The sequence below is a fragment of the Vicia villosa genome, linkage group LG3, assembly GCF_029867415.1.
Source record: "Vicia villosa cultivar HV-30 ecotype Madison, WI linkage group LG3, Vvil1.0, whole genome shotgun sequence".
Lineage (NCBI taxonomy): Eukaryota > Viridiplantae > Streptophyta > Magnoliopsida > Fabales > Fabaceae > Vicia > Vicia villosa.
The window spans coordinates 212,580,477-212,642,477 of NC_081182.1; the positions used below are offsets into that span (position 1 = coordinate 212,580,477).

General features: G+C 35.8%; 2 protein-coding genes and 1 pseudogene across 2 annotated transcripts; all 3 read left to right on the forward strand.

Moving 5' to 3' along the window:
* The first annotated feature begins 1,792 nt into the window (after positions 1-1,792).
* On the forward strand, positions 1,793-3,631 carry LOC131659879 (uncharacterized; annotated as a pseudogene).
* Positions 3,632-15,780: 12,149 nt separating this feature from the next.
* LOC131659880 (uncharacterized) lies at positions 15,781-25,457 on the forward strand. The gene is made up of 3 exons (XM_058929001.1): positions 15,781-15,903; positions 16,041-16,097; positions 23,859-25,457. Exons 1-3 carry the CDS (start codon positions 15,781-15,783, stop codon positions 25,287-25,289), a joined length of 1,611 nt encoding a protein of 536 aa, XP_058784984.1. The 3' UTR covers positions 25,290-25,457.
* A 12,948-nt stretch (positions 25,458-38,405) lies between these two features.
* On the forward strand, positions 38,406-39,762 carry LOC131657308 (uncharacterized). Its single transcript, XM_058926721.1, has 2 exons — positions 38,406-38,536; positions 38,890-39,762. Exons 1-2 carry the CDS (start codon positions 38,483-38,485, stop codon positions 39,301-39,303), a joined length of 468 nt encoding a protein of 155 aa, XP_058782704.1. The 5' UTR covers positions 38,406-38,482; the 3' UTR covers positions 39,304-39,762.
* Positions 39,763-62,001: the final 22,239 nt, after the last annotated feature.

The following is a 62,001-nucleotide window of genomic DNA, read 5'->3' on the forward strand; positions in this document are numbered from 1 at the left end:
CGGGAGCTAATCTCACGCAATTTACCTGAATTGTTCAGCCCCCTTACATTCCAAGAGGCTAACATGGATCAGCATCTGAAGGCACTAGTGTATCCTTCAAAATACCTAGTGCTTCAAAACCATTAATACAATTTACCACATTAGTTTCCCCAGCAAACAGTGATTTCTTACCTCTATCACGACTGGATGTGACTTTGGTCCAGTTATCACCCTCCTGCTCCTTGGAATTCTCAGGATGTTGCACAATTGGAGTCTTAGGTGTTGCTACTTTCTCTGGAATATTGATGCCCTCTTTCATCTGGTCTTCCACAACTGGCTCTTTAGGTTTAGGTTGCCAAACCCTCTCAACCTTTTTTGTTTGCTCCTTACATTGATGACCTAGTTTTTTGCACTTATCACAAAACAAAGGCCTCCATTCATACTCAACATGCTGTGTGAACTTTCTACCTTCATTGTCCTTGATAGCAATTTCCTTCACCATTTCCTTAGTGATGTCAACCTCCACCAGAATCCTTGCATATGATACTCTGTGTTTGCTAGCAGTACACTCATCTGTAACTAGTGGAACTCCAATGGCGCTACCAATTTTACTCAAACTCTTAGCCCCCCAAAGATACAAAGGGAGCTGCGGAAGCTTGATCCAGATTGGAAGCGTCCTCAACATATCCCTTTTCAGATTGAAATCAGCACGCCATTCTTGGAGCAATAGAGGTACATTCCTCATCGTGTATGGGCCTCTCATAAGCACAGCATCAAGATCTTCATGTGATTGGAATCTGAGGATGAAGTAGCCTTCATCGTTGTAGTACATATCAGGAATCTTGACAAAGTTCCATGTCTTCACCATAAAATTCTTGATCATGTTCATACTGAAATTTTCTCCCAGCGCATAGAGAATAAGAGCATTCTCCCAAAATAGGATCTCCGATTGAACATCGTCTTCTTCGATTTCAATTTCAACTTCTCCATCAACCAGTGACGGTGCTACGTATTGAATGGTTAAGCCTTTAGATGGATTTCGATTCTCACTCAAAACATCAACCCATAGTTTGCGATCCGATTGCGCCTTCGTCTTCGCAATCCGTTCCTCTTCTGAATCTAGGGTTTCATCTCCAATTGGTCTTGGTGTCTCCTTCTGTGTCTGTGTATGCTCTCCCGACGGGACAACAAGTTCCTCAATCTGAACAGGGAGGACCTTCACCGCCGTGGACGGTGCCGGTGATGGTTGCGCTTTTTATATAAGACAGAGTAGTTTTACGTTACATTTAGGAAAAATAATCATAATGATCAACTAGAATATGGATATTAAACCTGATTACACTTGAATCGTGAAGGTTATTCTTAAGCACAGAGACCGTATAAAATATATGGATGATTGGGAGGATATCATGAAGAATAACAACTTCAATGTGAGTAAAGTCTATAAGGCGCTACAGATGTGTGATCAAAAATTTGAGTGGGGAGACTTGATGTATGGTAACATGGCGAGACCCCAAACTTGTTTTATTATGTGGCTTACTTGTTGTGAGAATTGGATCGAACTCTAGTGGGTCGAAGAGTATAATTATAAGATATGAATTATAAATTCAAAAATTATCCAACCAAAGTCTAAATGTCCTCATTGTTATTCTTTTCTTCTTATTAACTTATAAATAAATAATGTATAAGACATTGATGTCCTCGTTATTTGTACTTTTTTCTACTCATCCGCCTATAAATAGTTCAACCCACCTCCACTTCATTACATCTTTCACATTAGAACAATATTCCCACAATAGCATAGCAGAAAGAAATGACAAACAAAGTTGTTTTGTCTTTCCTCCCTGTTATCTTCCTTTTGTTGATTGTAAGTTACAAATTTGTCATGCTTGTATATTTTACAAATAAATTTTTCATCAATTATTTATTATAATCTATCATTTTCATCTTTATTTGGATTCATCACATTTACTAACAATCAAGTTATTCTATTTAATTTGATAAAATAATATTTTCTTTTTGACAATGAAATTTCAAAAATTACTTTTTTTTTTAGCACAATATGTCTTAAATGTGCATCACAATGTATTTCATAAAACAATTGATTTTTTTAATCATATATACCATCCAATTGTCAATCATTGATACTTCTTTATTCTATTAAATTGTAGAATGGACAAGGAAGTTATGCTAGGTTTATAAAACCTGAACAAGAGAGTGTAGAAGAAAAACATGTTGATCAACCCTACCTTGATGGGTGGCTCAAAAATCCACTAAAGAACCAAAAAATCATCAATAATTCCAACCAAGTATATCTTGATGGATGGTTGAAAGATACTCGGCCTGAGAAATCAAAATATACCTCATACTCTAACCAAATTTATCTTGATGGATGGCTGAAAGATACCAGAGTAGAGAAAGCTAGATCCAACCCTAACACAAACCAAGTTTACTTAGATGGATGGTTAAAAGATATCCGAGCAGAGAAAATAAAATCTACCACTGACTCAGATCAAGTTTACCTGGATGGATGGTTGAAAGATACCCGAGCAGAGAAACCAAAGTCCACCACTGACTCCAAGAAAGTTTACCTTGATGGATGGTTGAAAGACTCCCGAGTAGGGAAAGAAAAATCCACCTCTGACACCAACCAAGTTTACCTTGATGGAAGTTTGAAAGATACCCGAGCTGAGAAAGCAAAATCTACGGCTGAATTCAACCAAGTTTATCTTGATGGATGGCTAAAAGATATCAGAGCTGAGAAAGCAAAGTCCACGCCTAACTCCAACCAGTTTACCTTGATGGATGATTGAAAGATACCCAAGCAGAAAAACCAAAGTCCACCTCCGACTCCAACCAAGTCTACCTTGATGGATGGTTGAAAAATAATCGAGCGGAGAAAGCAAAATCCACCTCTGACACTAACCAAGTTTACCTTGATGGATGGTTGAAAGATACCCGAGCTGAGAAAGCTAAATCTACGGCTGAATCCAACCAAGTTTATGTTGATGGATGGTTGAAAGATATTAGAGCTGAGAAAGGAAAGTCCACACCTAACTCCAACCAAGTTTATCTTGATGGATGGTTGAAAGACACCCGAGCTGAGAAATCAAAGTCCAGCTCTGACTCCAACCAAGTTTACCTTGATGGATGGTAGAAAGATACCCGAGCAGAGAAAGAAAAATCCACCTGTGACTCCAACCAAGTCTACCTTGATGGTTGATTGAAAGATACTCGGGCTAAGGAAAAATCTACGGCTGACTCCAACCAAGTTTATCTTGATGGATGGTTGAAAGATATTAGAGTTGAGAAGGCAAAGTCCGCGCCTAACTCCATCCAAGTTTACCTTGATGGATGGTTGAAAGATACCCGAGCAGAGAAAGAAAAACCCACCTCTGACTCCAACCAAGTCTACCTTGATGGATGGTTGAAAGATACTCAGGCTAAGGCCAAATCTACGTCTGACTCCAACCAAGTTTATCTTGATGGATGGTTGAAAGATATCAGAGCTGAGAAGGAAAAGTCCACGCCTAACTCCAACCTAGTTTACCTTGATGGATGGTTGAAAGATACCCGAGCAGAGAAAGCACAACCCACCTCTGACCCCAACCAAGTTTACCTTGATGGATGGTTAAAAGATAGTCGAAACTAGTTCATATCTTTGTTAGTCAATTTCTGTGTCATTCCTAAAACCTATCGTGTTGTTTTTATGTTTTAAATTTCCATGTACTAAAGATCTTATTTCTATGTACTACGTAAGATCTCGTTTATGTGTTAAATAAGTTATTGTTTCTATAAATTAGATGTTTTTTCTTTTAAATTAAGCTTAATTCTATCTAAATTAGACAAATACTCCCTCCGGTCACAATTATAAGCTAAAATAACTACTTTCACCCAGATTGAGAAAGTTAGTTATGTGTAATTAATTTTTTTTGATTTCATGTCTCATCTAAATAAAATTTACTATAATATCCTTAGTTATATTTGATGAATCAACTACCAACATTAAATACTTTTGACTTAAATTAAGGGTATAATAGTAATACAAACATTAATTAATCAAAAAGTTAATGACTTTTACTTATAATAGTGACCAAAATTTAATGTCATTTTTTTGCTTATAATAGTGATCGGAGGGAGTATTATTTTAGATATATGTATATTTGAATTAAAGATCAATTTAACAAAATTAGTTAATAATAATATTATGATTTTGTCAAGCTTCAAAATTTAATAATTATGTTATAATTTATAAAATCTAATTCAATTAATTGGATTATTCAGTTTTGAACTCAAAACCCCACAAATATTATCATAAAATAACTTTGGTCTATGATGAATAAGTTTTCTCTTCCAAACAATAACTCATTTTATATTGGGATAAAATTTAGATTCACATCTCTGCCTGAAAAATGTTGATTTCTCATACACTTATACGCATCCTCGACACTTGATCAAAGCAGGTGTTATTGGGAGGAAATATAGGAACGCAACGAAGTAATTCAACAATACAATCTCTCTCAATCAAATGCAACGAAAATAAATAAAACACACCAAACAACACAACACAATTTTAGTGTAGAAAAAAACTACCGTTAACTAAGGGTAAAAAACCACGGGACCCGCAGGCCACTTAATACCTCCATTATAATCAACAATAAATACAAACAAGGTTAGCTCTAACACTGGCTGGAGGCATACATAAACATTATCAAGAGCTATAATCAATCTTGGAATACAACAAGAATCAAGAGAAATAAAAATAATCCAAAAACACCAAGAAAGTTACACCTCAAAGATGAACTCGTCAGACTGACTTAAAAAGCTCAGAATCTAATTTCCACCGTTCAAAATGTACTCCTATAAGCCATGAACACCAAGACAAAATTTCAAGATGACCCAACCATTAGATTGTGTGCAAGATCTGATTTTGTGGAACTACTTTGTGTTGAAACGGGGCTGCGCGATTTCACTCTTCTCTATTGTCTCTCATATCTAAACCTTATTCATCTTTGTTGGATAATAACAAATAATTATACACACATGGGCCACTAACCCATGTCCATTTAGGCCGCTCAAAATAGGAGGGATAGCCCAACAAACTCCCTCAATCGACTAGTTGGAGGGCAACACTAGGCAACACCTTCGTCAACATTATCGTCGGTGTGAATCTTCTCAAGCTCCATCAACTTGGAATCTAATGCATCACGAATCCAATGATAACAAACGTCATTATGCTTCGACATCGAGTGAAAGGAGGAATTCTTCGATAAGTGAATGACACTTTGATTATCAAAATACAAGACATACTTTTCTTGTTTCACACCAAGTTCCATTGCAAATTTCCTCAACCATAACAACTCTTTTGACGCTTCCACGACGGCTATAAACTTAGCTTCGGTAGTAGAGAGTGCAACACACTTTTGCAATTTTGATTTCCAAGTCACCGCTCCCTTCGCAAAAGTCACCATATTCCCCAAAGTGGATTTTCGATCATCTAAGCTTCCAGATAAATCTTGATATGTATACCCAACCAACATAGGCTTCTTGATCCTAGGGTTAGGTTCAAATTTGACGAGCCACGCAAATATATCATCACCCATTTCCTGGCCTCCTAATGATCTTTTCAAGGATTTGAGAGATAACGACTCACCATTTCCACGACATGAGCAATATCAGATCATGTACAAACCATGGCATACATCAAACTACCAACGACTGAAGAGTATGAAATATTCTTCATACTTAACTTTTCTTCATCCGTATATGGACGTAGTTTATGACTAAGCTTGAATTGATATGTAAGTGGAATGTTCACCGCTTTAGCCTTATCCATTCTAAAATACCGAAGGACTTTCTCCAAATACATTTCTTGTGACAAGTACAACTTCTTCTCTTTTCAATTTCGAACAATTTCAATACCAAGAGTTTTCCGAGCCTCTCCTAAATCCTTCATAGCAAAAGATTTATTGAAAGTGTTATTCAACTCTTTAATTCTTGAAATATTCTTTCCAACCATTAGCATATCATCCACATAAAGCAAGAGAATAATGAAATCACCTTTCGAGAAATTTTAGAAAAGCACACAATGATCGTCCTTGGTCATCTTGTACCCCATGTTCAATCATCACAGAGTTGAACTTTTGATACCATTGGCGAGGTGCTTGTTTCAAACCATAAATACTTTTTTTACCAATTTGTAAAGATAGTCTTCTTTGCCCTTCTCTCGAAATCCATCTGGTTGCTCCAAGTAAATTAATTTCCTCCGGTAGATCACCATGAAGGAAAGTCCTTTTCACGTCCATTTGCTCTACTTCTAAATTAAGACTAATGGCTAGCCCAAGAACCACTTGAATAGATTGCATCTTCACAACCGGAGCAAAAATGTCGTCAAAGTCAACACCTTCCTATTGTTTAAAACCTTTTACCATCAAGCGAGCCTTGTATCTTCTATGAGAAGTACACTCATTTTACTTAATTCGATAAACTCATATATTCTTGAATGCTCTCTTACCCTTTGATAACTTCACTAACTAAAGGTACTATTCTCACGAAGTGATTGCATTTCATCCTATATGGAATCCATCCACTCCTTTTTGTTCTCAGCCTCCAAAACTTCTTTAAAGCTTCCGGGTAAGCAAATTTTAGAGCGTAATTATATTTATTGGTTTGATTCATCGGTTAAGCATTCTTAAAAATTAAAACTAATAACCAAATCAATCACATCGATTTTTATTGGTTCAATTTGAATTTAAAGCCGAACCAAAAATAATCAATTTTATTTCAATTTAGTTTGATTTTAATTATCTGTTTAATTGATTTTTTTTCTAATTCGGATACACTCCTAATACTTAGGGCCTTCTAATCATAAGTACAATTACATTATATAAAGTATAAATAATAATAAATGGGTAGCATACAATCTATTAGTATATCATAGACCACTTCAAATATACTTACGGCCTCTTAATGATATAAAATATCTCATTTGCATTTTTTCTTTATTTCAGTCCCATATTATATTTCATTGTTATACTTTATTAGCTTTAATTTTATTCAATTATTCTATTAACTTTATTATAATGTATTATTAATTGTATCGTTAAAGCAAATATATTTAATTATTGTTTTAAAAATCTTTTATATTTTAAATAAAATATTAGTTATGAAACGGAATGAATAGTTATTCATTTGGAGCGCATCATCTTAGTTTGATTAAAGAGTAATCAAACACTTCAAGTTTTTAGTTTTTATAATTACATAATTTCTCGACCTTAAAATATTTATTAAACATTCTTTTACAATATAATGACAATTTCATACTAAAGATGCTGTAACTTCTTACCATGCATGTGAACATCTTAAACATGCAAGTCTCTGCACAGAAATTTATAGTTTCTCATTTGTTGTTAGCTATGTAGTGAATTCCTAGGAGCTGACAAGATTCATAAGATTACAATGAGCAAGACATGACTCATGGTTCACAAAATTCAAGAGCACAAATTACATAGCATAGAGTTTCCTTATTATTATTTTTTTTATATGTATATTAATTTAACAAAATTAACAAAATTATTTAGTACTAATATTTTAAATTTTGTCAAGACTTTAAAATTTAATATAGGTCTAATTATTAATCTATAAATTCTAATTCAATTAATAGAACACTTTTATTCAGATTAACTCATTAATTTATAACATGACAGATAGTTTATAGCTGATAGCTTATAGTTCATGGTTGACGGTTGATGGCTCATGGCAGATAGTTTATAGCTGATAGTTGAAGACTGATAGCTGATAAACTAATTAAAGTGTTTGGTAAAATTAGCAGTTTAACTAGTTGATATTAGAGTAGAATTGTGCTCTGCACATTCACTTCATTCAATCTTGAAGATACATTTTCTGTTACAAAAATTACAGTTGAATGATAACAACCCTTATCTATATCTCTACACTATTACATCAAGATGCAAAAATGTAATAGGAGAGGCCTAAGCCCATTACACAACTTTTTCTTATATCGAGGGGCACCGCATTTAGGACACTCATTCAACGCTGCATACTCGCCTCGAAACAAAACGCAATCGTTTGGACATGCATGTATCTTATCATAGCTCATGCCAATAGAGGACAACATCTTTTTGGCTTCATACGTTCGATTGGGAAGAACATTATCCTCTATTAGCATATCTTTCATAAGGGCTAATAACTCTGTGAAACTTTTATCCGACCATCCATTGTCCGCCTTTAAGTTGTACAACTTTAACACCGCAGACAATCTTGTGAATTTTGAACAACCATCATACAACGGTTTCTCTGCATCGCTTACCAACCTCTCGAACATTTTGGAACAATCCTCAAGATCTTCTTCAAGCGCTTCTGCAATCTCTTTGACTCGATCATAATCGTATGTGTCTGTGCAATCGTCGTTTGAAGCATACTTCGTATTACACCTCGACTCAACATTCCCGTTACTTTTCTCACCATGCAAACTCCAAACTATATAACTTCTATCAATTCCAAACCGTAGTAAATGCGATGCCAACTGATTCCCGTCAACCTTACCCCCATAACAGCAACCCATGCAAGGACACGCCATTCGAATCGGGTCTTTGGAGTGCGCAACCGCAAACTTAACGAATACCCATACCCCTTTCTCGTACTCTTTCGACAATTGGTTTGAATTCATCCATGTATTATCCATGTCTTAATTAAGCTAAACAAAAATGATCAAACTTTCACTCTTCACAAGTAACCCCTATAGCGAATTCAATTCACAAAGTTAGTAAGTTCATCACTTAACGATTAACGAAATTGACATCAAGAATATTCCACATGTCGGAATAATGAGTATTACTTAATATAATCTAAAAGTTACAAAGTTAGTAAGTTCATCACTTAAAAATCAGAGAATATTCCACATGTCGGAATAATGAGTAATACACTACAGCAATGAGAATGACACAAAGGGACATGGCAGTTCAATTGTTAGTGTTTTGTTCTATTTTTAGTCTAGAATCAGAGAAAATAAGCCACAGGCTAGTAGGGAAAAATTATGTTACAGAACTATTAGATTTAACATGCAACCTCTCTAGTCTACCACAAATATATTATAACATAAACCTCTCTTATATCTATCTATTAAAACAATATTAAAACAGTTTAGAATCTATCACTCATGTTAAAACTTCAATACATTAAAGCATTAACACAGTTTAGAATCTATCACTCATGTCTTAATTAAGCTAAACAAAAACAACTAATTATTAAGGCACAGAACGGTATAATGCGTTTCTGTCAAAACGCAAAGGATACACGGAATGAATCCGAAGCAATAAAACACAACATATTACTTTGGCGAGAGAGAACAATTAATTACCTGTATAGTAGTAAGCAACTTCTAGACCCACACAATGTAAGATTCTTGAAAACGATCAAACTTTCACTCTTCACAAGTAACCCCTATCTAGCAAAGATATTCCTGAAAAATATAAAATAAAAAACTTAATTGAAGAGTATAAAATGACATGGATAGACAAGCATTTTTACATGTGTATTTATTGAGCATAAGTAGTGCATTAATGTGAGTATACATAAAAATAAGGTCATACTCCATAGCTTAAAAACCAACAAGTTCATGGTATATTCCAATTAAGTTCAAAAGTGGGCAAAACAAGAATTAACTCATGGTTTTATCATGCTATTAGTATCCGGGAAGCCACAACAACAATAGTAAATCATGGTTTTATTGTTAAGTAAGCTAAACAAAAACACTAATTATTCACGTAACTAATTGAACAAGAAGAGGCTATTGAATCTTATCTTAACACATATTAAAATTATATAAGAATATTATAATAACAATTCAATTTGAATTGAAACTAATTAGACATGACATATTAGACACAATTTCTAACAATTTATAACAACTACTAAGCTATGTCAAGAAGTTTAATAAGTTCTCAAAGATTAGAAAAGTGTTACTGCCGCGTATGAATTTTACAATTCCTAATCAAAACATTTCATTGATCAAAATTACTAGATTACTTATAACAACCGGAACCTTTTAATGGAGGATGCACATGAAATCATAAGAAGCATACTTTAGATGAAAACATTGAACATTCATAAACCTTAGAACATGTATACAGATTTTCTAAATCAACACACCAGGGGATTAATATATCAGACAACTAAGTTAGAGATTAATGGGAGGAACCAACTAAAGGCAAATGAGATTATACAGAAAACTGAGATATCAGAGACCAAACTTTCATTGACAAATCAAAGGCAAGATTCACCTCAAGAAACTAATACCAGGCAATTACTAATTCAACAAATTCCATAGATAGTTTATCAACCCAACAATTATAAGCATCAGGTGAACCGAATCTAAGGAAAGAAAAATCTTTTATAGCTATGTATCAAAGATAAAAACATAATTTCAACTATAAAAAACATATGAATAAACACTAAAATCATATATATATATATATATATATATATATATATATATATATATATATATAATTTTCCTAAGCAGGAGAGTGTATCAAAGTATTTTCACAACATATCGATTATCGGCAAGATAACGACATAGTAATCTCTCAGCATCAAACCAGAAATCAAACATATTATACTCTCAGATTATAGTGTCTAATGGATAAAACCAGCATCAAACCAGAATCAAACCACAACATTGTTATGCAATTGAATTGAATAAATATAATTTCAGTGTTATGGAATTTACCAGGAGTTGGAGAATGGCGTTTGTGAGGGGAAGCTTGAAAAGAAGAAGCAGAGACAGCCAGAGTAGCAACATACGGAGTTGCAGAGACGAGAGAGAGGGTCAGAGCGAGGCGGCGACGGCGATAATAGGGTTTAGGTATCTGATGGAAGAACGGTGACGGTGATGGGAGGCTAGGGCTCTGAGTTCGTCGGAGAAGAAAAGGGTATGTTTGTGAAAATAGAGTTCTGAGAGAGACAAATAACGCGTACAATTTTTGTTATTTTGTTTAAAAAATTTAATTTTAAAAGGGCTACGTCAGCGCTTTCAGTAAAGCGCTCTCATACCCCCCTATACCAGCGCTTTTGCTAAAGCGCTCTCATACCCCCCAATATAGCAGCGCTTTTGCTAAAGCGCTTTTATACCCCCCCTTTACCAGCGCTTTTACTAAAGCGCTTTCATACCCCACGTATATCAGCGCCTTCCAAAAGCGCTTTCATACCCCCTCCTTTACCAGCGCTTTTTCCTCTTCTTTTTTAATTTTGTTTTTACCGAGCCTTATAGCAGCGCTTTTCTTAAAAGCGCTTTCGTAGCTATGCTGCTAAAAGTCAAATTTGGCGTAGTGGTTCTTAGGCCCAATATTTGAGATACACTAATACTCCCGCTCAAGCTCAGTGTTGTGGCAGGAGAACAACTTTGAGTTTGCTCCTTATGTCTTGAAAAGCTGCACTGGGAAGCGGTTTTGTCATAATGTCTGCTAGTTGAGCACAAGAAGGGACATGTTGAATTTTGAGTTTGTTGGCCGCGACTCTCTCCCTAACAAAATTTAGGTCCAACTCTATATGTTTGGTTCTTGCATGTAAAATGGGATTGTGGGACAGTAGCACTGCACTTAAGTTGTCACATAGAAGCACAGGAGAGAGACACTTGACTCTGAGTTCATCTAGAAGCGATTGTAAGCATAGAAGTTCAGTAGTAGTGTGAGCTAAGGCTCTGTATTCAGCTTCTGCACTTGACCTGACTACAAGAGTTTGTTTCTTTGAACTTCATGAAATCAAATTTGGTCCTATAAAAATGCAAGTACCTGAAGTAGACCTCCTATCATCTGGATCATTTGCCCAATTTGAATCACTGTAGGCCCTAATAGATAGTTCATGAGCTGGATCAGCAGGGGATAACTTCAGTCCCTAGATGGCAGTACCACTGAGATACCTAAGAATTCTTTTGACCACACACCAATGGCTGTCAAGAGGATTGGCCATGAATTGACAGACCTTGTTTACACAATAAGCTATGTCATGTCTAGTCAATGTGATATACTGCAATGCACCAACCACAGACCTATATAGTAAGGGATCTTCCATATTGTCTGTGCCAAACTTACTTAGCTTACAATGGCTGAATATGGGGGCTGCAACTCCATTGACTGTGTCCATGTTGATTTTGCTTAGCAGATCCCTAATATATTTTGTTTGTGTAAGAATAATGGATCCATCTTGCTGATATTTGACCTCAACACCAAGAAAATACTCAGGTTTCCCAAGTTTCTTGAGAGTAAACTGGTCATGTAACTTGGAAATTAGTTTGTGAATCAACATGGAAGATGAACTTGTAAGCAGAATGTCATCCACATATACTAGAGCATATAAAGTGATACCTTGATGATTGTAGGTAAATAAGGAATGATCACATCTACTAGCTTTGAAGCCAAAATGAAACAATGTCTTGTGAAGCTTTTCATACCATGACCTGGGTGCCTGTTTCAACCCATATAAGGCCTTATTCAACTTACAAACTAGAGATTTGTTAGCACTTTCAAAGCCTGAAGGTTGTATCATGTAGACCTCTTCTGCAAGATTTCCATTCAAAAACGCATTATTGATGTCTATTTGTTGAACATCCCATATGTAAGTCAAAGTTAAAGTTAAAAGAACCTTTATGGTAGCTGGTTTGACTACAGGGGAAAAAGTATCATGGTAGTCAAATCCATACTATTGGTTGAAACCCTTGGCAACCAATCTGGCTTTATATTTATTTAGTGAACCATCATAGTTTTCTTTGACTCTGAAGACCCACTTGCATCCTATGACTTTTATGTGGGAAGGAAGAGAAGTAAGAGACCACATATTGTTGGATAGGAGAGCATTGTATTCCTGTTTCATGGCTTCAAACCAGTGTGGTTGAGCTAGAGCTTGTTTTACTGTGGTAGGTTCAGTGTGAGCCAGAAAAACCTTAGATTTTAGCTTTCCTGTTTTACCTCTAGTGACCATAGGATGTGTATTTGTCATTAGTGTGGTTGTAGAAGTAGTGTTATGGATAGATGGAGAAAGTGATTTGTCTGAGGACGTGGCATCTGTGATACTAACTATTGTTTCAGGTACAGCCTCTTGTCCTGACAGATTAGGTGTGGCTGTATCTTCTTGTGTGGGACTTGGAGAAGTGTGAGAGGGCATATTTGGTATTGCTAAGTCTTAATGTTCAAACTCAAACCAGACCTGTTGTGTAATGCCAGGTATTGTGTTTTGACTGATGGTGACTTGTCCATGATGGATGTCAGATTGTGAGCCAGAGGGCACTGAGTGGTTAATATTAGTAAAGTGTGTCTGTTGTTGCACACTGTTAGGTATTTGTCCTGCAGTGCCTTGCAGTTGTAACACTTTGGGTAAAGGTAAGAATTATGAGATGTTCATACCATCATTTTTGACGGACTCTCCCATAGCCTCAGAAAAGGGAATCTATTCTCATTGAACACAACATCTTTGGATATGTAGACTTTGCCATCTCTACTTAAACACTTCTGGCCTTTATGATGTGGAGAGATACCTAAGTATGTGCACTCAGAGCTTCTAAGCTGGATTTAGTTTTTGTTGTAGGGTCTAAGATAAGGAAAGCAAGAGCACCCAAATGTTCTAATGCTTTGATAGTCAGGCACTTGATTAAAAAGAGCTTGGTATGGGGAGTTTAATTGAGGATAATTGGAAGTATGAAGTCTGTTCAGTAAATAAACAGCTGAGGAAAAACTATGATCCCAATATTCCATAGGCATATGTGCATGAGCTAACAAGGTGAGACCCATTTCTATAATGCTTCTGTGTTTTCTTTCCACAGTCCCATTCTGATGGGAAGTGTGAGGGCATGTAAGCCTATGAACTATGCCTAAGTCATTCAAATATTTAGTGAATAGCCTAAACTCACCTCCAAAATCAGACTCCACAACATTAAGAGTAGTTTTAAACTGTGTTTGCACATATACATAGAATTGTTTGAAGATACCTAAGGCATCTGACTTTTATTTTAGAAAGTATAGCCAGGTATACTTAGTGAAAGTGTCAACTATAGCTAGATAGTATGAGTAACCCTGACTAGATAGATTAGGGGATGGTCCCCACAGATCAATATGAATAAGCTCAAAAGGAGTGGTGTAAGATGTTTGAGAAAGAGGAGCATGTAATCTATGTGATTTGCCAATACTACAAGAATTACAAAAATCAATACACTATTTATTTGATATTGGAATGTTACACAGTTTCAATATTGATTTAAGAGAAACAACATTTGTATGACTTAGTCTATTATGCCAAAGGAAAAATTTATTAAAGCAAGTACTTGAATTTTGTAAAAGTGGAGCTTTAGATGACACACTGACAGTATTAGCAGCTGGATGGGAAGAAGAATCCACTGACAGGGTTGAGAAACAATAGAGTCCACTATTATCCAAGAATCCTTTTAGAAGTACTTCCTTAGATTCATGAGATTTGACAAAGCAATGGTTAGAATGAAATTCAAAGAAAACATTATTGTCTTTGGCAAATTTAGACACAGACATGAGATTTCTGGTGATGCTAGGTACATGAAGTAAATGATTAAAGGATAAAGTAGTTTCAGGTGCTATAGATGACTTAATATTGGCCGACCCAATGGACTTAATACTTAGTCCTTGACCATTACCAATCACAACAATATTGGACCCTGTGTAATTTTGTGTGTGCTGAAGACAAGAACTACTAGGAGTAAGGTGATGGGAAGCACCTGAATCAGCAAACCATGCATGAGATTCTAAGGTTGATGGAATATGCATATCTTCCTGATGAGCTAGAAGGGCTGAGGCTTGTGTAGAATTGGGCTCCTGCTTCTTCTGTTCTTCTTTGAGCTGAGCACTCTGAGTAGTTGATTGATTCTTTGTGGGAGTGATATCAAAACTGTCATCAAATCGATGCCAGCAATCCATGACTGAGTGCCCATATTTGCCACAAAGTTGACATGTTGGTCTGTTCCCAATAGTGTAAGATCCTTGTGTACGCCCTCTGCCACAGCCCCTTCCCCTGAAATTGCTTCTACCTCTTACTGACTGAGTACCACCTCTAGTGGATTTTCCATTGTAGTTGTCTTTAGATTGGGCCAGATTTACTGTGGCATTTGCTAGTGACAATTCTTGACGATATTTGTCAAGTTGAGCTTCCTGTACATACAGTAAAGCTTCAATTTCATACAGAGTTGGAGGTTTGAGTTTACCATATACCATCATGATGAAAGGGTTGCATTCCTCTGGAAGCCCTTGCAAGATTGCATCTATTTGGTCTCTTTCAGAAATTGGTTCTCCCACTGCAAGAAGTGCATCTGAGATGGCACGAATGCGAATAACAAATTCAGATATGGTGTAATTTGCCTTCTTTGTGACCTTCAGTTCAACTTTGAGTTGGTGAACCCTAGCTTTCATGACCGCTGTGAAGTATTTGTGAATTTGGTCCCAGATTTGATACGAATGCTTGCAAGAAAGGACTCTTGGAAGCACCAATTCATATATTGTGGAAAGAAGCCAGGTGAATAGTGCTTGATCTTGCACTATCAGAGACTCATACTCCTCTGAGCGAACGTTGGCTAAGCGATCTTCATCAGTTTTGAACATCAATGGAATTTGAGGATTCACAACAAAGCGGTGAAGTTTATGTGCAAGAATGATACCTTCAACTTGTTGATTTCATAGTAAAAAATTCTTCTCCTAAAGTTTGATGGAGAGCTTTGGTCCAAACATTGTGTGATTGGAAGCATTTGCAAACGGAGAAGTTTACGATCCCATGTGCGGCGAGTCAGAGTTCTCTGGTGACACAGCCATTGATAGAGCTTCTTTGAAGCCTGAACTAAGATTATTGAGAATAGAGATGATGCACGATGGTGAATTTCGTTGTGAAATTCACAGAGTATGCGCGTATGATGAACAGATTTGCGGAAGATAGAGTGGATCGTAGGCGATTGATACCATATTAGAGTAGAATTGTGCTCTGTACATTCACTTCATTCAATCTTGAAGATACATTTTCTGTTACAAAAATTACAGTTGAATGATAACAACCCTTATCTATATCTCTACACTATTACATCAAGATGCAGAAATGTAAGAGGAGAGGCCTAAACCCATTACACAACCAAAGCCCAATGTTCTTAGGCCCAGTATTTGAGATACACTAATAGTTGATGTAAAATGACATAAAAAGATATTTCTTAATTTATAAGGGCAATAATGAAAGAAAAAAAATGATAATCTATAAGCTATAAGCTAAATACTAAAATGCTATTTAAGATAGCGTCTGAAAAATAAGTTATAAGTTAGTAAAATAAGTTATAAGCTCGTGATGAAAAGACTGTTATCAAACAAGTCTTTTATTATCATACGAGCTTATATACTATAAGCTATAAGCTTAAAATATAACTTGTCAAACAAAGCCTTATAATATAGATATCAACTATGAATTTAAAAAATTATTTTGTCTTTCAAAGTTTCAATGTCCTCATTATTTATACTTTTTATTTATATTCACTTATAAATAATGGTGTATAAAATATAACCTATAATTAAAAAAAAGATTTTGTCAAACAACCCTTAATGTCTTCACTATAAAAAAATTTCTCATTCACTTTTTTTATAAGCAAAATTTGTATTAAGAGAAAGAGTACAACAGATACTCAATCATACAAGAGAAAGTCAATGATTCACAAGACAATCCAAAGGATTAGAACACCAATCAGACCAAATTAAACAACTGCACCTTGAGTTCTAGCAGCAAACTAGTTCCAAGCCAACACTTTACCCCTATCAACCACTTCACCATCCCGCACAACCGTTTGTTGAAAGACCACCTCATTTCTACTTAGCCAAATAGCCCAACAAACTACAAGCCAAACCAAGATGTTTGCTCTTGTGCACCATTCCTTTGAGCAAAAAACTAAAATTGCTGAAATTAGTACTAGAAGCATCTAACTTAAATTGAAACGGCAACTTCATCCACTTGTAAATATGCTCCCGAAGATGAAAAATCTAGAAAGAAGACGAAAAAGAGATGGGAAATAGTTTCTGAATAATTAGAACATAGGGGCAGCCAAGAGAGTTAGATCCGGTGATGATCCCCCTAAACGAAAAAGCCTCCCGAGTAGGTAATCTATTAAACAAAAATCTCCATCCAAAAACTAGAATCTTGCTAGACAGATTTGTTGTCAAAGCAGATCCAGCAACCGAATGTAGCACTCATCAATCTACACCTCCAAACCAAAAGGAGCTTCTAAAACTTGATAACTACTTTTAACCGAGAAATCGTTCTTGCTCCTCCACCAGACAAAAGAATCCTTCATATGCCGATGAATATGGACATCCTGCAGAATGAAATAGAGGTGTTCCAACTCAGTTTCTTCCTCCGCCCACAACGACCTCTCAGACTTAAGCTTCACCTCCCAAATCCAAACATTGTCCACCCAAGCTCCCATCAAAGAAACTTTGTGCTTCTTATGAACCGCTCTTGCATAAATTAGACGAAACAACCTGGAAAACGAATAAGAACCCAACCATTTGTTTCTCCAAAATTCAACAAAGGAACCTTCGCCAATTTTGCACGAAAAATTGTTCGAAAACTGTAACGCCCCAAACTGCTTTCGGGATGATCGACTGACCCCACAAACTAACACAGATGTTTTTGGCATGCTTTGAGCTCACTCACACGCTTTTCGGGAAACTTCCTAGAAGGTCACCCATCCTAGAATTGCTGCAAGTCAAGCACGCTTAGCTGTAGAGTTCTTATGGAATGGGCTACCGAAAAGAAGATGCATCTTGTTGATATAGGTAGTACCTATCAATCCTTATAAGCTTTCCTTCAACCATGCAGTCTCATACCTGCACGGTCTTAGGATTCCTCTCATTCCGATGTGACGACCACCCTTGCCCCATTTGGCCTCAAGTGTTACATGCAGTGCAATCACCCCTCACCTTCTTCGACCTCGGGCGTTACATGCCCACCAGTTTCCGCATGGTTCGTCCTCGAACCACATCGTATTGGGAGAGGTCTGACTCTGATCCCACTTGTAACGCCCCAGACCACTTTCAGGATGATCGACTGAACCCACAAACCAACACGGGTCTTTTCAGCATGCTTTGACCTCACTCGCATGCGAAAACAAGATGCATATTCTTTTCGGTATCCCGTTCAATAAGAACTTCATAGTTAAGTGTGCTTGACTTGGAGCAATTCTGGGATGGGTGACCTTCTGGGAAGTTTCCCAGAAAGCGTGCGAGTGAGGTCAAAGCATGGTGAAAAGACCCGTGTTGGTTTGGGGGGTCAGTCGATCATCCCAAAAGCAGTCTGGGGCATTACAATTTTGCTTGATATTATATTTGATATTTTTCATGAGTAAGCGATAAAACAAATTTAGTAAATATGACGCCTTGTTAAAATCTTTTACCCTTGCAGATGAAAAGAATGCCACTCAACCACTTTATTGGTGTATTGGTGTTTTGAATAGCATGTTTAAAAAGTAAGTCATGGTGGTTTATATTTTCAACTTATTACCTTCAAAAGTAAACATGAACTGTAATAATGCCTTAGATTTATTGAGTTCTAAGACTTGGGAACACCATCGTCGTTCAAGTTTTATAGTTTATAAGCGCTACATGATAGCTTATTTGTAAGACTCTTCCTAGATATGAAAAAGTTTTCCAATCCTGTTATGTGCTACCATTATTTTTAACACTAAGATGCCCTCATTCATTTCTTGTGGTGTACAACTTGAGAATTTGATCTCCTTACAAATCTTTTTTTTTTCTGTGAACTCTTGAATATGGACTATTTTGTACACATTGTCAATTAGATTTGTGGCGCATTTAAGACATGTCTCATTTTATTTAATTGATTCATAAAAAATAAGTAAACAAATAAGTTGCATTACTCATATATATTAGGAACAAATTGTGGGGTTTGAAAGAAAGTTGGTAAGAGAATATGGAAAACTAACTCCATGAATGTTATACATTCTTCATTAAAATGTCCACGTATCCCGGTGGATGTGTCTAATTATACGGGTATCAAGGTGTTTAAAACATACACCATCTAAAAGGATATTTCCTCGAAGAAGAGTGTGTACCATGTGATATGACCATAGTATCCATGACTTTCATAGACGAGATCTTTAAATACATATTAAAAAATATGGGTGATATTAGAAGGAAATTATTGAAATATAGCATTATCAGTGGTAAATTAAGAATAATGATACCATTCATATAGTTGTTTAGGCCATAGCCCTTTCAATTCGTCAAGTTTTTTCTGAATCTTCTAAAGGATAACATTGTCACGAATTCTTCTTGGCCATTGACTTGTGGGTGTTTAACTTATGCTAATTTGATTTGAACTTCTAGATAAATTATATATGATTCATTTTGGTAACTTTAATTTGTAGATTAATCGTTTCCAATATAATCAACTAACTATGCCCATCGTGATATTTGACACTACTTCGACTTCACTCTATTTAGCGAAACAGTCCATGTCTACAAGAAATAATTTTAACTTCCTCTAAGATAGGGGAAAAGGTCATAGAATATCCACTCCTCATTCTTAAATTTACCACAGAGAGGTTACCGAATAGAGTATCTCTACAAGGGTGGGGGTGAGGGGCATGATGTATGTTTGAGTATCGTTGGCACTTGTGACACATGTTTACATAACCGTCAATGTCACTTAACATATTTAGCCAATAATAAATGGATCTTAATTACTTGTTCACAAAAGTTCTTTCTCTCATATGACTCTGGTAGACACCTTGGTGCACCTCCATTAGTACTATATCAGTTTCTCTCTCGCCTAAGAATATTAGCATTGGAGTAAATGTTCCTAACTTATGTAATTTACATGCAGAGATAATATATATTGTATACAACTTTTTCCCCTTTTCTGCTTCGTCTTTTCAATGGGTAATTGTTCTTACGTTACGTACTAAACTATGAGTGTTATCCAGCTTTTAATATCCACGGTATCTACAATGTTGATGGCTGTGATTTATATGCAGGAGGCGAGCATTATATCTTTTACTACTACTTTGTTGTGGCATAACTTCTTCGTGATAACGAATTTTGATAGAAGATTGACGTTGGATATTTCTTCCTTAGGCGTGTAAGTTACTTAAAAGAAATTGAAATGCTTCGCTGGCTCTTGAACATTTTGCAGATGCTTCACTACTTCTGCCTTTTTAGTTGAGTATTCGTCAACGACTTAACTAGTTACCAAATGAGAACAATTTCTTCCTCGTAGATTTAACGGGTCAATTTCCCTTGTTAAAGTCATTATTGTAATTTAAGCAACACATTCCATTTGGTTCTTACTGGCCTTCAATTTGAATCACAATGCTTTTTATCTCATTATTGCTCGGACTTTCTAATAATATTACATCACTACTTCCCTTCAGGTGTCATGCTCTGTCCACTAACAAGATCCATATGTGGGGAGTGTATTTGCCTACAAGTGAGCTGAACTCTATCAAGAAATCAACTAGGACTTGTGATTTTATACTATCTCTTAGAACACACTATATATGATATTGAGATAATTATTTAGACCAATATATCGTTCTTTCATAGAAGAAGATGCTTGTGTGAAATACTTATTCCGTTCCATAAAAAGTGTTTTATTTAAGCAACGCACGATTCTAAAGAAAATGATTAGATAAGTTAGTTTTTATGAAAAAAACTAATATCATTTACTAGAATATACTTATTAATTATAGCTAATAGAGTAGTTAAATAAAGAGAAAGCTAACAAATAGCAATATAGTTGTAAAAAATAATAATAAATGTTGCATAAAAATTGTAAATTGACAATTATTTTGAGACAAGAAAAACACAAATGTTACCCTTTTTATATAAGACAAAGTAGTTTTACGTTACATTTAGTAAAAATAATCACAATGATTAACTAGAATATGGATATCAAACCTAATTACGCTTGAATCATGAAGGTTATTCTTAAGCAAAGAGACCGTTTAAAATATATGGATGATTGGGAGGATATCATGAAGAATAACAACTTCAATGTGAGTAAAGTCTATAAGGCGCTACAAATGTGGGATCAAAAAGTTGAGTGGGGAGACTTGATGTATGGTAACATGGCGAGACCCCAAACTTGTTTTATTATGTGGCTTACTTGTTGTGGGAATTGGATCGAACTCTAGTGGGTCGAAGAGTAGCTTCCTGTTTCGACAGCGAATGTGTCGAAGACCTACATACTATAGTCGAAGTGTGTTCTAGTATGTGGGTGTCCAAATGCTAGGGTTGTTAGTATTTCGAATTGGATATGCTTGTAATGTCCAATTGCTTAAGTTAGCTTGTACCCAAAGATAGCTTGTAATGGGCATTTGTGAAAAACCCATTAGTTTACTATGTTAGGTTTATTATAAAATACTGTAGTGTATTAGTAATATACTGTAATTTGTTGTAGTAACTTTTTTTTTCTTACTCTCATTAAATTACTTTTTGGATAACTACAAAATTTTAACTTCTGCTTAACTATAGGCATGCAAACTTTACATGTGAACATCTTAAACATGCAAGCCTCTACACATTATTTTAAAGTTTCTGCTAAGGCTCTTTTATAATTATTGCTGACTATGTAGTGAATCTCTAGGACTTTACAGCAGAAGATTCCAACTCAAGATTCACAAGTTTTCAATAAACAAGACATGACTTATAATTCATAAGCTTCATTCACAAAATCCAAGAACCTATGATGTGGACTACTCCTACTTCTGAGCACAGACTACACATAGTATAGGTTTCCTCTATTCCAACACTATTATTATTATTATTATTATTATTATTATTATTATTATTATTATTATTATTATTATTAGTATTATTATTATTATTATTATTATTAATAATATTATTATTACTATTATTATTATTATATTTATATGTATTTGAATTAGAGGTGAATTTAATCAAATTAATTAATGATAATATTTTGATTTTGACAAAGATTCAAATTTTAATATTGTTCTATATTATAATCTATGAATTCAAATTCAATAATTGGATTTTTTCTTCAAATTAACTCATGAAATTTATAATACTTATAAAAATTAACTATTAAAATAGTTTAATTAATTTTAAAATCGAAATCATAAGAAATACATAAATTCTTTTTTTCGAAGAAGAAATATGTAAATTCTAATTAATCTTAAAACCATTGATATTATTGTTGACAATTAACTGTGAGAATATTATTTAAAGGTTTTGAGTGAATATGTAGTTTGTCTTTCACAAAAGTGTGTTTTAAATATAAAATATTTTTACTTGTATCGGAAGTATTTTTCACATGTGAAGGATATTGTGTATAATATCACCCTTGAATGAGAGTGTTGAAAATAACTTGTATTAACCATCCGAATTGCATCCAACAATTATTAGGTCATTGATATTATTAGGTCAGATAATGTATTTCAACTTAGAACAAGAGGTCACAATTGTTGTGTGTCTAAAATTAGGATAATTATTAATTTTTCCATTTCATAAAAAAGTTTTATTTGTATTTTTTCTTTTTATATTGTAAAATAATTATCTCTTTACAATATTAATATAACATTTATTATTACTTTTTCACTCTTATATTTATATTTATCACTTTTTATTTTATTCAACTATTATATTAACTACAATTAATAAAAATATTTTAGTAAATAATATTAATTATATCATTAATATTAATATATCTAATCAATTTTTTAAGAATCGCACATTGTTCAATTAGAAGAAGGGAGTACTACTTCTATGAATTAAAAGAAATTGAAATTTTAAATTTCTTGAAGTAACTTATCAAAATAATTATGTTTGATCAAGATTCTTAAAAATTTGCTTTTATCGTTTTAATAAGTTTGTTTCAGATTTTAGAAAATCAATTTTAATTTAAAATAAAAAACTAATTCTAATAGCTTTTCCAAACCTTATTAATTTTAAAATATAAGACTTTAGTTTATGAGCTTCAAATTAAAAAATATACATGATATTAAACAAACAATTAATTTTTTTTCCGAAACAAACGCACCAAAAAAATGTAAAAAATAACAGTTAATAAATAAATTGTTTTTAGACACAAGTAATTTTATAAATTATACCATATAAACTAAAAATAAAAAAGTAATCTTGCAACCCAAAGCCTAGTGTCGTCGTTATTTATTCTTTTTTCTTTTTATTCACTTATAAATATTTATAAATAATGTATAACACATAGCTTATTATTTTTAAAAAATAATTTCATCAAACTAAACCTTACTATCCTTATTATTTGTACTTTTTCTTTCAATTTTCTTATAAATAGCTCAGCTTATTTTCACTTCAAATGCGTCTTTCACATTAAAACAGTTTTTCCACAATAACATAAGAGAAAAAAATGACACACAAAGTTGTTTTGTCCCTCCTCCCTTTTCTCTTGCTCTTGTTGATTGTAAGTTATTAACTTTACATGCTTGTATCTTTTAAAATTATATTTTTCATCACTTATTCACATAAATCTATCATTTCTCATCTTTATTTGTATTTATCACTTTTCCTCACAATCAAACTGTTCTATTTGATTTGACAAAATAAGATTTTTTCCATAATGAAAATTAGAAAATTTATTTTTCTCTAATTGTCATTTTAGATTATGTATCCATCTATTATGATGAGTATCCATCTACTATGATGAACGTGTAACTATGCAGCATAATCTGTATCATAAAATACTTGAGTTTTTTTATTATCATATATATCATCCAAATGTTACTCATTAATATGCATTTATTCATTGTATTGTAGAATGGAGAAGGAAGCTTTGCTAGATATATATAACTTCCACAAGAGAATGTAGAAGAAAAACAAGTTGATCAGTCTTATCTTGATGGTTGGCTCAAAAATCCATTGAAGAACCAAAAACTCATTTCTAACTCCAACCAAGTTTATCTTGATGGATGGTTGAAAGATACTCGATCTGAGAGCGCAAAATCCACCCCTGACGCCAATCAAGTTTACCTTGATGGGTGGTTGAAAAATACCAGAGTTGAGAAAGAAAAATCTAACCCTGACTCTAACCAAGTTTACCTTGATGGATGGTTGAAAGATACCGGAGCTGAGAAAGCTAAATCAACAGTTGAATCCAACCAATTTTATCTTGATGGATGGTTGAAAGATAACAGAGCTGAGAAAGTAAAGTCTGCACCTACATCCAACCAAGTTTACCTTGATGGATGGTTGAAAGATACTCGAGGGGAGAAAGAAAAATCCACCTATGACTCTAACCAAGTTTACCTTGATGGATGGTTAAAAGATACTCGATCAAAGAAAGCAAAATCTACCTCTGACACCAACCAAGTTTACCTTGATGGATGGTTGAAAGATACCCGAGCTGAGAAAGCTGAATCCAGCCAAGTTTATCTTGATGGATGGTTGAAAGATATCAGAGCTGAGAAAGAAAAGTCTGCCCATAACTCAAACCAAGTTTACCTTGATGGATGGTTGAAAGATTCCCGAGCAGAGAAAGAAAAATCTACCTCTGACTCCAACCAAGTCTTCCTTGATGGATGGTTGAAAGATACTCGAGCAGAGAAACCAAAATCCACATCTGACTCCAACCAAGTTTATCTTGATGGATGGTTGAAAGATACTAGAGCTGAGAAAGCTAAGTCCACCCCTAACTCAAACCAAGTTTACCTTGATGGATGGTTGAAAGATACCCGAGTACAGAAAGAAAAATCAGCCTCTGACTCTAACCAAGTTTACCTTGATGGATGGTTGAAAGATACCCGAGCTGAGAAGGAAAAATCTACCGCTGACTCGAACCAAGTTTACCTTGATGGATGGTTGAAAGATACCCGAGCAGAGAAAGCAAAACCAACCTCTGACTCCAACCAAGTTTACCTTGACGGATGGTTGAAAGATACTCGAGTACAGAATGAAAAATCTACCGCTGACTCCAATCAAGTTTATCTTGATGGATGGCTAAAGGATATCAGAGCAGAGAAAGCAAAATCCATGCCAAACTCCAACCAGGTTTACCTTGATGGGTGGTTGAAAGATACCCGAGCAAAAAAAGAAAAATCCACCTCTGACTCTAACCAAGTTTACCTTGATGGATGGTTGAAAGATATCCGAGCCGAGAAAACAAAATCCACTTCTGACTCCAACCAAGTTTACCTTGATGGATGGTTGAAGGATATCCGAGCTGAGAAAGGAAAATCAACCCCTGAATCCAAACAAGTTTACCTTGATGGATGGTTAAAAGATACTCGAAACTAGTTCATATCTTTGTTAGTCAATCTCTATGTCATTTCAAAAACTCATTATATTGTTCCTATGTTTTTAATTTCTATGTATTGTAAGATCTTATTTCTATGTACTAAGTAAGGTCTCGTTTATGTACTAAATAAGTTATTGTTTTTATGAACAAGATCTTATTTCTCTTCAGTTTTTCAAACTTTAGTAGTTGTTTATCTAATATTTAAGGAAGGTAATGTTATATTTTATGAATTCAATGTGATTTTGCTTGATATTATATTTGATATATTTCATGAGTAAGCGATAAAAAAAATTTAGTAAATATGACGCCTTGTTAAAATCTCTTACCTTTGCAGATGAAAAGAATGTCACTCAACCACTTTATTGGTGTTTTAAATCGCATGTTTAAAAAGTAAGTCATGGCGGGTTATATTTTATACTTATTACCTTCAAAAGTAAACATGAACTGTAATAATGCCTTAGATTTATTGAGTTCTAAGACCTGGGAACACTGTCGTCGTTCACGTTTTATAGTTTATAAGCGCTACATGATAACTTATTTGTAAGACTCTTCCTAGATATGAAAGAGTTTTCCAATCCTGTTATGTGCTACCATTTTTTTTAACACTAAGATGCCCTCCTTCATTTCTTGTGGTGTACAACTTAAGAATTTGATCTCCTTACAAATCTTTTTTTTTTGTGAACTCTTGAATATGGACTATTTTGTACACATTGTCAATTAGATTTGTGGCGCATTTAAGACATGTCTCATTTCCTTTAATTGATTCATATAAAATAAGTAAACAAATAAGTTGCATAACTCATATATATTAGGAACAAATTGTAAGGTTTGAAAGTATGTTGGTAAGAGAATATGGCAAACTAACTCCATGAATGTTATACATTCTTCATTAAAATGTCCACGTATCCCGGTGGTTGTGTCTAATTATACGGGTGTCAAGGTGTTTAAAACATACACCATCTAAAAGGGTATTTCCTTGAAGAAGAGTGTGGTACCTTGTGATATGACCATATTATCCATGACTTTCATAGACAAAATCTTTAAATACATATTAATAAAGGGGGGGTGAGATTTAAATGAAATTATTGAAATATAGCATTATCAGTTGTAAATTAAGAATAATGATACCATTCGTATAGTTGTTTAGGCCATAGCCCTTTCAATTTGTCAAGCTATTTCTGGATCTCCTAAAGGATAACATTGTCCATGGACTCTTCTTGGCCATTGACTTGTGGGTGTTTAACTTATTCTAACGTGATTTGAAATTCTAGATAAATTATATGTGATTCACTTTGGTAACTTTAATTTGTAGATTATTCGTTTCCAATATAATCACCTCACTATGCCCATCGTGATATTTGACACTACTTCGACTTCAATCTATTTAGTGAAATAGTCCATGTCTACAAGAAATAATTTTAACTTCCTCTAAGATAGGGGAAAAGGTCCTAGAATATCCACTCCTCATTCTTAAATTTACCACAGAGAGGTTACCGAACAGAGTACCTCTACAGGGGTGGGGGTGAGGGGGCATAGTGTATGTTTGAGTATCGTTGGCACTTGTGACACATGTTTACATAATCGTCAATGTCACTTAACATAATTAGCCAGTAATAAATGGATCTTAATTACTTGTTCACAAAAGTTATTCCTCTCATATGACTCTGGTAGACAACTTGGTGCACCTCCATTAGTATTATATTAGTTTCTCTATCGCCTAAGCATATTAGCATTGGTGTAGATGTCCCTATCTTATGTAATTTACCTGCATCGATAATATATATTGTATACAACTTTTTTTCGCTTTTCTGCTTCGTCTTTTCAATGGTTAATTGTTCTTACGTTACATACTAAACTATGAGTGTTATCCAGCTTTTAATGACCACTATATCTACAATGTTGACGGCTGTGATTTATATGCAGGAGGCGAGCATTATATCTTTTACTACTACTTTGTTGTGGCATATTTTCTTCGTGATGACGTGTTTTGATAGAAGATTGACGTTGGATATTTCTTCCTTAGGCGTGTAAGTTACTTAAAAGAAATTGAAATGCTTCGCTAGCTCTTGAACATTTTGCAGATGCTTCACGACTTCTCCCTTTTTAGTTGAGTATTCGTCAACGACTTAACTAGTTACCAAATAAGAACAATTTCTTCCTCGTAGATTTAACGGGTCAATTTCCCTTGTTAAAGTCATTATTGTAATTTAAGCAACATATTCCATTTGGTTCTTACTGGCCTTCAATTTGAATCACAATGCTTTTTATCTCAATATTGCTCGGACTTTCTAATAATACTACATCACTACTTCCCTTCAGGTGTCATGCTCTGTCCACTAACAAGATCCATATGTGGGGAGTGTATTTGCCTACAAGTGAGCTGAACTCTATCAAGAAATCAACTAGGACTTGTGATTCTATACTATATCTTAGAACACACTATATATGATATTGAGATAATTATTTAGACCAATATATCATTCTTTCATAGAAGAAGATGCTTGTGTGAAATACTTCTTCCGTTCCATAAAAATTGTTTTATTTAAGCAACGCACGATTCTAAAGAAAATGATTAGATAAGTTAGTTTTTATGAAAAAAACTAATATCATTTACTAGAATATACTTATTAATTGTAGCTAATAGAGTAGTTAAATAAAGAGAAAGCTATTAAATAGCAATATAGTTGTAAAAAATAATAATAAATGTTGCATAAAAACTGTAAATTGACAATTATTTTGAGACAAGAGAAAAACACAAATGTTACGCTTTTTATATAAGACAGAGTAGTTTTACGTTACATTTAGTAAAAATAATCACAATGATTAACTAGAATATGGATATCAAACGTAATTACGCTTGAATCATGAAGGTTATTCTTAAGCAAAGAGACCGTTTAAAATATATGGATGATTGGTAGGATATCATGAAGAATAACAACTTCAATGTGAGTAAAGTCTATAAGGCGCTACAAATGTGTGATCAAAAAGTTGAGTGGGGAGACTTGATGTATGGTAACATGGCGAGACCCCAAACTTGTTTTATTATGTGGCTCACTTGTTGTGGGAATTGGATCGAACTCTAGTGGGTCGAAGAGTAGCTTCTTGTTTCGACAGTGAATGTGTCGAAGACCTACATACTGTAGTCGAAGTGTGTTCTAGTACGTGGGTGTCCAAATGTTAGGGTTGTTAGTATTTCGAATTGGATATGCTTGTAACGTCCAATTGCTTAAGTTAGCTTGTACCCAAAGTTAGCTTGTAATGGGCATTTGTGAAAAAACCCATTAGTCTACTATGTTAGGTTTATTATAAATAGCATACTAGTATCTCATCATTGCATACTACAAATGCTAATTTAGGGTGAGACGATTATTTGTTATTCTTGTAACTTATAATCTTGACTGAAAGATAAAGGAAAGAATAGTAGTTATAACCAATCCTTGTTGTTCTTCTTGTTTATCATATTTGTTTTTCATTGTGCTCCCTATTATACTCTGTTAGAGGCATCCTTTTCACAATATTTAATACTCCTCTTATTTTTGAATGAGTTTCGTTTTAATTATTAAAATTTATTTCAAAATAAATGGTATTTTCATTTTTTAATACAAAAATATTTAATATTTTTTAAAACTTTAATTGAAATATACTAACAGTATAAATAAATCACAACTGTTAATTTGTTAAATATATTTGATTTTTATTTAATTTTTTTAAAATAACATAATTAAATAGTTGTAATGCGTTGATAGCATAAAAAGTTTAACGTTGACAATGCATCACAATTACTTTCTTTTTTTTTAATTATGTCACTTAATTATTATACATTATAGTATTTCTATCATATTTATAAAACTATTTTAATAAAAGTGCAATTTTTTATGACTAGATAATTACATTAACCATAAATAGTGTAAAGAAGTTTTCAATAATATTAATTTTAAAATAGAGGGGGTAAAAACTTGACAATTTAACGGTAAAAAAAATACTGTAGTGTATTAGTAATATACTGTAATTTGTTGTAGTAACTTTTTTATCTTACTCTCATTAAATTGCTTTTTGGACAACTACAAAATTTTAACTTCAGCTTAACTACATAGGCATGCAAACTTTACATGTGAACATCTTGAACATGCAAGCCTCTACACATTATTTTAGAGTTTCTGCTAAGGCTCTTTTATAGTGACTTCTTATATGCTTCTCCACCTATCTCATTTACATGTATATGTTGTTCATCATTACTCATAACATATCATGTTTGGACATAAAAATAGTAGAATAAGCATACATCTAACATGTTTGGGCAAACGTTAGCGAGTATTGCATTAGTTCATTTCATTGCATCGCATCTCATTTCTGTCATGTTATTATGTCTGTTATTACTTGAACTTAAGCTTGGTTTGTACCTTTAAATATGTTTGGATATTATGCTCTATTTCTTTACTATTGTGTTATGTAAGACACTGTTTTTTTTAGATTATTTTGTTATTCTCTTCTACTATTCTCCTGGTTTCTTTCTTTTTGATGTTGACAAAGGGGGAGATGAGTTGAGAGTACGGGGGAGCTTAGTACGGGGGAGCTTACGCATACAAGACCGGGGGAGCTTTCGTCATTTAATCAAATGTTTGCCATCATCAAAAAGGGGGAGTTTGTAAGAACAAGCATACACTCACAAATGAGTTTTTGATTCATGGCAAACATCACAAGCAACCAAATACAAAAGCATAAATGAATGACTCAAGACAATGGAAGATTATGAAGCTCAAATCACTCAGAAAATGGTATTGCATCTGTTAGGTCGACCAAGCAAAGCCCTAGGTCGACTCAAAACTAGAGCAAACTCAGCAAAACTGACAAGGTCACTGTTAGGTCGACCTACCCACACTCCTAGGTCGACCTAAACTGAAGGGATTTACAGATGTCACTGTTAGGTCGACCTACCCACACTCCTAGGTCGACCTAAACTGAAGAAAAGTCACAAAAATGCATTTCAACTGACTTTAGGTCGACCTAAACCTTCAACAGGTCGACCTAACTGGAAACAACTGCATTTAGGTCGACCTAAACCTTCAACAGGTCAACCTAACTGACTTTAGGTCGACCTAAACCTTCAGCAGGTCAACCTAACAGATTTTAGGCCAACCTAACAGGTCAACCTAACTGGGACAACTTCAACTCTGCTTCTGTTAGGTCGACCTAAGCACTAAAGTAGGTCAACCTAATTGCTGAAAACTTCCCAAATTATGTGTTTTCTCTGCTCCAACATACCAGCAACTATATATATCATTCCATGTTAATTATTCAACAACACCAACGACTGAAAGATACACAAATGCTTCTCATCTTTGTTCTTCATCATCTCCAACACAATTACACATAATCATTCTTGCGTTGCGGGTTAGTGATGAGTTCGATAACGTCCATGGAACGGAATTGAAGATTCCTAGTGGGTGAAGGTTTGTGGGGTTTGTTGGTGAATAAAATCTGCGGGTTTTGTCCTCCACGACGGGTGGTTCTTGGGGGTTTTTATCAAGAGGCGTTCATTGAGGATTCGGCTGAGTGTAACGATTGAGGAACGGGGAGTTCAAGGAATCAAGACACTGCAGAAGGGAATCAAAGTGAAGCTCTTGGATAACCTTGATCTTGGTCAAGATTAAGGGGGGAGAAGATTCAAAGGATCGACATAATTGGTTTATCGTTTATCGCTTTGTTATCTTCTTTGTATATACTACTTTCAACATTAATGAAAGATTACCCAATTTCAATTTGGAATTGGGGGCAGACGTAGTCGTAGCGAGGACGATCGACGAACTGCCTAAACAAATATCGTGTTCTTGTCGCTTTTACTTTTTCATTTACATTCTGTTCATATTTGGTTATAATAGCAAATTGATCAACGATTCGAGTGTTAAGATTGTGAATTAAGAACTTACACAAACATCACAATCCACCACACATTGAATTACCTTCAATTTGATCATTATCACCAAGTGTTTGTATATTTGTTTCTATCACTCTTACTGCATTGCAAACATTGTCCATCATACAAAAAGTTAATCTGATTTTCAATAAGAGAAACGCTTTGATTCTGCAACATATACTCTTATCATTTACCTCAAGTCTTTGACTGGTTTTTAAACACATATATAATCGTTTCGATAGTGGTTCGGAATAGACGCGAGTCGATTCAGAATCACTTCCGCTGAAAAGTCATTTAAATCCGTAAAAACTGTGAACGATCTATTCACCCCCCTCTAGATCCTAAGGCCAGCGTCTAACAAGTGGCATCAAGAGCTCTGGTTTATTCCGTGCTACGTGAAACACTTATTGGAAAGATGGCTTCCGGACCTAAAGGGGCTCACAATAGAGCTCCAGTTTTCAACGGTGAAAACTATGGCTATTGGAAGGATTGTATGTGTGTCCACATCAATGCAATTGATAGGAACATCTGGACAGCTATTGTCAATGGTCCCTTTCAGATCACCATGACAAATGCAGCTGGTGCAGTTGTTCCAAAACCAGAAAATACTTGGGATGCTGAAGATGAAAATAGATATGCATACGATTGGAAAGCGAGAAACATTCTAATCTCAGCTCTAGGAGTTGATGAATACTATCGCGTTTCCCATTGTAGATCAGCTAAAGCTATGTGGGACACATTGCAAGTTTCCCACGAGGGAACGGATGATGTCAAACTAGCTAGGATCAATACGTTAACTCAAGAGTTCGAACTCTTCCACATGGAAGATGGTGAATCCATCGAAAACATGCAGAAGAGATTCGTTCATCTGAAAAATCGGTTAAATTCTCTTGATAGACCTGTTTCCAATGCAGTTGCTACTAACAAAATCTTAAGATGTTTGAACAGGGAATGGCAACCCAAAGTTACAGCAATAAAGGAAGCAAATGATCTAAACACTTTAGACATCACAACTCTATTTGGTAAACTAGAGGAACATGAACAACACCTTAAATGCCTTGACATGCATGAGAAAAGGGCAAAGAAAGAAAAGAACATGGAGAAAGAGGTAGAGAAGAAGTCAATAGCTCTAAAAGCTTCGAGCTCCAAGACCTCAAAACGAGAGCCAAAGGATAGTGACACAAGTGATGACGAAGACTCCGATGATGAGGAAATGGGACTGTTTGTGCGAAGATACAACAAATATCTAAAGAAAAATGGAGCAAAACATTCCGACAAAGGCAAAAGATCGTATACTCCTTTATATAGTAAATACACTTTTGTACCAAAAGTATCAACTAGCAAAACTCCATATTCTCATCATATTACCTGTCATTATTGTTGCAAAAAGGGACATACCATTGAAAAATGCAAATTTAGGAGAATTTTAGTTCCTAAAGGAGTATTTCAATGGTTGCCTAAGTGCAACAAATTGTGTACTCACTACCAAGGACCCAATGAAAATTGGGGACCTCCCTCTTTAAATTAATCTTGCAGGAAAAGTGTCTTGACATTGCCGAAAGGTTGTGGTTCCTTGATAGGGATGTTCAAGACACATGACTGGAGACCTATCTCTTTTCGTTGAGCTTCAAGCAAAGAAAAAGGGGTATGTCACCTATGGAGATAACAATCGGGGAGCCATACTTGGTAAAGGAAGTGTAGGTAACCCTTCTACCACTACTATAACTGATGTGCTGCTAGTAGAAGGTCTTAAACATAATCTTTTAAGTATAAGTCAATTGTGTGACAAAGATTTTAAAGTAATGTTTACAAATTCTGGCTGCACAATAGAACATACTAAGAAAAGAGACATTATGTTTAAGGGCTTAAGAGTAAACAACATCTACATGCTAAAGCTGATGAGGGCATATTCCTTGGTTACTCACAATCTAGCAAAGCATATCGGATATATAATAAGAGATTACTTATAGTAGAAGAGTCAGTACATGTGTCTTTTGATGAATCTTATGCAAAATATGTCGAGAAAGGTCTTTCATTTAATGGTGCAGGTCTGTCCACTGAAGACATTGTCAAGGATAAGGAAGACGAGAATGAAAGTATTGTAAAGAAAGATGCTGAGAGAGAGAAAGATGAGTCTCACAATGAAAATGAAAAAGAAAGCATCTCAAACAATGAAGAACTTCCCAAGGCCTGGACAAATGTGAAAGACCATCCAATTGACAATATAATAGGAGACATCTCAAGGGGCGTTACAACACGCTCAAAGATAAGTAACTTCTGTCATCATTTTGCTTTTGTTTCACAAGTTGAGCCGAAAAACGCTAAGGATGCATTACTTGATGAGCATTGGCTAATGGCCATGTAAGAAGAATTAAACCAATTTAAACGGAATGATGTTTGGGACTTAGTCCCTCATCCGGGAGATCATCAAGTAATAGGCACTAGATGGGTTTTTCGTAACAAACTTGATGAAAACGGCGTTATTACTAGAAACAAAGCTAGATTAGTTGCCCAAGGTTATAATCAAAAGGAAGGTATTGATTATGAAGAGACATACGCTCCTGTAGCACGTCTCGAAGCTATTCGTCTCTTACTTGCTTATGCTTGTTCTAGAGACTTCAAACTATTCCAAATGGATGTTAAAAGTGCCTTTCTAAATGGCTATATAAATGAAGAAGTCTATGTTGCTCAGCCACCCGGCTTTGAGAATTACATGTATCCAACTCATGTCTATAAGCTGAAACGTGCTCTATACGGTCTTAAACAAGCCCCTCGGGCTTGGTACAAACGTTTGAGCAAATTTCTTCTTAGTCAAGGGTACTCTAGGGGTAAAGTTGATACTACTCTCTTTATCAAAAGAAAAGATAAAGATGTACTCTTAGTCCATGTTTATGTAGATGATATTATATTTGGGTCGACTAATGCAAAACTTGTCAAAGAATTTTCGAAGCTTATGCAGAGTGAATTTGAGATGAGTCTCATGGAGCTGCTCAAAAGATTTGAAATGAGTGAAGCGAAGGAGATTGACACACCTATGGCAACAAATACTAACCTAGACAAAGATGAGAAAGATATCAATCTTGTCCAAAGGAATCTCACTTAAAAGTTGTCAAAAGAATTCTGCGACATCTACGTGGAACTCCTACATATGGCCTATGGTATCCGAAGGGAAATGAGTGTTATTTGGTAGGATTCTCCGACTCAGATTTTGCTGGCTGCAAATCTGATAGAAAGAGCACCAGTGGAACATGTCATCTATTCTCAAATTCATTGATAAGTTGGCATAGCAAGAAAACAAGTATCGGTTGCATTATCTACTACTGAGGCAAAATATGTAGCTGTCGGAAGCTGCTGTGCGCAGATATTATGGCTCAAGCAACAACTTCTTGACTTTGGTATTAAGCTTGATCGTATACCTATCATGTGCAACAACACAAGTGCCATAAACTTGAAGAGCAAGAAGCAACTAGCTGACATCTTCACCAAACCTCTTGCAACGGAGCAGTTCTTCAACATTCATAGGGAATTAGGGATATTAGATATCTCTAATTTTGAGCTAAATGCGTTTGTTTTCTTAATTTTATTCCTTACTTTATATATATATATATATATATTGATTATGCTCAAGCTAACATCTCTCTCAGTATGAAGGTAGTTCATCATCAAATCAAGCATCATTCCACATTGACTAGAGGAATATACTTCATTATACGAAATGATGACGAGATACCTACAATTGAGAAAGTGGTAACATGTTTGTTGTTCACTTCCAAAAATATCATTGATGCTATAATATGCTATCAATTAACATGTTTATAGTGACTTCTTATATGCTTCTCCACCTATCTCATTTACATGTATATGTTGTTCATCATTACTCATAACATATCATGTTTGGACATAAAAATAGTAGAATAAGCATACATCTAACATGTTTGGGCAAACGTTAGCGAGTATTGCATTAGTTCATTTCATTGCATCGCATCTCATTTCTGTCATGTTATTATGTCTGTTATTACTTGAACTTAAGCTTGGTTTGTACCTTTAAATATGTTTGGATATTATGCTCTATTTCTTTACTATTGTGTTATGTAAGACACTGTTTTTTTTAGATTATTTTGTTATTCTCTTCTACTATTCTCCTGGTTTCTTTCTTTTTGATGTTGACAAAGGGGGAGATGAGTTGAGAGTACGGGGGAGCTTAGTACGGGGGAGCTTACGCATACAAGACCGGGGGAGCTTTCGTCATTTAATCAAATGTTTGCCATCATCAAAAAGGGGGAGTTTGTAAGAACAAGCATACACTCACAAATGAGTTTTTGATTCATGGCAAACATCACAAGCAACCAAATACAAAAGCATAAATGAATGACTCAAGACAATGGAAGATTATGAAGCTCAAATCACTCAGAAAATGGTATTGCATCTGTTAGGTCGACCAAGCAAAGCCCTAGGTCGACTCAAAACTAGAGCAAACTCAGCAAAACTGACAAGGTCACTGTTAGGTCGACCTACCCACACTCCTAGGTCGACCTAAACTGAAGGGATTTACAGATGTCACTGTTAGGTCGACCTACCCACACTCCTAGGTCGACCTAAACTGAAGAAAAGTCACAAAAATGCATTTCAACTGACTTTAGGTCGACCTAAACCTTCAACAGGTCGACCTAACTGGAAACAACTGCATTTAGGTCGACCTAAACCTTCAACAGGTCAACCTAACTGACTTTAGGTCGACCTAAACCTTCAGCAGGTCAACCTAACAGATTTTAGGCCAACCTAACAGGTCAACCTAACTGGGACAACTTCAACTCTGCTTCTGTTAGGTCGACCTAAGCACTAAAGTAGGTCAACCTAATTGCTGAAAACTTCCCAAATTATGTGTTTTCTCTGCTCCAACATACCAGCAACTATATATATCATTCCATGTTAATTATTCAACAACACCAACGACTGAAAGATACACAAATGCTTCTCATCTTTGTTCTTCATCATCTCCAACACAATTACACATAATCATTCTTGCGTTGCGGGTTAGTGATGAGTTCGATAACGTCCATGGAACAGAATTGAAGATTCCTAGTGGGTGAAGGTTTGTGGGGTTTGTTGGTGAATAAAATCTGCGGGTTTTGTCCTCCACGACGGGTGGTTCTTGGGGGTTTTTATCAAGAGGCGTTCATTGAGGATTCGGCTGAGTGTAACGATTGAGGAACGGGGATTTCAAGGAATCAAGACACTGCAGAAGGGAATCAAAGTGAAGCTCTTGGATAACCTTGATCTTGGTCAAGATTAAGGGGGGAGAAGATTCAAAGGATCGACATAATTGGTTTATCGTTTATCGCTTTGTTATCTTCTTTGTATATACTACTTTCAACATTAATGAAAGATTACCCAATTTCAATTTGGAATTGGGGGCAGACGTAGTCGTAGCGAGGACGATCGACGAACTGCGTAAACAAATATCGTGTTCTTGTCGCTTTTACTTTTTCATTTACATTCTGTTCATATTTGGTTATAATAGCAAATTGATCAACGATTCGAGTGTTAAGATTGTGAATTAAGAACTTACACAAACATCACAATCCACCACACATTGAATTACCTTCAATTTGATCATTATCACCAAGTGTTTGTATATTTGTTTCTATCACTCTTACTGCATTGCAAACATTGTCCATCATACAAAAAGTTAATCTGATTTTCAATAAGAGAAACGCTTTGATTCTGCAACATATACTCTTATCATTTACCTCAAGTCTTTGACTGGTTTTTAAACACATATATAATCGTTTCGATAGTGGTTCGGAATAGACGCGAGTCGATTCAGAATCACTTCCGCTGAAAAGTCATTTAAATCCGTAAAAACTGTGAACGATCTATTCACCCCCCCTCTAGATCCTAAGGCCAGCGTCTAACAAATTCAAATTCAATCATTGGATTTTTTTCTTCAAATTAACTCATGAAATTTATAATACTTATAAAAATTAACTATTAAAATAGTTTAATTAATTTTAAAATCGAAATCATAAGAAATACATAACTTCTTTTTGTCTAAGAAGAAATATGTAAATTCTAATTCATCTTAAAACCATTGATCAATTAACTGTGAGAATATTATTTAAAGGTTTTGAGTGAATATGTGGTTTGTCTTTCACAAAAGTGTGTTTTAAATATAAAATATTTTTACTTGTATCGAAAGTATTTTTCACAGGTGAATGATATTGCGTATAGACTCACCCTTGAATGATAGAGTTGAAAATTACTTGTACTAACCATCCGAATTGCCTCCAACAATTATTAGGTCATTGATATTATTAGGTCAGATAATGTATTTCAACTTAGAATAAGAGGTCACAATTGTTATGTGTCTAAAATTAAGATAATTATTAATTTTTCCATTTCATAAAAAAGTTTTATTTGTATTTTTTCTTTTTATATTTTAAAATAATTATCTCTTTACAATATTAATATAACATTTATTATTACTTTTTCACTCTTATATTTCTATTTATCACGTTTTATTTTATTCAACTAATCTATTAACTACAATTAATAAAAATATTTTAGTAAATAATATTAATTTTATCATTAATATTAATATATCTAATCAATTTTTAAGAATCGCACATTGTTCAATTAGACGAAGGGAGTACTACTTCTATAAATTAAAAGAAATTGAAACTTTAAATTTCTTGAAGTAACTTATCAAAATAATTATGTTTGATCAAGATTCTTAAAAATTTGTTTTTATCGTTTTAATAAGTTTGTTTAAGATTTTAGAGAATCAATTTTAATTTAAAATAAAAAACTAATTCTAATAGCTTTTCCAAACCTTATTAATTTTAAAATATAAGACTTTCGTTTATGAGCTTCAAATTAAAAAATATACATGATATTAAACAAAACAATTATTTTTTTCCGAAACAAACGCACCAAAAAAATGTGTAAAATAACAGTTACTAAATAAATTGTTTTTAGACACAAATAATTTTATAAATTATACCATATAAACAAAAAATAAAAATGTAATCTTGCAATTCAAAGCCTAGTGTCCTCGTTATTTATTCTTTTTTCTTTTTATTCACTAATAAATATTTTTAAATAATGTATAACACATAGTTTATTATTTTTAAAAAATAATTTCATCAAACAAAACCTTACTATCCTTATTATTTGTACTTTTCCTTTCCATTTTCTTATAAATAGCTCAACTCATTTTCACTTCAAATGCATCTTTCACATTAAAACAGTTTTTCCACAATAACATAAGAGAAAAAAATGACACACAAAGTTGTTTTGTCTCTCCTCCCTTTTCTCCTGCTCTTGTTGATTGTAAATTATTAACTTTACATGATTGTATCTTTTAAAATTATATTATTCATCACTTATTCACATAAATCTATCATTTCTCATCTTTATTTGTATTTATCACTTTTCCTCACAATCAAACTGTTCTATTTGATTTGACAAAATAAGGTTTTTTCCATAATGAAAATTAGAAAATTTATTTTTCTCTAATTGTCATTTTAGATTATGTATCCATCTATTATGATGAGTATCTATCTACTATGATGAACGTGTAACTATGCAGCATAATGTGTATCATAAAATACTTGAGTTTTTTTATTATCATATATATCATCCAAATGTTACTCATTAATATGCATTTATTCATTGTATTGTAGAATGGAGAAGGAAGCTTTGCTAGATATATAAAACTTCCACAAGAGAATGTAGAAGAAAAACAAGTTGATCAGTCTTATCTTGATGGTTGGCTCAAAAATCCATTGAAGAACCAAAAACTCATTTCTAACTTCAACCAAGTTTATCTTGATGGATGGTTGAAAGATACTCGATCTGAGAGCGCAAAATCCACCCTTGACGCCAATCAAGTTTACCTTGATGGGTGGTTGAAAAATACCAGAGCTGAGAAAGAAAAATCTAACCCTGACTACAACCAAGTTTACCTTGATGGATGGTTGAAAGATACCCGAGCTGAGAAAGCTAAATCTACAGTTGAATCCAACCAAGTTTATCTTGATGGATGGTTGAAAGATAACAAAGCTGAGAAAGTAAAGTCTGCACCTACATCCAACTAAGTTTACCTTGATGGATGGTTGAAAGATACTCGAGGGGAGAAAGAAAAATCCACCTCTGACTCTAACCAAGTTTACCTTGATGGATGGTTAAAAGATACTCGAGTAGAGAAAGCAAAATCCACCTCTGACACCAACCAAGTTTACCTTGATGGATGGTTGAAAGATACCCGAGCTGAGAAAGCTGAATCCAACCAAGTTTATCTTGATGGATGGTTGAAAGATATCATAACTGAGAAAGAAAAGTCTGCCCATAATTCAAACCAAGTTTACCTTGATGGATGGTTGAAAGATTCCCGAGCAAAGAAAGAAAAATCTACCTCTGACTCCAACCAAGTCTTCCTTGATGGATGGTTGAAAGATACTCGAGCAGAGAAACCAAAATCTACATCTGTCTCCAACCAAGTTTATCTTGATGGATGGTTGAAAGATACTAGAGCTGAGAAAGCTAAGTCCACCCCTAACTCATGTTAGACGCTGGCCTGAGGATCTAGAGGGGGGGGGGGTGAATAGATCTCACAGAGTTTTTCGGAATTATTTCGAACTAAAGCGAAAGCGGTTCTGAATCGACTTGCGTCTATTCCGGACCGTTATTGCAAGGGTCGTATATGTGACAAAACCACAAGACAATTGAGATTAACGATGAAGTGATATGTTATCGAATCAATACGTTTCACAGCTGAAAATCAATTAACTTCTAAATTGACAAACTTTGATTTGCAATGCAGTAATAATGGAATAAGCAAAAAGACAAACACTTGGTGATAATGTTCAAATTGATGATGATTCAAGATGTGGTGAATTGTGATGTTTATGCAGAACCTTAATTCACAATTTTAACACTTGAATCGTTAATCAATTTTGCAATTATGGCCAAATATGAACAGAACGTAAATGAAAAGATAAAAGCGACAAGAACACGATATTTGTTCAGGCAGTTCGTCGATCGTCCTCGCTACGACTACGTCTGCCCCCAATTCCAAATTGAAATTGGGAAATCTTTCATTAATGTTGAAAGCAGTTTATACAAAGAAGAAAACAAAGCGATAAACAATAAACCGAATTTGTCGATCCTTTGAATCTTCTTCCCCCTTAATCTTGAACCAGATCAAGGTGATCCAAGAGCTTCACTTGATCCCTTTTCTGCAGTGTCTTGAATTGCCTTGATCCCTTGTTCTTCAATCTTCACACTCAGATGGATCCTCGATGAAACCTCTTGATAAAAACCCCCAAGAAACACCTATCTTGGAGGACAAAACCCTCGGATTTTATTCACCAAAAACCCCACAAATCTTCACCCACTAGGAATCTTCAATTCCGTTCCATGGACGTTATCGAACTCGATCACTAACCCTCAACGCAAGAATGATTATGTGTAATTGTGTTGGAGATGATGAAGAACGAAGATGAGAAGACTTTGTGTATCTTTCAGTCGTTGGTGTTCTTTTCAATAATTGAACCTTGGACAATATATATGAGAGCTTATCAGTTGGAGCAGAGAAAACCAGAAATTTTGGCATTTTTGATCAGATAGGTCGACCTCTTGTGGTGTTTAGGTCGACCTAACAGAGCTGCATATCCTTTGGATGTCATTTGTTCCCAGTTAGGTCGACCTGTTAAAGAAGTAGGTCGACCAGAATCCACTTCAGATGCGTTTTGGGGACATTTCCTCAGATTAGGTCGACCTAGTTGTTGTGTAGGTCGACCTAACAGAATGATATGTAAATTTCTTCATTTTAGGTCGACCTGTGTTGGGAGTAGGTCGACCTGACTGCTGTTTTTCTGAGATCCTCTTATTTTGCTTGTGTTGAGTCGTCCTGTATGCATAGTAGGTCGACCTGCTCTGTTATGAGTGACCAATGCTTGCTTTTCTTTGAGTTCTTCTGCTTGTGCCTTATTGCTTGTATGCTTGTTGAGTTTGCCATGAATCAAAAACATCTTTGTGGGTGTGATCTTGTATTCACATACTCCCCCTTTTTGATGATGGCAAACCGATAGTAGAAGCTTTGGCAATAAGTGGTAAAAGCTCCCCCGTACACTCAGCATCTATTCACTCAGCTGAGCTCCCCCGTACACTCAGCATCTATCTCCCCCTTTGACAACATCAAAAGAGATACAAGAAAAACAGAAGGGGAGAGTAACGAGAGAAACATAGATAAAACGCTAGCATTCATAGTTTAGTAGATAAAAGATAGATAGTGATAGCATGAGAGCCAAATATGTTTAAAGGTACATTAAAGATGAAACACATACATGAGCAAGAGAGATATATGTATGAAGTCACTATAAGCATGTTAATTGATAGCATATTATAGTATCAATAATATTTTTGGAAGTGAACAACAGTTATGTTACCGCTTTCTCAATATGTAGGTGTCAACATTAGTGGCAGCCTTTAGTCAATGTGGAATGACGCCTGGCTTGATAATGAACTACCTTTACGCTAACAGAAATGTTAGCAGAAAAATATAGATATAAAGTAAAGGAATAACATTAAGAGAGAACAAACGTAATTAGCCCAAATTAGAGATATCGAGTATCCCTAATTCCCTACGAATGTTGAAGTATTGCTCCGTTGCTAGAGGTTTGGTGAAGATGTCAGCTAGTTGCTTCTTGCTTTCTACATGTTCAAATGTAACGTCTCCTTTCTCTACATGATCTCGTAGGAAGTGATGTCTTATTTCAATATGCTTGGTTCGTGAGTGTAAGACAAGATTTTTACTCAAGTTTATGGCACTTGTGTTGTCGCACATGATAGGTATACGATCAAGCTTAATACCAAAGTCAAGAAGTTGTTGCTTGAGCCATAATATTTGTGCACAGCAGCTTCCAGCAGCTACATATTCTGCCTCAGCTGTAGATAATGCAACCGATACTTGTTTCTTGCTATGCCAACTTATCAATGAATTTGAGAATAGATGACATGTTCCACTGGTACTTTTTCTATCGGATTTGCAGCCAGCAAAATCTGAATCAGAGAATCCTACCAAATAGCACTCATTTCCCTTTGGATACCATAGGCCATATGTAGGAGTTCCACGTAAGTATCGCAGAATTCTTTTGACAGCTTTTAAGTGAGATTCTTTTGGACAAGATTGATATCTTGCACACATACACACACTAAACATAATGTCTGGTCTTGAGGCAGTGAGATACAATAGTGAACCTATCATACCTCGGTACAATTTCACGTCAACCTCTTTACCTTTCTCATCTTTGTCTAGGTTAGTATTTGTTGCCATAGGTGTGTCAATTTCCTTCGCTTCACTCATTCCAAATCTTTTGAGCAGCTCCGTACAGTATTTAGTTTGACTCACAAACGTTCCATGACTGAGTTGCTTGATTTGTAGGCCAAGGAAGAAATTTAGCTCACCCATGAGACTCATCTCAAATTCACTCTGCATAAGCTTAGAAAAATCTTTGACAAGTTTTGCATTAGTCGACCCAAATATAATATCATCTACATAAACTTGAACTAAGAGAACATCTTTATCTTTTCTTTTAATAAAGAGAGTAGTGTCAACTTTACCCCTAGAGTACCCTTGACTAAGAAGAAATTTGCTCAAACGTTCGTACCAAGCCCGAGGTGCTTGTTTAAGACCGTATAGAGCACGTTTCAGCTTATAAACATGAGTTGGATACATGTAATTCTCAAAGCCGGGTGGCTGAGCAACATAGACTTCTTCATTTATATAGCCATTTAGAAAGGCACTTTTAACATCCATTTGGAATAGTTTGAAGTCTTTAGAACACGCATAAGCAAGTAAGAGACGAATAGCTTCGAGACGTGCTACAGGAGCGTATGTCTCTTCATAATCAATACCTTCCTCTTGATTATAACCTTGGGCAACTAATCTAGCTTTGTTTCTAGTAATAACGCCGTTTTCATCAAGTTTGTTACGAAAAACCCATCTAGTGCCTATTACTTGATGATCTCCCGGATGAGGGACTAAGTCCCAAACATCATTCCGTTTAAATTGGTTTAATTCTTCTTGCATGGCCATTAGCCAATGCTCATCAAGTAATGCGTCCTTTGTGTTTTTCGGGTTAACTTGTATTTGTGATGTATCTTATACATTAGTGGTGGCCAGGTCACCTACATTTCCTTTGCCAAGAATAGTTCTTCATAGATGACATACCAAAAGTGATATGTCTCCCTTTATGTGTCTTGAGCATCAGCTATCAAGGAACCACCACCTTTCGGCGATGTCAAGACACTTTTCCTGCAAAATTAATTTAGAATGGAAGGTCCCCAATCTTCATTGGGTCCTAGGTGGTGAGTACAGAAGTTGTTGCACTTAGGCAACCATTGAAATACTCCTTTAGGAACTAAAATCCTCCTAAATTTGCATTTTTCAATGGTATGACCCTTTTTGCAACAATAATGACAGGTAATATGATGAGAATATGCTGTTTTGCTAGTTGATACTTTTGGTACAAAAGTGTATTTACTATATAAAGGAGTATACGATCTTTTGAACTTATTTGGATCAACCGCAAAAGTCACTTTTGGTTGTAGAGCCTTGTCTAACTTGGCTTTTAGATCTCTTACTTCTTTTTGCCAAATGTGACATGTCTCACAACCAAACCATGATGTAGGATCTATTTCAACTTTATCCTTTTGAATGTCTGGCATAGATTGTTTTAAAGCTTCCATATCTTTTTCGGTTTTCTCAACTTTTGATTCAAGATATGAAAATATTTTCTTATTTGAGGCCAAAAGTTTGAAAGCTTTAATTGCATCTCTATGTAATTCTTCAAAAGCAAGTTTTAGTTGAGAATGAGATACCTTATCTACAAGTTCAGGTTTAAGATGACTTACAGCTTTCTTTTTCTTGTGTTGATGAGCCATAAAACATAGGTTTGCTGATTTTTCTTCATCGCTTGATGAGCTTTCACTAGATGAATCACTTTCCCATGCTATGTAGGCTCTCTTAGATTTGTTATGACCTTTGCTTTGGTTCTTCTCTTTTTCCTTCTTAAGGTATGGACAATCCGGTTTGTAGTGACCGGCTTTCCCACAATTAAAGCAAGGGCCTTTGATTTTTCCTTTGTTGTTGTCATCTTGTTTGAACTTGTTTGATTGCTTTCTATAGTTGATCAAGCCTTTGTCAGAATGTTTTGCTCCATTTTTCTTTAGATATTTGTTGTATCTTCGCACAAACAGCCCCATTTCCTCATCATCGGAGTCTTCGTCATCACTTGTATCACTATCCTCTAGCTCTTGTCTTGAGGTCTTGGAGCTTGAAGCCTTTAGAGCTATTGACTTCTTCTCTACCTCTTTCTCCATGTTCTTTTCTTTCTTTGCCCTTTTCTCATGCATGTCAAGGCATTTAAGGTGTTGTTCATGTTCCTCTAGTTTACCAAAGAGAGTGGTAATGTCTAAGGTGTTTAGATCATTTGCTTCCTTTATTGCTGTAACCTTGGGTTGCCATTCCCTGTTCAAGCATCTTAAGATTTTGTTAGTGGCAACTGCATTGGAAACAGGTCTATCAAGAGAATTTAACCGATTTTTCAGGTGAACGAATCTCTTCTGCATGTTTTCGATGGATTCACCATCTTCCATGTGGAACAGTTCGAACTCTTGAGTTAACGTGTTGATCCTAGCTAGTTTGACATCATCCGTTCCCTCGTGGGCAACTTGCAATGTGTCCCACATAGCTTTAGCGGATCTACAATGGGAAACGCGATAGTATTCATCAACTCCTAGAGCTGAGATTATAATGTTTCTCGCTTTCCAATCGTATGCATATCTCTTTTCATCTTCAGCATCCCAAGTATTTTCTGGTTTTGGAACAACTGCACCAGCTGCATTTGTCATGGTGATCTGAAAGGGACCATTGACAATAGCTGTCCAGATGTTCCTATCAATTGCATTGATGTGGACACACATACAATCCTTCCAATAGCCATAGTTTTCACCGTTGAAAACTGGAGCTCTATTGTGAGCCCCTTTAGGTCCAGAAGCCATCTTTCCAATAAGTGTTTCACGTAGCACGGAATAAACCAGAGCTCTTGATGCCACTTGTTAGACGCTGGCCTGAGGATCTAGAGGGGGGGTGAATAGATCTCACAGAGTTTTTCGGAATTATTTCGAACTAAAGCGAAAGCGGTTCTGAATCGACTTGCGTCTATTCCGGACCGTTATTGCAAGGGTCGTATATGTGACAAAACCACAAGATAATTGAGATTAACGATGAAGTGATATGTTATCGAATCAATACGTTTCACAGCTGAAAATCAATTAACTTCTAAATTGACAAACTTTGATTTGCAATGCAGTAATAATGGAATAAGCAAAAAGACAAACACTTGGTGATAATGTTCAAATTGATGATGATTCAAGATATGGTGAATTGTGATGTTTATGCAGAACCTTAATTCACAATTTTAACACTTGAATCGTTAATCAATTTTGCAATTATGGCTAAATATGAACAGAACGTAAATGAAAAGATAAAAGCGACAAGAACACGATATTTGTTCAGGCAGTTCGTCGATCGTCCTCGCTACGACTACGTCTGCCCCCAATTCCAAATTGAAATTGGGAAATCTTTCATTAATGTTGAAAGCAGTTTATACAAAGAAGAAAACAAAGCGATAAAAAATAAACCGAATTTGTCGATCCTTTGAATCTTCTTCCCCCTTAATCTTGAACCAGATCAAGGTGATCCAAGAGCTTCACTTGATCCCTTTTCTGCAGTGTCTTGAATTGCCTTGAACCCTTGTTCTTCAATCTTCACACTCAGATGGATCCTCGATGAAACCTCTTGATAAAAACCCCCAAGAAACACCTATCTTGGAGGACAAAACCCTCGGAATTTATTCACCAAAAACCCCACAAATCTTCACCCACTAGGAATCTTCAATTCCGTTCCATGGACGTTATCAAACTCGATCACTAACCCTCAACGCAAGAATGATTATGTGTAATTGTGTTGGAGATGATGAAGAACGAAGATGAGAAGACTTTGTGTATCTTTCAGTCGTTGGTGTTCTTTTCAATAATTGAATCTTGGACAATATATATGAGAGCTTATCAGTTGGAGCAGAGAAAACCAGAAATTTTGGCATTTTTGATCAGATAGGTCGACCACTTGTGGTGCTTAGGTTGACCTAACAGAGCTGCATATCCTTGGGATGTCATTTGTTCCCAGTTAGGTCGACCTGTTAAAGAAGTAGGTCGACCAGAATCCACTTCAGATGCGTTTTGGGGACATTTCCTCAGATTAGGTCGACCTAGTTGTTGTGTAGGTCGACCTAACAGAATGATATGTAAATTTCTTCATTTTAGGTCGACCTGTGTTGGGAGTAGGTCGACCTGACTGCTGTTTTTCTGATATCCTCTTATTTTGCTTGTGTTGAGTCGTCCTGTATGCATAGTAGGTCGACCTGCTCTGTTATGAGTGACCAATGCTTGCTTTTCTTTGAGTTCTTCTGCTTGTGCCTTATTCCTTGTATGCTTGTTGAGTTTGCCATGAATCAAAAACATCTTTGTGAGTGTGATATTGTATTCACAACTCAAACCAAGTTTACCTTGATGGATGGTTGAAAGATACACGAGCAGAGAAAGAAAAATCAGCCTCTGACTCTAACCAAGTTTACCTGGATGGATGGTTGAAAGATACCCGAGCTGAGAAAGAAAGATCTAACGCTGACTCGAACCAAGTTTACCTTGATGGATGGTTGAAAGATACCCGAGCAGAGAAAGAAAAACCAACCTCTGACTCCACCCAAGTTTACCTTGATGGATGGTTGAAAGATACTCGAGTACAGAATGCAAAATCTACCGCTGACTCCAACCAAGTTTATCTTGATGGATGGATAAAGGATATCAGAGCAGAGAAAGCAAAATCCATGCCAAACTCCAACCAGGTTTACCTTGATGGGTGGTTGAAAGATACCCGAGCAAAACAAGAAAAATCCACCTCTGACTCTAACCAAGTTTACCTTGATGGATGGTTGAAAGATATCCGAGCCGAGAAAACAAAATCCACTTCTGACTCCAACCAAGTTTACCTTGATGGATGGTTGAAGGATATCCGAGCTGAGAAAGGAAAATCAACCCCTGAATCCAAACAAGTTTACCTTGATGGATGGTTAATAGATACTCGAAACTAGTTCATATCTTTGTTAGTCAATCTCTATGTCATTTCAAAAACTCATCATATTGTTCCTAGGTTTTTAATTTCTATGTATTGTAAGATCTTATTTCTATGTACTAAGTAAGGTCTCGTTTGTGTACTAAATAAGTTATTGTTTTTATGAACAAGATCTTATTTCTCTTCAGTTTTTCAAACTTTAGTAGTTGTTTGTATAATATTTAAGGAAGGTAATGTTATATTTTATGAATTCAATGTGATTTTGCTTGATATTATATTTGATATATTTCATGAGTAAGCGATAAATTTTTTTTAGTAAATATGACGCCTTGTTAAAATCTTTTACCCTTGCAGATGAAAAGAATGTCACTCAACCACTTTATTGGTGTTTTGAATCGCATGTTTAAAAAGTAAGTCATGGTGGGTTATATTTTATACTTATTACCTTCAAAAGTAAACATGAACTGTAATAATGCCTTAGATTTATTGAGTTCTAAGACCCGGGAACACCATCGTCGTTCACGTTTTATAGTTTATAAGCGCTACATGATAACTTATTTGTAAGACTCTTCCTAGATATGAAAGAGTTTTCCAATCCTATTATGTGCTACCATTTTTTTTAACACTAAGATGCCCTCCTTCATTTCTTGTGGTGTACAACTTAAGAATTTTATCTCCTTACAAATCTTTTTTTTTGTGAACTCTTGAATATGGACTACTTTGTACACATTGTCAATTAGATTTGTGGCGCATTTAAGACATGTCTCATTTTCTTTAATTGATTCATAAAAAATAAGTAAACATATAAGTTGCATAACTCATATATATATTAGGAACAAATTGTAAGGTTTGAAAGTATGTTGGTAAGAGAATATGGAAAACTAACTCCATGAATGTTATACATTCTTTATTAAAATGTCCACGTATCCCGGTGGATGTGTCTAATTATACGGGTATCAAGGTGTTTAAAACATACACCATCTAAAAGGGTATTTCCTTGAAGAAGAGTGTGGTACCATGTGATATGACCATATTATCCATGACTTTCATAGACAAGATCTTTAAATACATATTAATAAAGGGGGGTGAGATTTAAATGAAATTATTGAAATATAGCATTATCAGTTGTAAATTAAGAATAATGACACCATTCGTATAGTTGTTTAGGCCATAGCCCTTTCAATTCGTCAAGCTTTTTCTGGATCTCCTAAAGGATAACATTGTCCATGGACTCTTCTTGGCCATTGACTTGTGGGTGTTTAACTTATTCTAACTTGATTTGAAATTCTAGATAAATTATATGTGATTCACTTTGGTAGCTTTAATTTGTAGATTATTCGTTTCCAATATAATCACCTCACTATGCCCATCGTGATATTTGACACTACTTCGACTTCAATCTATTAAGTGAAATAGTCCATGTCTACAAGAAATAATTTTAACTTCCTCTAAGATAGGGGAAAAGGTCCTAGAATATCCACTCCTCATTCTTAAATTTACCACAGAGAGGTTACCGAACAGAGTACCTCTACAGGGGAGGGGGTGAGGGGCATAGTGTATGTTTGAGTATCGTTGGCACTTGTGACACATGTTTACGTAATCGTCAATGTCACTTAACATATTTAGCCATGTGGACCGTCCTTTCGGGCCATACCCCTCCGTGGGTGGGATACGTGAACTGACTCTTTTTTGTCGATCGGACGCTTTCGCGTCACTTTTGAAAAAGTTTACAGAGTCGCCACCGACCTTTTATTTTATCCAATGAAGGAAAGGTTTATAAAAGAAACAGAAAAAAGACCTTTGAGAGATTCTGGGTAAGGGGGTAGGTTATACAAAGGGAAGGTGTTAGCACCCTTTGTATCCATGGTTATCCATGGGCTCTTTAGTTTGCTTAGCTCATTTGCTTTACTTTTCAATTGATTCGGAATGCTTTACCTGTGTTTTTGAAATACCTTTGCAAATAGAATTTGTAATGATCCTTGTGCGGATATATACAAATGCTTGTTTATCTTTCGAAAGATGTTTTGAAAAGATCGTTAATTTTGTAATGATCCGTGTTTGGATGTATACAAAATATTGTCTTTTGGAAAATTCGTTTTAAAAAACAACAGTGTATGAGAATTTTGTTTGTTTTGATTTTGAGCAAGCAAACTAGGAGGTCTACCCTGAGTTAGGAGGTCTTTATCCTTGTTCCCTTTAAAAATCTATCCATTCGTCGGATATAAACAAAAGGTTCGATTTTGTACTCGAAACAGTAGAAATGTAACTTTGATTTTGAAAAGAGTGAAAAGGGGTTACCCTAGGAGGTGCAAATGTGATTGTGATTGAATTCAGATATTTATCTTTGAAGTTAGTGATCTGACGGTTCAGTTTTATCTTTGACATACACGCAGTTTATATGGGTGCTGGAAATTAAAATGCGGAAATGTAAAGTGCAGAAAGTAAATCTACGCTATTACATCGATTGTGCGGGAAATGTAAACTAGCCTATTTACATGAATTTGACATCCTATACATTTATCTAGGAATTTTAAATTGCAAGAAATAAAAGGCATATTTTTTGGATTTTTATGATTTATTTTAAATATAATTAATGCATGATTAATTAATTTTAAAATAAAGAAAAGATGAAAAAATGATCAAACTTAGAAAATAAGTTTAGAATATGTACAAAATGTTTGTTAATTGATTTTAGAACAAAACTAATTTTTTTGGAATTTTTGAAATTGTTTTTGGATTTTTTAAGTTAATTAAAACATAATTATATAAATAATTACACAAATAATTAAGACTTAATGATAAAATTATCCTAAATATGTACAAAATTAGTTTATGATATATAAACAATATTTAACACAAAGAACAATTTTTTTATGATTTTTTGACTAATTAAAATAATTAATAAGCAAATATATAAATACATACTAATTAATTATGAAAAATATTGAAATTTTGAAGAAAAATGAAATATTTTTGTTTCAGAAAATAATATATTATTTTAGAAGTTTAAAATATTTTTTGGGGAATTTTTTGAATTTTTAAACTATTTTTAATTAATTTATCAAAGAAATTAAAATAAAATAGAAAATAAAAAAGGATACTTATTCAGTGTGGAAGTTGACTGAGGGAGCATGGTGTAGCTGCGTGTGTGAGGCGTTGGATTGGAGATTGAATTGATCCAAGGGTTCAGATCTGAGGTCACATGAAGCACATGATTAAAGCAAGGCATGGGATTAGTGGGAGACCAAAGTCAGACTGGTCCCCACCCTCGCCTGCATGGACCAATGGAAACAGAGGAGAGAAGGTTGAAAAGTTGACTGACGAACCACGCTCGGACGCGTGGTCGTCTTCAACCTCCGTCCCATGCACTTTTTCAGACAGATAGCGGGGGTTTTTAACCCCCTCTATTTCACGATACAAAAACGTTATTTTCGGTAGCTTCCCAAACCTGCAAGAACACACGTTAGCAACATATGAAAACAACCCAGATCCACTAAACATGATGCCCTGAATCCAAATATGTCATTAGTTTCGTGGTTTGATGCTCATAGCTATAGGTTCGAAGATGTTAAAGTATGAACACTCATAAGCTTATGTTAATGGCATATGGCTATCCTCACGTGGGAGTTGGCATGTTAAGGCCCAGATCATTTGCATAGGACCTTATGAGCATGATAGGATGGTTGGTTAGCATTGAAATCAGTTGCATATACAAAAACGAAAATAAAATTCATATGTACATGAAGAGTATTATATGCTTTATACGACTCTCATGGGCCTGTGTTTAAAGTTCAATCTTACTCTATTATCTTTGAGAAGATGATTAGAATGCTTGGTTTGTATTAATATTGATTGGAAAATTGATTTTGAAAATTACAAAGTATGGAGATTTTTTGAGAATTTTGAGAGGTTTGTGGCTATTTTCTTGCTATCTCTTCGTGTCCTGTTGTGGAGGTATGCTACTCCTTTTATAGCCCAAAGGCTGCTTGGAAGTGAAGCAAGAAACTTGGTTGCCTTTGTTGAAAGTTTTGGTTCTTTAATAATAAAAAACTTTGAATTTTTGACCAAGCCTTGACTACATTCAATGCTCTTGCCTTGGGCATCAATCTTCTGCAGAAAATTGAAGACTTTGGAGGTGAGTCATGCTTGGAGATCAAGCCACCAATTATCCATGCAATTTTCCTTTAATTTTAATCTTAAAATAAGATAAAATTATGTCAAAAATGGATAATATAGATGTGGGTTTTGTATTGGTCGTGGGAGGCCCATAATATCATGGCAAAGATGTTTGGACCATAAAAACTTGGCATCTTTTGGAAAAAAAACATTTTTGAGCAATGTTGATTTCATGCATTTTCCCAAAATTTAGCCAACTTCAACAAGGTGTAAATCCTTCAATTTTTGTCATATGAAGGAGATCTTGCACTTTTTGGAAACCTCAAAGAGTCCTCTAACCAATGTCTTTGGTTTCATGTCAAAATGATTTTTGGTTCTCCTTGTGTGTCCTTTTGAAAAAAGTGTCTTTTTGTTGACTTTGAAAATGACCTGTAATGTCTTTGGCCATATTTTTCAAATGGTGAATGCAATGACCATGGGATCAATTGCATTTGAAAGATAATTGAATTTCCTTCAAAATGAGCTTTGGTTGGCATTTTTTGGATGAAGGATGAGAGAGTTATGATCAGTCAAAGTTGAGTTGACTTTTCAGGCAAAAACCCTAATTTTGAATCTTAGGGTTTTGTTGATTTTTGATCTTTCCTTGATGAATTGTGATCATCCAATGATCAAATGTTGAATCCTTTGACAAAATATGGACTTTGGCAAAAAATTTCATTTTTGACTGTCAGTTGACTTTTTTGGTCAAACGGGTCGTCTGTTGACTGTTTGAGCTGCTGACGGTGCGTCTGAGTGAATTGAAGTTTGAAAATTTGTATGATGGTACTTTGAGATGTATGGATGTATATGAAATCCATTTGAGCTCTCAAAAACTTGTTGCTCCTGTTAAAACAAGAAAAACCCTGATTAGGGACTGTCTGTATAGGAGGCAGTTAAGCGTACCTGATTTTTGTGCAGTGTTGAGTTTCTGCTAATCATGTGATATTCAGAAGACTTCTAACACAAAAATCTTGGAAATTTGAATTGTGAATGATTGATTTGATTGATTGTACAAATCACTGAGAATTGTACTGTCAGCAGTTTTGTCTGTCAACTGACTGTTCGTGTACTGAAGCAGCAGTTAAAGTGAAAAAAATCAACTGTCAAAGTTAATTTTCTTTTTTTGTTGTTATTTTTGTTTTTGTTATATGTGAAGCATGAAAAATTTATTTACATGACTTGTTAGAAAACAGAAACATAATAACAGATATTTACAGTATGCGGGTAAAATTACCGATAATAACCTGAAAATTGTTAAATGCACAGAAATAGAAATATTTGACTGGCAGAAACACACAAAATATTATCTTAGTAATTAAGCAATATTATGACAAATAGTACAACATTTAATACTGACAGTATAAATATTACATACTATTGAACAGTACGACGAATAGACGGTACGTTTAAGAAAATAAGAAACACGGCAAACTTTAAAAATGACGGTTGATGAACCATGCTATGATCAATAACATGTAGAGGATTGGGAATGCAACCATTGCAGGTCCACACTTCTCAGGACTGTGTAGGCAGAAGAAAGTCATGATCACCGTAGCAATGGTGATGACTGTAAGAAACAGTGTCTCTATCCATTTTGCCATTCTTGCTAGGAAAGAAGAAAGAAAATGGATGATGAAGTAGAAATTTGAAAGATGATTTAGAATTTGATGTGAGATTTGTGAAAAGAAGGAGAGGTATTTATAGAATGGAAAGATGATAGAGACGTTGGGGAATGATGTGATTCCGTACAAAAGGAAATTTGAGTGGAAGTGAGATTTGAAAGAAAGTGTATGATAGTGTTGTATAGAATAAAGTTAAGATTTGATTTTTGAAAGAAGAGATTTGAAAAGATTTTGAAAATAATGGAATATAGTACAAAAGTTAGTGGGAAACCAAAAACAATTGTTACCAGTATAGTCTGAGTTTCCTGCTTCTGCGCCTGCAAAAAGATTTAACTCTGCATGATTGTGTTAGTACTATTTATCTGTAAATAAATAAATATTATTTGTGATGTAATGAACAGTATTTGGCGTTTGCGTAAGAATAAATTCCTCTGTAAGCCAAGCTACTGTATAAGAAAAGTTTCTGAAATTTAAGTACTTCATATGCTAGGATATTTGAAATAAAAATCCATGATTATATGAAACTCTTAATTTTCAGATTGGAGTTTTCTTGAAAAAAGATGTGGGCAAATTTTGGGGTATAACAGTTGCCCCTATTCAATCTTCTTAAACCTGAAGAGATTGTTTGAAATCTGAAGGTAGAAGATGATTGAATAATTAGATGCCCTGAAAATTTGCACTTACCTTGATCAGAAGAGATGTTGGAAGCTGCATTTGAATGTCGTCTGCGAAATGTTGTTGGCAGATTGAAACATTACCTGAGATGGGCTTTCAGATGCCATCTAGAAAATGTGTTGATGGTTTGTTCATCAGAATGAATCCGTTGATTATATCTTGATGAAGGATTTGAAAGTTGATCATTGTGGAACCGTCTGAGGTATCGCTTTAGATCTGCAATGTTAGATCGTTCTGGAACCGTCGGAGGTATCGCCTTAGATCTGCAATGTTAGATCGTTCTGGAACCGTTTGAGGTATCGCCTTGGATCTGTAATGCTAGATCATTCTGGAACCGTCTGAGGTACCGCCTTAGATCTGTAATGCTAGATCGTCCTGGAACCGTCTGAGGTATCGCTTTAGATCTGAAATGCTTGTTGATAGTTGATTTGAGAAGGAGAGTTATTCAGAATGAATCTTTGGTTCGATTGTATCTGAAAGGACTGCTTGTCTGAATAAGATTCAGGATGAACACTGTATGTGAGTGAGAACATCTTTGCTGAAGACATTCGTCTGCCTGAAAAATCAAGTTAATGATATGCAATGTCTATGATGCATGTAGTGTGTGAGATCCTCGAACTATAGGAGAAATATGCATGTTATGTTGTGTATTAATATGCGTATGATGCATGAATGTGAATATGAATGTAAATATGAATGTAAATGTGAATGTGAATGTGAATGTGGATATAAGTGTGAATGTGAATATGTGATGTAGGTGAATACGAATGTAAATATGAGTGTGAATGTATGATGAATGATGCATGATTATGCAGTTTAGAGCATGTCAAGCTCCTGATTGGGAAAATAAATCCCTGCTTAGTCATCTGGACACGAAGGCATCGTGATTGGGAAAATAAATCCCTGCTAGCCATTTGGAAGTGAAGGCATCGTGGTTGTTGATGATCTTCTGTCTCGCTTGAGTACCCTGGGTTGGGGAAATTCTTTGAGAACCAGGATGTTCTATTGAAGGATCTTTGATTACTGCTCGGGGATGAACAGTAGTTTTGAGAGTTCGGACTGTGACGCCCTTTGGAGTGGGAATGAGGAAGATGCATAATCCTCCGATGCACTATCTGACCAAGTTTGGGTGCGGAGATCACACCTTCTGAAGACAGTAATCTGGAACAACCCTGCTGGGGAATAAGACTTCTTTCGAAAGAAAAATCTTTTTGAGGGATTTGTTGAGGAATGTGTCTCCATTGGGGAAACTTCCTTCTGATGCTGGTTTAGGATAATGTCCAAATAATTGGGACATGTCCGGAATGCTATTCCTGTTTTTCCTGGTAAACATCAATCATATTCAAATGCATATGTTCATTCAAAATATCATTGGGATGCTCGCGTATTCAAAACAGAAAAAATGTTAGTTATAAGCTGCATTGATTTTTGAAAAGGTGCCGTGATAGGCGGATTAGTATAGGGAGACAACAATCCTAGAAGTAGGAAATTGTCAGAAAGTTTTGAAAAGTATTTATGAAAAGAAATAGCTATGTGAGAACGATCCAGTCAAGTTTCAATTCTGCTATTGCCAATCTGTCTTCGAGCATCTCATCCCTCACTTGTTGGAAGAAAGTGATTGGACTGATCGGTGTCTTTGAGGTGTTGAACCTTGTCGGTGAGTAGGCAGCTGAGCGGGACATAGTTGTATGCTTTATTCCCTAATTTTTGCCTAGGCTGCCCTTTCAGGTTTTCAGCCTACCGGGATTGTATTTGTTTTGTCTCTAATTTTTGCCTGGATCGCCCTTTCGGGTTTTCAATCCACCGAGACGCTCATTTTTGCCTAAGTTGCCCTTTCAGGTTTTCAACTTAGCGAGCTGTATTTTTTTTTAAGCAAAGTACTTTTTGACTATGTCCGCATTCACAGGGTGTAGGAAATCCTCGCCATCCATGGTGGTAAGCAACATGGCACCGCCGGAGAATATTTTCTTGATTATGAATGGTCCCTCGTAGGTGGGGGTCCATTTGCCTCTGGGATCACCTTGTGGTAAGATGATGCGTTTGATAACCAAGCCACCAGTTTGGTATGCTTGACTTTTGACTTTCTTGTTGAATGCTTTGATCATGCGCTTTTGGTATAGCTGGCCATGACAGATAGCTGCAAGTCTTTTCTCATCGATCAAGTGTATTTGGTCGAATCGAGTTTGAATCCAATCGTCTTCGTCTAGATCGGCTTCTTTCATGATCCTTAAGGAAGGAATCTGGATTTCGATTGGGAGAACTGCTTCCATACCGTAGACTAACGAGAATGGAGTTGCCCCTGTTGAAGTACGCGCAGATGTGCGATAACCATGAAGAGCAAAAGGTAACATCTCATGCCAGTCTTTGTAGGTTACTGTCATCTTTTGTATGATTTTCTTGATGTTTTTGTTGGCGGCTTCGACAGCGCCGTTCATCTTTGGTCGATATGGAGAAGAATTATGATGTTTGATCTGGAACTGCGTGCAGAGTTCAGTAATCATTTTGTTGTTTAGATTCGTGCCATTGTCAGTGATGATCCTTTCGGGGATGCCGTACCGACAAATGAGATTGTGCTTGATAAACCTGGCTACCACATTCTTGGTGACAGAAGCATATGAAGCTGCCTCTACCCACTTTGTGAAGTAGTCAATAGCGACCAGGATAAAGCGATGTCCGTTGGAAGCAGTAGGTTTGATTTCTCCAATCATATCAATACCCCACATTGCGAAAGGCCAAGGAGCCGTCAGAACGTTTAATGGAACTAGAGGTATATGCACTTTGTCGGCATATATCTGGCATTTGTGACAAGTTCTGGAATGATGATGGCAATCTGTCTCCATGGTAGACCAGTAGTAACCTGCTCTCAAGATCTTTTTAGCCATTGTATGTCCGTTGGAATGAGTACCGAAGGTACCATTGTGTATGTCTTCCATGATTTGTTCTGCTTCCTTCTTGTTTACGCAACGAAGTAAAGTCGAGTCATGGTTGCGCTTGTACAAAGTTCCATTGCTTAGGAAGAATTTGGAGGCAAATCTCCTTAGAAACTTTCTGTCGTTAATAGATGCCCCTTCAGGGTACTCCTGGGTTTCGAGATACCTTTGTATTTCATGGAACCATGATTTGTCTTCCATTTGTTTGGTATCGATCTCATTGCAATAGGCTGGTTCGTCTTGCCTGTAAATGGTGATCATAGGAGCTTCGTCGTCCCAATTGACTTTGAACATGGATGACATGGTAGCTAAGGCATCAGCTAGTTGATTTTCTTCGCGTGGGATGTGTTCGAAAGTGATCTCCTCGAAGTAAGGAATCAAACTCAACACATGTTCTTTGTATGGAATTAGATTTGGGTGCTTTGTGTCCCATTCCCCTTTGACTTGGTAGATTACCAAGGCCGAGTCTCCGTAGACTTCAAGGAATTTGATTTTTAGATCAATTGCAGCTTTGAGACCCAGAATGCATGCTTCGTATTCGGCTATATTGTTGGTGCAATTGAAACACAATCTGGCGGTGAAGGGTGTATGACCTCCTGTGGGGGAAATGATCACAGCTCCGATGCCATTGCCGAGCGCATTAGAAGCTCCGTCAAAAACCATAGTCCATCGGGATCCTGGTTGTTTGTAGTCATTGACTAGCATAATGTCTTCGTCTGGGAAGTCAAAGTTCAATGCCTGATAATCATCTACTGCTTGATGAGCTAAATGATCAGCTACCACACTTCCTTTGATTGCTTTTTGCGAAGTGTATTGAATGTCATATTCTGTTAGGATCATTTGCCATCTTGCAATCCTTCCAGAGAGAGCAGGTTTTTCGAACACGTATTTGATTGGATCCATCTTGGAGATCAGGAAAGTGGTGTGATTTAGCATATACTGTCTTAGTCGGCGAGCCGCCCATGCTAAGGCACAGCAAGTTTTTTCGAGTAGTGAGTATCTTGTTTCACAATCGGTAAACTTTTTGCTAAGATAGTAGATTGCGTGCTCCTTTCGACCGGAATCGTCATGTTGTCCGAGTACACACCCCATTGAATCTTCTAACACAGTTAGGTACATTATCAGAGGTCTGCCTTCCACAGGAGGTAACAAGATTGGCGGTTTTTGAAGGTATTCTTTGATTTTATCAAAGGCTAACTGGCATTTGTCATTCCATCTTTCCACTTGATCTTTCTTCAGTAATTTGAAGATTGGCACACAAGTAGGAGTCATATGGGCAATGAATCTGGCTATGTAGTTTAGACGTCCCAAGAATCCTCTGACTTGTTTCTCGGTACGGGGTATAGGCATTTCTTGAATGGCTTTGACCTTGGCAGGATCAACCTCAATACCTTTACTGCTGACGATGAAACCTAAGAGTTTACCGGATCTTACTCCAAAGGTACACTTGTTCGGGTTCAGTCGCAATCTGTATTTCTTGAGTCTGTCAAACAGCTTGTGTAAATGACTCAAATGTTCTTCTTCGGTGTTGGATTTTGCGATCATGTCATCGACATACACCTCTATTTCCTGATGAATCATATCATGAAATAGTGTTACCATTGCTCGTTGGTAGGTAGCTCCAGCATTTTTTAGACCAAAGGGCATTACTTTGTAACAAAAGGTTCCCCAGGGAGTTGTGAAGGTTGTTTTTTCCATGTCTTCGGGTGCCATCTTGATTTGATTGTACCCTGAGAATCCGTCCATAAAGGAGAATACCTTGCATTGTGCGGTATTGTCAACTAGTACATCGATGTGCGGTAAAGGGAAATCATCTTTAGGGCTTGCCCGGTTCAGATCTCTGTAGTCTACACACATTCTGACTTTCCCGTCTTTTTTGGGTACAGGCACGATGTTAGCTATCCAAGGAGGATAACTTACAACTTTTAGGAATCCGGCATTGAATTGTTTTTCAACCTCGTCTTTGATCTTTTTTGACATATCAGGCTTACTCCTTCGCAGTCTCTGTTTGACCGGAGTGCTTCCTTCTTTGATTGGCAGGCGATGAACTACAATGTCCGTGTCAAGGCCAGGCATATCTTGATAAGACCAGGCGAATATCTCGGCGTAGTCTTGCAACAATTGAATCAGTCTTTGCTTGACACTGTTTTCTAAGTCAGCCCCAATTCTGACCTCTTTCTTTTCTTCGTCACTGCCCAAGTTGATGACCTCAATCGGCTCCTCATGAGGCTGTATGGCTTTTTCTTCTTGTTCTAGAAGTCTTGCAATTTCTCTTGGCACTTCACAATCTTCCTCACTTTCGTCCTCAGTTTGGTAGATCGGATTTTCAAAGTCATGACGGGCAATAGCAGAGTCGTTATTGACTGGATCCAGCGTGTATGTGAATCTGCATGGTAGATATGTGAGTGTGTATGAAGAGAAAAACATAGCTATTTGAAAGCGAATAAAGAAAGAAAAAGGATCACAAAATTTTGAACATGCAAGCATCCCATGATTTTATTGAATGCACATAATCATGATATGACAAACCCTTTTTGTAGAAGGACCGTTGTGCTAAGGCACACGGCTTTCAAGCTCATGGTTCGATTGTTCAGGAACCACTTTTATCTTTGCCCAATATACACAAAGAAAACAGGAAATGGCATTTACTCCTGATCAAAGGAGATCACATCCTCTGCTTTCCAGTTGTTCAATCCACCGTTGTTAGCAGGGAGCACCCAGCTGTTCCAGTTGCAGTTGTTCTTTTCGTCTTCCGTAGCATTGATTCCGCTAGTGGGAAAATGCGTAGGTAATTCCTCAGGATAAGTTGGATGATTTGTTGGATATGAGAATCCAGGTGGAGGTCCCTCTATTGGCTGAGCGAGATGCTCGATAAGGCCGTCCCATGCAGTAGGAATGATGTTTTGAATAGAGACTTGTGCATCCTGATAAGGAGTGTACTGTGACAGAAAATAACCTTCGTTGTTTGGCATCTTCCTGGCTTCTTCAAGAGCGAAGTTGTCGTCGTACTGTTCGTCCCATCCAGTCGGGACAATGTCTTTGATGGGAGTTGAAAAGCTCGGAGGAGCGGAATATTTCACCATATAGTCGTATTTGCCGCTGGGTTCTCCTAGCGTGTCCCATACTTCTTTGGGTGGATTTTGATATTGCTGAGTGACGGGACTTGTGATACTTCCGTCATTTTGATTACCCTCTTCTGTTGGAGTAAGATCTTCCAGAGCAATGTAAGAATTCTGAGGTGTGATATACTGGTAGTTGTAACCGTCATTTGGTCCTCCCACAGCATCCCACATTCCCATGGTAATGGGTGGAATTTCGTCTGGATATGGCTGAATGATGTGGTTCAAGTATGTCCCTTCATCATCAATGGCGTTTACTTCTTGGCTGGCGAAGTGTGATATTAACCCTTCAGAGCGAGGATTTTGATCATTCTTTTGATTTTCACCATTATAGCCCAGACCTAGCTTGTCGGACTTGTAGGGTATATCAGGGAGTTGTCCCCATACTGTGCGATCACCCTGTTCAATCATGGCTTTGGCATCTTTGAGAGAAGCCATAGTTGTAGCTGGAGTAGCAGGAATATGCTTGGTGGTAGAGATATCTGGAGATACAACCTCAAAAGCTTGATACGGAGTTTCGATGGATTCGCCCTCCATCTCAACATACTTGTCGTTGCTCAAGTGACTGACCATATATTCTTCTTCGCCATAGACTGTGACAACCTTTCCTTTTACTGGGTATTTTAACTTCTGATGCAGGGTAGAAGTTACAGCGTTTGCCCCATGTATCCAAGGGCGTCCTAGTAAACAGGAGTATGTTGGAAGAACGTCTATTACGGAAAAGATAACATCGAAAGTTTGAGAGCCCACTCTGATTGGGAGCTTAACTTCTCCGTACACCGTTCTTGTTGACCCATCGAAGGCTCTTACAACCACATCACTTGGTTGTAGCACAACTCCTTTGAAGTCAAGTTTTTCCAGTATTACTTTTGATAACACGTTTAGAGAGGAACCATTGTCTATTAGCACATGAGACAGAGTGGTGCCGTTGCATTCGATAGAGATGTGCAGGGCCTTGTTGTGATTTCTTCCAGCAGGGGTTAGATCCACATCAGAGAAACCAAGACCATTGGGCACTGTAAGACTGGCGACACAATTCTCAAATTGGTCGATTGGGATTTCTTGAGGCACATGCGCAGCTTGAAGGAACTTCATTAGAGCTTTAGCATGAGCTTCTGAATATTTTAGCAGAGATAACATTGAGATTTTTGAAGCAGTATGCCCCAGTTGTTCGACAATATTGTAATCACTTTTGCAGATGATTTTCAATATTTCGTCCATCTCTTGCTTTGATGGATCCTCAGCAGTGATCTCTACCGGATTTTGAACTGGTTCGATCAGTGGCTCTTTGCCTCGAGTGTTGATATCTGGAATAGGAATTGGAACCTGGATTGGACTAGCAGCAATATTTGGAGAAATTTCTGGTGAAAAGATTCTTCCACTTCTCGTGATCTTGCTAGTGCCTGCAATGTTACTTACAGCTGAAGTAGTTAGTGTTGCGTCCTCTTTAGTCGAGGGATCCTGCTTAACTCCATGAATGTAAACATTAGTGTCATATCCCCATGGGACAGCTTTGTCTGAGGAGTATGGAAATGGAGTTGGTCTAGCAATGACTACTGATGCCACTTTGAGTGTAGCAGAAAGTTTGAATGGAGCCTTGGTAGAGATTTTGAATGGTAAGCTGGAGATCACTGAGACGTCTTCCATTCTTATCCCGTTGGCAAAGACTTTGCCCAACATGTCCATAGAAGGGAGCCTCTCAAACATAATGATACGGCGATCCATGTGTTTTTGAATTCCCATCTTTAGATTTTCACAACCATTGGGTTGGCGTGAGCAATAAAAGCAGTCGGGATCACAACCTGGAAAGTAACCAGCTTGGATGAACTTTCTTTTGACTTCGAGGAGTGGAATTGATACTTCGTTCACATCATAAATGTAAACTGTGTCTATGATAGCATTAACAGTTTTGTCATGCTTTGGCATAGGTGCTGTGATGACATTTGGAGTTTCTGGAGGATCGAACTCAATTTCTCCAGCATCTATCATGTCTTGGATTTTATTTTTCAGGGCCCAGCAGTGATCTGCGTCATGTCCTGGACAGTTTGAATGATAGGCACATGTTGCATCAGGGCGATAATTCAGAGAAGAAGTGTTG

What these genes read in the sequence shown, in the direction of transcription:
- LOC131659880 (XM_058929001.1), top strand. Translation starts at nt 15,781, where the DNA reads ATGTGCGGCGAGTCAGAGTTCTCTGGTGACACAGCCATTGATAGAGCT. An exon ending in TTCGTTGTGAAATTCACAGA is followed by an intron (nt 15,904 to 16,040) that starts GTATGCGCGTAT and finishes CAAAAATTACAG; the next exon opens with TTGAATGATAACAACCCTTA. An exon ending in TTACATCAAGATGCAGAAAT is followed by an intron (nt 16,098 to 23,858) that starts GTAAGAGGAGAG and finishes CTTCCACAAGAG; the next exon opens with AATGTAGAAGAAAAACAAGT.
- LOC131657308 (XM_058926721.1), top strand. Translation starts at nt 38,483, where the DNA reads ATGACACACAAAGTTGTTTTGTCTCTCCTCCCTTTTCTCCTGCTCTTG. An exon ending in TTCTCCTGCTCTTGTTGATT is followed by an intron (nt 38,537 to 38,889) that starts GTAAATTATTAA and finishes ATTGTATTGTAG; the next exon opens with AATGGAGAAGGAAGCTTTGC.